Raw genomic sequence first — 70487 nt, 5'->3', positions numbered from 1 at the left:
GGTATTCTCCGCGCTCCAGTTCCCCTCTGCTGAGCTGTCCCGTTAGCTGGGACGTAGGGTATTGTCCTGCTGCTCGAGGGGACAAAAGCAGGTCTGTGAGGCCTGTGAAGGGCTCTCTCTCTCTCTTTCTCTCTCATCACCACAGCCCAGCCCTGCCCTGCTACCCACAAGGCAAATGCCTTGACAGTCGGCATGGAAACCACGGGAACAGAGACTCCAAACTGTAGAACCTTTCACGAGAGAGAGAGAAAGAAGGAAACGGAGGTAGCAGACAGAAAAGAGAAAAAGAAAATGGATTGAGACTAGGGAAAGAGAAGAGACATTTTCAAATAGTAAGTAAAAAGTAAGTGGGGGCAGTCAAGGGGTGCTGGTAAAGAAGGATAAAGGGTACAAGCGAGACCGAGGAAGTATTTACACCCCAGACAAAAACAACAATAAAGGGTATTGAATCACTCATGCAGACTTGGTGAGCTACGGTGGTCATGAGCAGACAGTAAGCATATGGAAATAGTAGTAATGAGGACAATGCAGTTTCGTCTCACCTAGCTTGTGCAGTAATGGTCCGCAGAAGGGAAATTGTTCCTGACAGGCAAGAACCACAAACACAAACGAAGCTGTAGAGCAGCAGAGACTTCATGCAAATTTGATACCTCTCCATTTTTACCACTTTGCCGAGCCCTTGAGATGTCGGGCTAACAGAAAAGTACCATTCTCTGCTCATTCACCCCTACACATCTCCTCCTTGTCTCTGCAGGTTTTGAGGGAAGGCTGTGTGAAAGTAACATCGATAACTGCAAGCCTGACCCGTGCCACCATGGCACTTGCGTAGATGGCATTGCCAGTTACACTTGTAACTGTGAGCCGGGCTACACTGGCTACCGCTGCGAAAACCAGCTCAACGAGTGCCACAGCAACCCCTGCCAGAATAGTGGCAAATGTGTGGACCTAGTCAACAAGTATATCTGCCAGTGTCAACATGGCACATCAGGTGAGGGATGATGTATCAGTAATTCAGCTGTATTTGTTACATTAGGTTTTGTTTGTTACATTTTAAAGAAGGTTTTTGCTTCCCACACAGGTACCAACTGTGAAATCAACTTCGACGACTGTGCTAGCAACCCATGTGACTACGGAATATGCAAAGATGGCATAAACCGCTATGAATGTGTCTGTAAACCTGGCTTTTCTGGTGAGAAAGGGAGAGACCCCCCACCCTCTTTTTTATACAAATTAAAGTAAGCTTTTGGATTCCGGGATTAAACCCCACTATAAACTTCTCTTCCTTTCAGGGCCTCAATGTAAAGATGAGATTGATGAGTGCCAGTCTAATCCCTGTCGCAATGGAGGAACCTGTGTAGATGATGAGAACGGCTTCCACTGCCAGTGCCCTGAAGGCTTCCATGACCCATTCTGTTATTCACAAGTGGATGAGTGTGCCAGCAGCCCATGTTTGCATGGGACCTGCAGGGACGATCCTAATGGGTAAAGCTCCATAACCAACTTTAAAACCAGCAGGAAGGTATTAAATGGAGACGTGCTTTGAGTGTGACTCTTGTTTGCATTGCTCCTGCAGCTATCGATGTGATTGTGAGCCTGGATGGGTTGGTAAGCACTGCGATCTAGACCGAAACGATTGTTTGCCCAGCCCCTGCCAGAATGCAGGCACCTGTTTCGACCAGCTCAATGGTTTCACTTGCAAGTGTCGGCAGGGTTTTAGAGGTGAGATATATACATTATGTTAGTATGCATTTTATAATAAAAACAACAAAAACTGTTTTTTTTACACGTTGTTCCACTAAAAAGAAAAGATTTCCTCTCCTCTTTAATTCAACTTCTACCACTGAAAAGGGTGTAATGATTCCCCAATAAAGCATTAAAACTCCCCCTACTGCAAGTTCTTAAAAATTGCACTCTTCTTGCCAATAGCTACATTCTGACAGCTGTCTCCCATCCTCAGGTAACTTATGTCAAGTGAACATCAATGAGTGTGCCTCCAGCCCATGTCTAAATCGGGGAACCTGTATGGACGGAATCGCCAGTTTTACATGTCTCTGTGAGCCACCTTATAGCGGACCCACCTGTGCAGAGCTGCTCACACCTTGTACTCCAAACCCCTGTGCCAACCATGCTTCCTGTGTGCACACACCTGACTACCTGGGCTACCAGTGTAACTGCCAACCCGGATGGCAGGGTAAGTCACTTAAACAAGTTTTAATTCAAGTCTATAAGAACTGAGTTTGCTAAAGAATGTCTAACTTCAAGTGTCCTTCCCACCACAGGTCAGTTGTGTAACATTGACATAAATGAATGCACATCTAACCCCTGTAAGAACCGCGGGACCTGTACCAATACTTTGGGTGGCTATGTGTGCTCCTGCCGTGCTGGCTATTCCGGACCCAACTGTGAGACTGATATTAACGACTGCTCACCAAGTGAGTCAAACTCAATAGAAACCAGGTTTTTATTGCTGGTCTCGCAAATGAAAGGGTCCAACTTTTCTTCAGCACAGTTGGCGTGGTCTAATAGTGTTTTTGGTTTTGTCAGACCCCTGTCTAAACGGAGGATCCTGTACAGATGGAGTAAACTCATTCCGCTGCAGCTGTCTGCCAGGCTTCACAGGGGCACACTGTGCTACCGAGGTAAATGAGTGTCAGAGCAACCCCTGCAAGAATAGAGGCACTTGCACCGACTACGTCAACAGCTACACTTGTACTTGCAAACCTGGCTTCACAGGCCTACTCTGTGAGACCAACATACCAGACTGCACTGAAAGGTAAGTCTGTGAAGTCACTCATACCTTATAAAAGGATATGTAGCTACTAGTAGCTCATAAACAAATAATCTCCTTGTTTTAGCTCCTGTTTTAATGGAGGCACCTGCACTGATGGGATCAACGGCTTCAAATGTACCTGCCGGTCAGGATTCACTGGAGACTACTGCCAGTACGAGGTGAACGAGTGTGACTCTCAGCCATGCCTTAATGGAGGAGTTTGTCAAGATGCCCTCGAGTCATATCGCTGCTCGTGTCCAAAAGGCTACTCTGGCCCCCGTTGCCAGGTATTAATTCCAGATCATGCCATAATCGAAACATAATTCTAATAATTCCAATTCCATAATTCCAATTTTCTAAAATTAAATTAAATTAAAAAAAATATTGCAATAGTAGAATACGAATTTTAAATCAGTGATAGAATAGAATCATTAAAATAAATTATAGAATAAAATATCTCTTTTTATCTCTTTTTTTAGTATCCAGTTGATTGGTGCAGGCCTTCTAACCCGTGTAAGAATGGTGGTCGCTGCAGACAGAAAGATGCCTCCTTCACATGTGACTGTTTGGGAGGCTGGTCAGGTCGTTATTGTGACATCCCAGGAGTGTCTTGTGAGGTTGCAGCCAGACAGAGAGGTATATCAAATTGCATATGTCTTTATTTTACGAATACAGTATAAACACCTTGATAACGGTCAACGCTCTCACACACAGGACTCCAAACAGATGAGCTTTGCCACCATGGTGGACACTGTGTCAATACTGGCAACACGCACTACTGCAAATGTCCCGCTGATTACACAGGCAGTTACTGTGAGTACCAGTTTGACCACTGTGAAGACAAACCTTGCCTCAATGGTGCCACCTGTAGGAGCTACATGGGAGGATTCACCTGCGATGTGAGTCATCTTACCACTGCTACAAATAGCATATATTATCAGTGCACTAGTATAAAGCCTAATTACCTGAAGAAAAATCTCAGAACTGATATTAAACTTGAAATGCTTTTTCTCTAGTGCATGCCTGGTTATGAGGGGGACAACTGCGAGAGAGAGGTCAATGAGTGTCAGTCTCATCCGTGTCAGAATGGAGGAACCTGCATTGACCTGGTGGGACATTACATCTGCTCCTGCCCTCCAGGCACACTGGGTAAGATAGATTTCTAAAATCACGGTAAAAAAAATAAAAATACTTGACCTGGAGTAAAATGCAAAGAATCTCAGGTGCAAAAATCTAAATATATAAAACCTTAAACTTTGGGTTCGGTAAAGTTATTTGTTTGATTAATAAAACAGTAATGTTGTAACAACTTAAAATAAGTGTTTTCAGTTATAAAATAATTTTGTTTTCCTGGGAAGCAAAGCAGCCATTAATCCAGTCTTCAGTGTCTCGTGATCTTTCAGAAATCATTCTAGTATGCTTGATGTTCAATATCAGTAATTATTATTATCAATGCTGAAAACAGTTGTGCTGCATATTATTTTGATATCCTATATTTATTTAGGATTATATGAAGAACAAAACAAAAATAACATTTAAACATGTAAAATAGACCTTTTTTTAAACATTATACATTAGTCATTTTTGTTTAAAGTTTAAAGCATATTTGATGAAAGTAATAATTTCAAGATAAAAATCTTACTGACCCCTAACCTTTGAATGGTCATGTACATAGTTACACATAGGTTGGAATAAGGTTACTGTAATATTTGTATTATTACCTTTTTAGGGGTCCTCTGTGAGATAAACGAGGATGACTGTGCAACTCCCTCATGGCCTCGGGGGATGCCCAAGTGTCAAAATAATGGCACCTGTGTGGACAGGGTTGGAGGGTACAGGTGTAACTGCCCTCCCGGCTTCACTGGAGAGCGCTGTGAGGGAGACATCAACGAGTGCCTTTCCAGCCCCTGCAACCCCTCCAACAGCTTGGATTGCATACAGTTGCCCAATGATTACCAGTGCGTGTGCAAACCCGGCTTCACAGGTGAGAGATGACTAAAAACTGAAAAGCGTTTCTCTGAGTTACATATACAACATTGTAATGTGTCTAAATTCTCACTTCATCGTGTCTTCAGGACGAGGGTGTCAGAATAGATTCAGTGTGTGCGAGTCTCAGCCTTGTAAGAATGGAGGAGTATGCTCCGTGTCCAGCAGCTCACCTTTGGGATACACTTGCACCTGTCAGCTTGTGAGTATCCAGGCCTTATATCATTATGGTCTTCTTGTTTCCATCTTTACTGTACTGTTAAACTTCAAAAGCAACTAGTTGACGCCTCCTTGTCTCTTTCTCAGGGGTATGCAGGCGCTAACTGTGAGAGGAGCATGAACTGCAAAGAGCTGCCTTGCTACAATGGTGGCAGCTGTATTCCCACCTCAAGAGGTGCACGTTGCACCTGTATTCAGGGTTTTGGCGGGCCGCTGTGTCAACACCGCAGCAATGAGGGCTGCTCCTCCAAACCTTGCCGCAATGGAGGCTTGTGTACAGAGGAAACCAGCTTCCCATTTTTCCACTGCCAGTGCATCAGTGGCTGGAAAGGCATACGATGTGAACAGGAACAGGAAACCAGGCTGCTGCCACTTCCTCATCCTTGCCCTATTGCTGAATGTCATGGCAAGGCCAATGACGGTGTGTGTGATAAAGAGTGCAATTCGTTCGCCTGCCGCTGGGATGGAGGTGACTGCTCTCTGGCTATGAACCCCTGGGCACTCTGCTCAGACCCTCGCTGCTTGCGGCTCTTCAACAATAGTCAATGTGATGAGTTCTGCAACAATGCTGAGTGCCTTTATGATAACTTTGACTGCAAGAACAAAGAGAAAGTCTGCAAGTAGGTCTTGAACTAAGCTTCAATTGTGCTCCATAGGACTGTTTATGATGGTCTCTCACTAATACACTCTCTCTTCCCTCAGCCCCATCTATGAGACATACTGTACAGACCATTACGCAGATGGGCTCTGCGATCAAGGCTGCAATACTGAAGAGTGTGGCTGGGATGGACTGGATTGTGCAAAGAAGATTCCAGAAGACCTTGCGGAAGACCTGCTGGTTATTGTAGTTCTGCTGCCTCCCGAGGAGCTGCTAAGGACAAAAACTGCTTTCCTGCAAAAACTTAGTGCAATACTGCACACCACATTGCGTTTTCGCCTTGATCAGAATGGGGAATACATGATCAAACCCTATAAAGGACATGGTAAACGCAGTAAACGGGAGCTTCAACCTCAGCAAGAGGTTATTGGGTGAGTTGGGGTTGCTGAAATAATCACATTTGTAGAGCAAAATTATGTGCATTTCGACTCAGATTCGAGTTTATTGAACTTGGAGTGTTGGCCAAAATAATGCAGCTTAGTTTGGAAGCAACCTCTCAGTGAATGGCGCTTCATCCATCACTGCAATATCGAGAATAACAAACCTTTGCCCCCAAAATTTCACTAACGTGAATGTGCCTTAAATACTCTTTGGTTCTTCTGCAGGTCTATTGTATACTTGGAAATAGACAACAGGCTCTGCTCCCAAGGTTCAAATGACTGTTTCCGGAATGCTAGCAGTGCTGCAGAATACCTAGGTGCTTTGTCTGCTAGGGAGATGTTGAATTTCCCATACCCCCTGAAAGAAGTGCGCAGTAAGTATCCATACTTACACAAACTTAATTGCTTTCTTACTTTGGTCCAGCTGTAATTTATTATCATACTAATCATTTCCAATTCTCTTTCAGGTGAATATAAGAAACCGATTGAAGTTATTCCCGAATGGGGCAAGCTACTGCTAGTAGGAGTAGCTTCTCTCCTCTTGTTGGTTATCTTGATGGTGGGCATGTTGATTGCCCGCCGCAAACGTGAACACAGCACACTCTGGTTCCCTGAGGGCTTCTTCCTCAAGAAGGAAACAAGCAGTAACAAGAACCGCAGAGAACCTGTGGGCCAAGATTCCCTGGGCATGAAGTGAGTCCTTCATGCATTATTGATGCTTTTAATATACCTATTGCCAGTATAATTCATTTGAATATCCCTTTCAAAGGAACTAATTAGCATTCATGACTCTTTTTTAGACACATGCCAAAGACAGTGGAAGAGTCTCTTTTGGCAGATCACAGTGACCAGTGGATAGACACAGACTGTCCAGAGGCAAAACGACTTAAGGTGACAGACCATTTATACTTTCTCTTACGATGTATATGCGTATGCATCAATGAAACAGTTCTGTATCTTAATAATGTTGGCTTTATTTATATACAGGTGGAAGAGCCCAGTATTCTGTCTGATGGTGAGGATGCAGTTGACAGCAGACAGTGGACACAGCACCACTTGGCAGCGGCAGATATCCGTATGCCACCTTCAATGGCTCTCACACCTCCACAGGGAGAATTTGACAGCGATTGCATGGACGTCAATGTCCGAGGCCCTGGTACGATATGTTTTGCAGTTTACTCGTACTCCTTGGTTAGGTCCAGTTGTCCCAACTGATCAGTGGCCTTGCATAGATAAATTTCAGGTACAATAATAGCAAATGTATTCAAAACATTTACAACATTTTATTTCATATAGATGGCTTCACACCCCTGATGCTGGCATCCTTCTGTGGAGGTGGGCTGGAGCTAGAGGTGACCGAAGATGATGATTCAGAAGAATGTTCCGCCAACATCATATCCGACCTCATTTACCAAGGAGCATCGCTTGCAGCTCAGACCGACCGCACTGGAGAGACTGCTCTGCACCTGGCTGCACGCTATGCCCGAGCTGATGCAGCTAAACGACTCCTGGATGCTGGGGCTGATGCAAATGCACAGGATAACACAGGCCGCACACCTCTGCATGCAGCTGTAGCAGCTGATGCACAGGGGGTTTTCCAGGTAAAGTCACCTACAACCAAATATATGTGTTTATAAGTAGATATGGACTATTGAAACAGTGTCAGTTCCGATGTATAACATAATCTTGCTTTTCTGCAGATTCTGATCAGGAATCGTGCCACAGACCTGGATGCACGCATGTATGATGGCTCCACTGCTCTGATCCTTGCAGCCCGTCTGGCAGTAGAAGGCATGGTGGAAGAGTTGATCACCTGTCATGCAGATGTCAATGCTGTTGATGAAATCGGTAAATGCAACAGAAAAGAAAAAGGATACAGTTTCCTGTTCATTAAGTGAGGTTGCATTGTTTCTGATGGTTCCATTCTCTCTTGACAGGAAAGTCAGCTCTGCACTGGGCAGCAGCAGTCAACAATGTTGAAGCTACAGTTGCCTTGTTGAAGAATGGTGCCAATAAAGATATGCAGGACCTTAAGGTATGCACTTATATTCTTTTGAGGGTTTTAAAGGATTTATCTTCAGCCATGGTGTTCATTTTTACATCTATCTACTATCTTTAGGAGGAAACTCCACTATTCTTGGCTGCCAGGGAAGGTAGCTGTGGGGCTGTAAAGGTGTTGTTGGCTCACTTTGCCAACAGGGAGATAACGGATCACATGGACAGGCTTCCTCGAGATATTGCCCAGGAGCGCATGCACCATGACATAGTACAGCTACTGGATGAATATAACACTGTGAGAAGTCCGCCGGGCCATCCTGGGGCAGGTCACCACCTGTCTGGTAGCCACACCCTCTCACCACTCATGTGTCCTCCCAGCAACTTCCTCCAAGGGCTAAAAAGCACCCCACAGGGTAAGAAGAACCGTCGCCCAGGGGTTAAAGGCATAGGTGGGCAGCACGCTACAAGCCTGAAAGATTCAGCCAAAGGACGCAACAAACGGCTGTCGCTAGACATGCAGAGTGCTTTGCTGGAGAGCTCTGTCACGCTCTCCCCCGTCGACTCGCTGGATTCGCCACGCGGAGGTGCCAGCAATGCCGGCTACATCACCAATCCGACCTCACCGGCCGCCATGCCCTCCCCAGGCCTTTTCCACTCTTCCATGTCTGTCCCATCCACTCCAATGGTGCACAGCAGCATCTTGGATGGCACCAGTCCTTTTGCAGTCTCCCTAGCTCAGCTGAGCGACCTGAGTGATGGTGGGCTCTCCATGCAGGGGCGTGTGGCCATGCAAGGAGGCGGCATCAACCAAGGCCCTCACAACTGTGTGCTGAACGCCGGCCAGATGAGCCTCAACATGGGCATGGTAAGTCCAGTAAGCGTGCCATTTGACTGGCACAACCGCATGCCTCCATCTTCTCAGAGCTGTCAGTCCATGGTCAGCATTATGCATCCAGCAAGTAGCCAAGCAAGCATGATGCCTCAGACACCAACGCTGCAGCAAAGCAGCATGCTCATGCACCAGCAGCAGGTGTTTCGTAATGCCCAGCAGCCCATCCTGCAGCCGACACCCGTCTCCAACACACCCTCTATTAGCCCGGTCAAACTGCCGTCCATTGCAGAGCAGCAGCCACAGCAACTTCACAGCCACGCCCTTACCAACCCAAACCACACCCGCATGAGCTCCTCCACTCCCCCGACCCCACAACAGGCACAGCCTCCTCCAGCTTTCTACCAGCCACAGCAGCCACAGACTCAGCCACCGCAGGCCTCGGCAGCCCCTCAGGCTTCGCAAGCACAGGCTATCCCATCTCAGGCACTCCCGGCACAGGCGAGCGTAAGCACCGCAGGCCCGGAGGATTACCCCACACCGCCCTCCCAGCACAGCTACAGCTCTGCCATGGATGCGACACCCAAGCATTACCTGCATGTGCCCAGTGAACATCCTTACTTGACCCCTTCTCCAGAGTCTCCAGAGCCCTGGTCCAGTCCCTCCCCTCACTGTGTGTCCGATTGGTCTGACTCCACCCCCAGCCCAGCCGTCACGGCTCCTGCTCAGACCCAGATTTCGCATGTCCAGGAGTCCAATGGGAAGATGCAGGTGTTTGCTTGAGCAGCTCAGCCTCCCTTAAATGAATGTGACTCTGAGAGAGTAGGGTTGACAAGCATCACTCTAGAGCTTGTTTTTTACTTACCCGTCAGCCCATTTCCAAGATTTTAATTGGATTAGGATTGACTGTTTTGCATCAAGAAGACCAGCTGCTGGTATCCGCAGAAAGAAAGTTAAAGGGAAATTTGTGTTGTCTTAAAAAGAAAAGACAATTTAATGAAGTAAGACGTTCTGTCACAGATGGACTTGTTTTTTAATTATAAAAAAAGTATATGAAGAATACCACGTCTTTCATTTCAAAGACTTGGGGACACTCCTGAAACTAACAAACTTAAAAAAAAAATAGATTGAGTGAAAAGTGAAATGTTGAAGGAAATTCCTTTCTTTTTATTTATTGTCTTATGTTTTTTTCCAAACTGCCTTGGGGAGGTTTTCACCCTCTTTCTGTCTCTGTTGTGTTTAGTGACCCCCATAACGACTGCCTTACTACTCCCAATATATTACATGGGACTCATGAGGTCTCCTCAGGTTCAATGTTACTACTGTTACAAGAGGAGCTACTCATGATTTCTTAGTTTGCCTGTTCCGCCCCAGTTTCATCAGCAGCAATTGACACAGTCAGAACTTATACACCAGGCTTTTAAGTGACACACACACACACACATAATGAGATTAGAACTTTTACAAATTTTAGTGATATTTATTTAGTCTAGCTTTCAGAAACAGACTGGCACATGAAAACAGAGGTATATAGAGACCAATACAAGTGAAATATTCTGATTTAAAATGATTTTATATGTTTTGTAAAAGTATTTGTATGAATGTAGAGGGGCATCCGTGAAGCACTTCAAGGGGAAAAGCTTGAGAGAGAGAGAGAGAGAGAGAGAGAGATGGTAAGAAAACCCTGAAATCACAGTTCAGCATTTATAACAACAGTGCATAAAAGCGCCTCTCTAAAACAGGCCAGTGTTTAGAATGTTTTCAGTTTTGGCGTATCAGTGGAAATGATTTTACTGAACATAGTTTCTTAAGTGACCTCACCGACTTACATAGGCCTGAGCTGGCCAACGCTCTACCCATTCCCTCTCAAAATCCCAGCCAGTCACTGCCTTATAGTCTTGCCTTGTGTAAATTTGTTTTCTGTTTGTCTTTTTATAACCACATTTTTGGAACCACAGTTACCTGTGGAACATTGATGTATTAAGCTGTGTTATAAGGCTGCTGCTTTGCGTCACTTCTTCAGTGACAGCCAACTTCCTTTCCGCTAACATTCCTGAGCAGAACCCACCCACCAGTGCTCGTGGAGACGCTGACCGCTGCGGACCTGATCTCACCGTGTTCCTGAACCCTCACAAGCACTTCATTTCAATACTGAACAGCTGCAGCTGACACCTGACCACTACAAAGTCTTCCTCTGGGGCTTTATGGAGCCGAGGCAGTGTGGTTGATTTAGTTTAATGTAATTTGATCCCTCAGGTCCAGCATTTCCATGTGGTCTAATCATATTCCATGTCCTTTTGGTTTGGATAGCAAGCATATGTGTTGTGTGTTGGGTATGTGGCTAATGGGGTTCTAATGGTCTGCTATTGCTCTGTTACTCCTCAGGGAGGTGTTATATAGCATGCAGTGTTGTCTGCATCTTTAGCAGTTCCCACCCCATCATCCTAGACGATGACATCTGTCGTGTCTGGTCAGAAGGCGTGAGATGGGAAACGCTACCATGTAGTGATGCCCCTGGCTTTCTGTAACATGTCCGTATGTTCATCCCTTGTCAATTTTCCCAACTGTAAGACCTGCATTTAATGACACTGACAGCTGTTTTCTTGCTATCACCAAGAGGGAAACACCCATTTCACTGAATTATGGCACATAAACATTGCTTTCAGCCATACATTATTATTTTAAATAGTATTTGTGCTCATCTATACTGAATGTGCAGCTATGAAACTGTCAAATCTCCATGGACCACATTTCAAGGTTTTGGAGCCCATTCTGGACCTCTTTGTTTTCCTACATAAGTACTACTAAGCTTCGCTAACCCAACATAAGTCTTTCTTTCATTCATAACTTTTTCATTTCTCGTGATACAGTTCTCCATATATTTTTGAAATTCCAGTACCTTTCTGTAAATATGTTTCACCTTGTTTAGGTCTACTTGTTTATGAGGTCTTATGTTTCTAAGAATGAATATGTACTAAAAAGAACAAAAAGTAAATGTACTTTTTTATTAGCATTATTAAGGTGAGGATGTGACTGTGTATTGGTCTTGCATAACTAGAACAGCCATAGATATTTTCTTTTGTCTATTAATTTCCTATACTTGTTTAAAAGTAGTTTAAAATCATTGTATATAAACAGTTTTTCACAGTTTCTTTCTACAGACAAAGTTGTAAAATATGTTACTTCTAATAAAGCGGTAGAAACTACATTTCACTAATGTCTCATTCTTTTTTTTGTCTCACCTCTTTTATATTTCCATACATTCTGGATCTGTCCAGTATTTTGTTTTAGATCAGATCAACTGGGAAACTCCAGCACTTAGCCTATAAACACTGTCAAATATCAAACCAAAGCATCTAAAGATTCTCATAATTAAAATAAACTCACTAGATACTCAATGTTAATGATTAAACACCAACAGCCATTCGTGACAAGTAGGGATAACTGCAGGCTGGAGCTACAGTATGGGTGTGGAGAAAGGTCTTTGTGATTGGTCGACAAAGCTGTCTGTCAGGGTGTGGGGGAGTAGGATTCGGGCTGGGTTAAGGGTAGTTTCTGTTGTACTGATTCACCTTTTGGACACCTGTTTTCGACAGCCCCATTGTTCCAGGCTGAAGCTACCCATGTCTCATTCCTGTAGCAGAGCCTACAGGAGAATTTAAAAGCACAAACTCTAATATTGACACGCCCTCTATCGCTATTCAGTGATATTGCAGCTTCTGCATATGAAGTTTATCTGACTTGTAGGCATGAGCAGTGAGGGAAAAATCTTTGCATGGCAGGGGCAGCTGCCACAAAGACCTGCCCCACCGAGTTGTTTGTTTTTGCATGTGTTCTTTCTCATGAGAAGAGGAGCACATATGGGAAATTGCAAGCCTGTAGTTCAATTAGGCCGTTAAAGGGTAGTTCACCCAAAAATGAAAATGATCCTAGGTATCTATGACTTTCGGGGTTATATTAAAAACTATCTTTGATCTTTCAAGCTGTTTAATGGCACTCAGTGGGTGTTGCATGCATCAGTCCAAAAGAAAAAGTGTCCAATCAAAAACAAGTGTCTCACATGGCTCCGGGGGCTGAACAAAGTTATCCTGTAACGAATCGATGCGTTTTTATAAGAAAAAGAACCATATTAAAAAGATAATAATCACTTTAATCTAGCATGTGCTCACTGTTGTACAGCAGCTCCAGGCGGATGATGTATGATGCCCGGTGTTCTGTCGAGTTGTCCTACGCTGTCAGATTTTCCTACCTCCCATTAAAACAGTGGGTAGTACAATTCCACAACGAAAAATTCTACTGTAAAGTTATGGTTTATTAACGTCTACACCTACCACAACCCTAATCATACCCTTACAGTACTGCAAATACAGTAATTATGTGTTATATTCGCGGTTGTAGCTAGAAGGGATACAGCTACAGGAAACCAATACATATTATTTTCTACCAATTAGATTGCGTTTTTATTAAAGTCTACACCTACTCCAACCCTAAACCTACCCTTACAGTAAGGCAGATACATTAAATATCGTTGTTTAGCATGAGACAAAGGACGCGATATTGATGTGCGCGTGCGCAGTAAACGCGGGTAGGAAAATCTGACGGGGTAGGATAAAATGTCAGGACACCGGCTTTCCCCTTGCCTCAGAAGTGACAAACGCAGAAGTGCAGGAGAGAGATCAAAACAAACAGCTTGTGATGAAACGTGGCAAACTTAGACCTTCCCTGACTTCTTAGGTTGTCAACAGCCCTATTCGGACAGTAATTGTCTCTCATGTGCATGTCTGTATTTACATGGCAACTCATGGATTTGGTTGGCGATTGTTTTTCACAGTGCATAAACTAATCTCCAATTTCATTACATCCAATCATTTCTCCCACTTTCTGTTATGGAGCAGTGATGAAATATTGTTCTTATAAATAGCCTACTTATCAGCATTTTTTAAAACATGTCCCCCTTAGCATGCAAATTAGTTAAATGCTGTATGGTGTTCGGCAGTGGTAAAAGAAAAAATTAAAACGGTATTTTCAATAGCTGTGGATTGGGACGGCAAATTAAACTACATGATTTTGGTAAAATAGTATTTTGCCAGGGATTTTTGCACTAAAATCATCGACTAACCTATGTAAATGTTAAAAATTGCTATTCCTATGAGAAGCAATTAAATTCCAAATCTTTGGAAGAATTATTTTTACATTGAGGACATTTTTGGAAAGTCAGCGTGACATTTACACACACTCCACTTCCATAACACAATAAACGAATGCTTATATTTCAAATGTTTAAAATATCCTGCCTAAAAGATGAATGGGTCTTGCAAAAAAAGGGTTAATTCAAAATAGTCTCACATAGCATATAGCTATGGTCCTCATCTCAAATACATTCAGAATAAAACTATCATGGTTTCATTTCAATTACCTTATCTGTTGTCGTGATGCCGGTGAGCTGCAGAACTCGTGCAAACATATTTACATCGCAATGATCAGATACTTTCTTAGCTTCTGCTTTCTCACCTCTGCCATTTTGTTGTTTATTTTGAGAGTAAAACCTGTGAGACAGAACAAGCAAATCCCGGCAGCTGCAGTAGCATGATTGTGGGAGCTGCTGTTTGCATAAACTATATTATCAGCCCACATTTACATATTAATCTAAACCATGCTCTTAGTAGCATGAACAACATCTATGTTTGGTAGCCAATTTATTTCCAACATTATTTGACTTCTAAGCAAAGAACTAAAAAAGAACTTCATGAGTATATTGGGCACTGAATCGCCTTAAGTCTCTTGTACATGTGCACTAGGGCAAGCACGAGCATATAAGTTGATGGCTGCCGTTCACTTAATGTCCCCCGCTAATAAGAAGGGTTTCTGAATTCTAAATACAGCTCCTTGACTGGTAAAAAAAAAACATTACAACATGAAAAGGACACTAGAGCTGTTACACTGCAGTTTGCATCTAAACATTATGTACTTCATGTATTCATGATTATTACAGTTGTCTTGAGGTTAAAGATAGAACACTGCTTCAGGATCCAGACTTTACATTAGACATCAAATTGCAACCCGTCCTAATAGTAAACCTCTTGCTATGCTATCGGTTTTTGTTGCATTTTATTATTTGCATTGAGCACTGACCCATTTTTGGGGCATAAAACTGTCTCTGAAATGCTTTTGGAAAGTTTTTCCTCATCAGAATCAATGGAGAGCTTTTTAGGCAGCACCCATTCTCCTGTGAAGTATGCGTAGTATACTCAGACTAGCATTGAACATATGGTCATGCTGGAAGATCATTTTATAGAATGCATCTAAGGGTAGATGCCCTGTAGGGTCAGCATGCTTCATGGCAGTCAGTGGCCTGTACAAACGATTGGTCTGATGACGAAATGGAGGGTTTTTGGACACAATTAGCTGGAGAGTTTTCTGTAAGAAAAAAAATTATAAAAAAAGAGACATTTCTCTGTTAAACATGGAGCCTTAACAAATAAAAGAACAGTCCATCCACTCACTAACCTCTGCCACTTCCTTAGGTGTCTGGCCGACTGAGTAAAAAACTTCATGTGAATATTTCAGGTAGATCTGACGGAAGATGCGAGCGGTCTCCTCGTCAGTCTCTGAGAGATCCATCTTCTCTGCCTCTTCATACACTTTCTTCTCAAACTCAGTTACAACTGGGCCTGGCTCCACTAACGTCATCCTTGTGAGATATGTATAGAAGCCATACTTAAAATGCATGAATTGGATCATTTATGGATCATAAATGATCCATGGTTTATGGATCATTAACATAATATAATGCACTTAAAAAAAATACTGTATACAGTTTCAAAAAAGACAACGTTATTTAGCAACTTTGTGGTTGTTGCATGTTTACCCTTGTTAAAAAAAGTACACTATAGCATACTTGTAAATTGAGTTTTTATTATAAAAATAATATGCTTAAGTGTGAACTGAATGTAATGTTTTCGGACACTTAATTGAATGTAATATAAACTTTACATGTAATTTCAAACAATACACTACAATTAAAATTTTAATGAAGTACTATATATGTGCTTTAGTCTGTTAGTCAACACAACAATTAATTTAATTCTTTAAAGCATGACAAAAGACTTAATACTTTTAATTTGACATTATTACAAAGTGCACATTTTAAAAGTGTACTTAAATGTGTTAAGATACAGCTAAGAAAGTGTTTTTTCTTTAAGTATTTTATATTCACTTAAGTGGCCTTTTATTTGATTAATGTTATATTACCTGCACACTAGAATGGAACATTCACTAAAAATCACTTTGGGACCAGCTGATCAAAAGTGAATTTACCTCAACCTAACCCTTTTTATCAGTTTGCTAAATCTGGTTTATTGTGTACTCACTTGACATTGAACTTCATAGCTTGCACGGCAAAACTCTCACAAAACCCCTCTACAGCAAATTTAGAGGCAGCATAGACATCATTGAAAAGTAGTCCTGAAAAAAAAGTCCTCTAAATATATATATATATGATTCTTTCAGTTGTGAATGTATAGGGTTTATAATAAACGAGTTATGTGGTATTACCCTGGATTCCCAGGACGCTGCCCATCACTATGATGTGTCCACTCTGACGCCGCTTCATGTCAGGAAGCAGTTCCTTTACCAGTCTCACCAGCCCAAAGAAGTTAGTGTTGAAGAGTTCCTGCATAGCACTTACATTCTGACACTCCAAAGGACCAATCATACCCACACCGGCATTATTCACTACAAAACAGTGCAGAAGAGTCTAAATCAAACAGTATGAATTATCTCGTCAGAAACAAAGGGCAAATGTGTGTACGAATCTGTAAGATATTCATATTACAGTGTAAACTACTTCAGTGATTTTAATGGATATTTTTGAAAGTGCACGAACAAGAACAAGTTCTCTGCTCTCCTTCTGTACAATGAAAGTGTTATGATTAGAAGTCTAACGCAATGTTTTTATTCACATTAAATATGAACTCAGTCCTATTAAAAATGTTATGGCATGACACCCATATCTATTAAGTAAACTGACAGGTTTATTTATGCACAGTTAATAGATTACATTATTAGGTTACTTTGACCACCCCCCATATAGATCAACATAAAGGTGAGATGCTAAATATTTCATAATTCAGTTAATGCGTTTGGGAATGTTTAGAATAAAAAGGAAAAAATACAAATAAAACATAAGTGCTGTTGTGGCTGCTGTGTGTCACAAAAATGTACTATTACTATTGAAAAGCTTTTAGTCAAGTCAAAAGACTCATTCAAATTTTGGTTATAGTGCTATGAAGCTGCATTGCTCAGAAACATAGATACCCAACACATCCACTTGTCGATCTGGTAAGCTGTTGACACAGTCTCTGATGGAGTCCTCACAGGTGGCATCCAGCTGTCGGATCTCCAGCGATCTGTTGAGGGATTTTCCAGCTGCTCTCTCCAGAGCTTCTCTCTTATCCAGGTCCCTCATAGTGGCCACAACTAACTCAGGCACAATCAATAGTAAGACTTAAAACTTAAAAATATTAGTACCTCATATTACACTTACCTGTTCATTATCTAATGTACTTTCTGTAAGAATATTGCTCCATCCTTAATGAATAACCATACAGGAGCAAATGAGTAATACAGCATTAACATATGATTAACTAACAACAAACTTCACTTAACCACTTAGTAGCCTAAGTAATACCACTCACTTAAACGCAAAAAGGTTTTTTTTTTTTTTGGGCTAATGACTCAAAATGTTCCAGTATGATACAGTGTTAAGTTCAGAGGAAAAGCAGAAAATTGACCATAGGAGTAAGTTGCAAAGAAAACTGCAATTTAATATCAGTTTCTTTGAAATTGTACATAGTCTGTTATTTTTTTTAAAAATGATAAAAATAAAATAAAATGCACTAATTATAAACATATTATTATGCACTGATTCTGTAAATGGTTAAATGTTAATGTCAAAATTAAATTAAGTAGTTACTACAATATTAAGTTGTTTTACTTCTTTGTTCCTTTGCTAGTTATTTATCACTGAAGGAACAGTATTAGAACTGTTCCTTTAAAATGTTGTTATATACACATGCATATTTATAAAATTCTAAGAGGCGTTTTACATTCATATGCAGTCTTCTTACCTTTGAAGCGCCTTAATTTATCTTTTGCGAGACGGACAGCCAACGCCAAACCAATTCCAGAGGAGCATCCTGTCACCAAAACCTTTCGTGTCCCCATATCTTTCGTTCAAGGATTAATTTCTAATCTGAAATCACTTACAGAGCATTAAACTTTAGTAGCACTATATTTGCCATAGCTGATGATCATCATCTTTTGGTGCGTTATATCTCAGTTACACATATAGCCATACTTATGTAAATATATTGCAACACATAACAGCAGTGCAACGTACATTTACAAGCTCTTAAAAATACAGAAATCAGTAAGCACACTGTAACAAGAGCCCTGAATTAAAGTTTCCCATTTTTCGTGCTAGTTGAACATTTAAAGGGAACATAAATTAGAATTTAGAAAGGTTTCTGATTAAATCTTAATCAGATTTTCTCATCACGGGAGCGCGCCTCATGAGTTTGTTTGAACTGATCTGTAGAGATTTGATACATTTCAAATCTAAAACCGCATGACGACAAGTTTTATGTTTTATAAAGGTCGTCACGTTTTAATAAGCGTTAAAAATGACAGTGACGACAGTTGCACTGCGTGAAAACAAAACATAAGATACAAAAGCACACAACCTGTTTGACAGACCTCTTGCAAACCATAAACTCCTTTCAGTCGGAAAGCACGAGTTCTGCGCGAGAGCGGCACTGTGAAAACAAGTCACGTGCAGAGCTGCGTTCAGAGAACCCTGGGATTTGAAGTCATTGAATGTATAACAACAAAAACAAAAATAATACTAATACTACTACTAATAATAATAGGCTAGTAATAACAAATATTATTATGATTATCATCATCATCAGGCATATAGAATAAAATATATATCATAAACTATTTTGAAGCTGTATGCTTTGCTGACACATCAATTTAAATGAAGTGTTTATTGAAAATGACATTTGGAAATCATTAAATAAAATACATTTCAGCTACTATAAAAAATACATTCGTATTATATATAGGGTCTCACCTCAGTCATGCATTGAGGGTGGAAGAGAGTACTGGTTGTCCCTGAGACCCAGGACTCATACCCACAACCTTTTGTTTACAAGTCCAAATCTCTAACCATTAGGCCACGAGTATCCCACATTCTTTTTAGAACCATATGTATTATGTGCCGTTGCCCACGTTTTAAGTTGTTTTTTTTGTATCGACTTCACGTTTTATTTATATATAGAGCAGGACGAGGAAGACAAGTCCAGTTTGAATGATGACCCTGTAGTTAATGTATAGTGCAGGTGACTTTAAGCAGTTTATGTACATTAATGAAAAGAGCAGGTGTAGCTATAGTATTTTGTAGCAAAAAAAGTATAATGGGACATGGAAGTCACAGTTTAAATTTATGAATGACATTGCATTAGTTCACAAAACAACAATGATTAAGCATTGAAAGAAAGCCATTTGTTATCTAATGCAATGAAATTAAGTGTGATTGGGTCACTGTATAATTCAGTTTTATTCATTAACACATTCTCGGCACTTATATAGAATGTGGTTATGGAACGCAAAGCTGATGAAAAACAACAGGTAACATCACAACCATCTCCTAAAAACCTGCAAACATTATTTGTTATGTTACATGATCTCTGTAAAATGAAAGTACCAGTTACCGCAGTCTACTTTACAGTTTTTAATTGTATAATGGAGATAGTCATTAAAAATTTCTAGGAAGAAAAACCTGCCAAGTCATCTGGATCCAGTGGTGCCAGTCAGTTAGCACAAGTAAGAAGGAGTTTCCCTCTTTGGATTTGGATTTACAGGATCAATAAAACATCATGTTACACCATAGTCTTATTGCATCACTCCTGTCCCACTTCAGGCACCAGCCAAGAAAAAAAAACAATGATGATACTGATATAGCGGTTAGTTGCATTAAGCTGTTTACTTGAATTATCAATTGCACTAAGGCTAATACTGAAGAACTGTATGTGGACTATAAGCAATGTGAACTAACATGCACAGACATGCTTGCAGGAGCTCGGGGCGCATCTATGAGTTCTGCCACTAACAGAGGAGAACAAACTAATGTTTGACCAGGCTCAGGCAAACCAGATCCCTTCTGTCATACATCAGTTATCCTGCGAGTCATATGACAGGGACTGGTGGCGACGAGTGCCTCAGAGGAAAAGGGTATGATGTCTGACCACACCTTACAAGATAAAATCACATTCACTCTGTGCTTTTCCCAGATTTAGCAGTCATCTTTGTGCTTTTGACTTATCAAAGTTATATCGATGCAAAAATAAGTATGACCCTGTGCCAGCCAACAAAATGTAGGGTATAGCAGAGTTTAACTGTCCAAACTGCTTGCGGACCTTCAAGTAAGACATTATGTATGCTGTACTGTATTGCTGTTCTTTAGTTTTTAATGGCATTTTTTTCTCTTCTGCGTATGACAAGGAGTATTGTAGTAACATATGTTTCTGGTAGGGGTTTTGGTCGGATGGATGGATGTTCTCCTTGTTATGGCTGTCGCTCAGCCATTTTCCCCACAAAGGTTCTATCACCAATGAAGAGTAAGATGCCTGGGTCTAGAAGCAGAAATCAGCACAGCTGCCTTGCTGAAGACTGTTATAATCGAATGGGTAAATTGATGCTGTTTGACACAATGACCACTAGAGGTTTTGCACAATCTTAAAGTGTTACAGTAGGCCTTAAGTGTATACAGTATTCAAAGCACGAATATCAATCAATTAAAGTAATGTTAAAATATGTTAACTTCCTGCAACACTGCAGACCACTGTATTTTTTGTAGTCCTCAATAGGCGGCCACATCCAGCCCGCAAAAGAAAAATGTTTGGTCCGCGCTAATTTCAAATAAAGCGGCAATCAATGACGCTTTCTGCACTGGGCGTGACAAATTGTCAACAGAAAACTGCTGAATCATTCCGTTTTTTTGATGTGCTGACACAAAGTTCAAATGATTTGCAGTGCCTTGCCGCGTCCAATGTAGAGATACGATGTGACAGCAAAAACATGGCGAGTGTTAAGTAAAGAAAAGTGGACACTGAAAATAGATTATTCAAATGTGAATGGACTGAACAGTTTTGAGTGAGTGAGTGATACCATCTTTGTTATGGATGTTGGTTCGCAGTGAGTTCACCGTTTTAACGCAAGTTTGCTTTAGCATAATTTATTTTCAAGATCTGAGGTAAAATATCTATTGTTGCTTTTATTATGGCTCATGCAAAATAATATTCAAACTCACATTAGACACTTTTAACACTGACTAAAACACATAGTCATTTCTTAAAATTATCACTGTCATATTTTGTTCGTGTTCCTGCCGCGACGATGCAGAAAATAAAAAACATTTCTAAAACAGAATTCCGTGTAACTTATTGTAACGTGTCGCTGTCACAGGTGGTAAGGACAAAAACTACATCGAAAAGATACTTTTTATCGCATCACGGCATGTCCTGTTGATACACACGGTGTCAGTCTGACAATCCTCTGGTGTTTTTCTTTACAAATCCTCATGTTGTGCTTCTAATTCGTGACCAGTGTTTTGTTTTGTTCTCTCACCACACTCATCACGAACCATGCAGCACTGACGAACTACAACATCCACCTGCACGTCTTCCGGTTCCCCACACTTTTTTTCACATCTTCTGAACAGTTGACAACAAACACCCACTTACCCCATTGAAAAGGCTTGGAAGAGCAAGGAATTTTTATTTATTTAACCTCAAATGGATTATTCTGAAAGAGGAAAGTCACATACACCTAGGATACTTTGAGGGTGAGTAGAAGATGGGTGAATTTTCATTCTCGGGTGAGCTAACCCTTTAATGCTAGTTAACATTTTATATTATACATTTTACAGAAATAATAGCAAACAGATAAGTTTTAGGACCCATTCTGGTATGGATCACCATTTTAATGTAAAATTTATTCAGAGTAAACGTCCAGCATCTTCGGGAATTACAATGGTGTGTAAAAGTCTTGATACCACTTATGTAAATGTTTCTGTTTTGTTGAAAATGTTTCATGTAAAATCACTTTTTTCATTACAAATTATATTAAAGGAATATTTTACCTTAAAAATCTGAAATAGCTGATATTGTACTCACCCTCAGGGCATCCAAGATGTAGTTGAGTATGTTTCTTCATCAGATTTGGAGAAATTTGGCATTACATCACTTGCACATCAATGGATCCTCTGCAGTGAATGGGTGGCATCAGAATGAGAATGCAAAAAAGATGATAAAAACATCACAATACACAAGTAATACACAAAACTAGTTCAACAGTCAACAGTCCAAAATCAACAGTCCACAATCAACTTCCCTCCCGGAAGGCGCGTCCTCGTGCCATGGAGAAAGGGGGAGGGACAGAGGGGGACTTAGGAGGAGGACAAAGGAGTGGATGTGGGATGGTGACGGGAAGGCAAACCGTTGGCAGGCAGACCAGACAGGTTTAGGTTCCAGTGGAGGACAGACTCCCAGGAGGACGGCTAACAGAGTCCAGGGTGGTGATGACAGAGGGAGGAGCCCGGGAGACGACAGGTGGGAACCAGAGCAGAAAGAGGAGCCAGATGAGACCCAGGTCACAGCCATGATAGAGGCCCATGGTGGAGCCGACGGAGGGAGGAGCCATTGTGGAGGATGGGCTGACAACTCCAGGGGTCCAACTGATGGCTGCGGCGCATGTGGTGGAGGAGCCCAAGGCTGGGACAGAGAGCCGATGAGCCGGGGCTACAGGGAGGACCAGGAGGGCCAAGGTGGAGGAGATTGCGACCGAGGTGGAGGCGGGGATCCGGAAGGCTCATTCTAGATGACATTGAAGAAGAGACTGACAGCAGCACCTGAGGACGAGGAAGCAAATATCAGTCAAACCGCTGACATCACTTTGAATGAAGTTGCTTTGAATGAAACATCATATAACATATAATTCACTCGAAGTAACCAATGTATAAAGGCATAAGCAGATGATTCCTTTAAATTATTCCAACTAATCAGTTTGACTTTTCAGCTTTCAAAATGTTCTATTTTTTTATTCAAAGTTCATATTTCTCTATAATCCTCTGTTGTGCACTTCACACAACAAATACAGGCACTTAAGAAGAAAAAGCAGACAACTCCTGGTGAATAAAACATATCTGCTGTTATGTCAGTCTTGCATAACAACTGTCAAACACACATAAGAGTTGCACGGTGAACTCTAATACTTTTCCGAATGAAGATTTCGGGAACATCTCATGGGGGAAATTACAAACAGTATGTTAAACTTACTATTAATGTGTCAAGTTCAAAATGATCTGGAATAAATGTGGATGATTTATGAGCAGTTTATCTTTGCTGTTATATCATAATTTTGCATAATATTGTCTTTGCGTAACTGCATCAATGATAAATCATACCAGATGTTTAGAGAACTTTTTCATGTTTAGTGAAGAATGCATGAAACAAGACACCCAGCTACACCCAACACTTGTACAACCATTACAAAACCCTAAACAAAAGATATCAGAGAGCACCAGGACTGTTCAGGAGACAAAGAGCTAAACCTTTGAATTTATCCTGAATTGACCATAAAGAGATATAATCTCCACGTGGGCATGAAATGAAAAAACACAATTCTGGGTCTCAAAGGATTTTGCTTCACCCAGAAAACACAGAAGTTATGGTCTGAAAGTAAAATTATTTTTACTTTCAGACTATAACCTTTATTTTAAATAATTTTTAATCACTTTTTATTATTATTTACCCTGACAAAACAACATTTTAATGATCTAATGATCTCTTATTTCAAACTATGCATCCATAAATAATTATGTATTAAAACATTACTTGATAAGATGTCCTTGAAGAGATATTAAAACAAAAATGGCAACATATTTGCATTTATTGTACTGTCTATATGATCAACAACAACTTCTGTCCATTTATCAAAGGCTTCAGTTGCAGTTGGTCACCTGAAATAATATCCCTCTTCTACTCTAAAAAAAAGTTAAGCAATTTTGACATTTAGCCTACTTAAGCATCTGGATGACTGTCACATTCACTACTGCACACAGTGAACAGAGCTGTGGTCAGTCAGCGGTCAAAGGTTCTGTTTGCTTATTTTACATCAGAGCTTTGATATGTCATTGACAGAGTGACCATATTGATCAAATGTCATGCATTAAGATACAGTTTAGTTCTGAATGGAATCCAGAAGTTATTGTGTAACAACCTCATGAGACCCCCATCTACCCTTAAAAAGCCAACTTAGTTTTCCCAGTAAATAATCACAAACACGCCATCGCATAAAAATAAAAGGAATGCTGAGCTGTAATTAATGTTGTACACATATAAAAGTATGTCTGTCAGTATACTGTACACTCTTAAAAATATTTTTTCTTTATAGGTATTCATGAAAAACCTTTTACATTCATGAAACCTTTTCATTCCACAAATGGTTCTTTATAATGTAATAAAAAAAAAGTTATTTAGACCACTTTTAGAACAACAGCACATTTTTTAGAATCATTACTTTAAGATTGAATGGATAGACATGGCTATTTGATAATCAAATAATAAATAAATGAATAAAAAAGATGAAATACTGTCCCTGGTGGATAAGACAAACTCTTATTTAACATGCTTACATGACTGCGGAGTTGGGGCGTGTCTTGAAGGAGGGGACAGATTTCATAACGTTGCATGTATAAATAACAGCTTGCAGGCGTGTACGTGCATACTTCATCTCTACACAGCTTCAAGATACAACATTCTACAACATGTAAGTACTGAAGCTTTTACTCTCTTACACAGCTGTACAGAATAAACCACAGCAGCACCATAAAAATGACGGTTGCACTTGATTTTACAGTACGTGTACTAACATGTACTTACAGTGTACTTCTATAGTGTTCTTACAGTGTATATATCTAAGAAAGTTCTGGTAATACAAGGTAACTACATGGGGTAGGCTTAGGTTTAGGGGTAGGTTCACGGTTAGTACCTAGTTATTACATAGTTATTGTTATTACTATAAAAAGTACATAGTATGTACATGAGGAACAGGACTGTAAAATAAAGTGCTACCAAAATGACTACTGCTAGAGTTCCCTAAAAGTAACCTCATTTTTTTCTGTTTGTTCTGTAATGTTTTTAAGGATTTGTCTGAAAGGATTGATCTTGCTGCTCTTTGCAGTGGCAGTACACGGAAGAGTTGGGTGAGATTCGTTTTAACTTCTCTTGCCACTGGGATCTTATTTGCATTGTTGTGTAAAGCTCAATCTGAATGTATTGTGTGTGCATCTCTCAGGGACTCCACAAGCGAATCCAGTTACTGCACAGAGACCAAAGAGTGCTTTCTGTTTGACTTGGTGTGTGAAGGAGATGGTTACGAGGTGAGATACAGGACTGCACAAACATGAAAGAGTAAAGAGATCTCAAAATTTCTCAAAAAAAGACAAGTTGAAACAGATCATGGTAATGAGATGAAGTGCTCTATTCCTTCAGGTACGCCACTATGAAGCTGCTAAGTGGGTGACCACAGAAGCTGAATCCTATTTCATGGAAGTTGCAACTTCAAGAGCATTCAGGAAACTTTATAAATACATCACCGGAGAAAATGAGGCCGGTGAGTTTGTTTTGGGGGTCAAACATTGTGGAGGACCAAATGTTCTCAAGGATATTAAAACATGTGAGGGACTTAAAAAAAAAAAAAAAGATTTTCTCATTATTTATTCATCCTCCTGCATCCCAGATGTAGAACTTTCTTTCTTCAGATGAAGACATAGTAAAATAAGCCATGTCAGCGAGTCCAAATTTTGCAACATTTTGTAAATGTGCTTTCCTTCAGAAAGTAACCGGAACAATAACAAAGTGCATTAAACGGTTAAGCTATCCAGTGTCCTGTAATGAACTGAAATAGCATGACAAATATTAAAACATACAAATGAAATGAAGAAAACATTTAATATTCATTGGAAGCAAAAAAAAAAAAAAAACTTCAAATTTATCCTTATAATCAAATTATAACCCTTATTTTCTAGGTGCAAAGATTGACATGACTGCACCAGTCCTCATTAAAGTCAACGAGAATGCGAGCATGTGGCAGTCATCAGTCTATGGTCTCAGCTTCCTCCTGCCCTCCAAATACCAGGCCAATCCACCCAAACCTACTGATTCCTCTGTGGGTCTCACTGATATTTTCTGTGATTTCTATTTAACTGAATATTTATATATATATATATATATATATATATATATATATATATATATATAACTTGTTCCAATCTTTATTTGTAGGTACACTTAACAGACACTCCGGATATGAAAGTATATGTCAAGAGTTACGGGGGCTGGATGATGTCACTTGTGGCCAAATCACAGTCTGATAGTCTGAAAACATCGCTGGACAATGTACAAGCTACTTATGAAACAGAGTACCATTATAATGTTGGCTATAACAGGTGCACTTAGCTTACCTCCTTTCTGCCTGCAATGCTCTCTGATTTCAGTCATTGTTGTGTTTATTGTATTGTGTTTGTGTGTTTTTCAGCCCGATGAAGATTATGAACAGACACAATGAGGCCTGGTATATTGTTAAGGGTGAGCCTGTGTGTCCTAGGAGTGGATAATTTCTCTGAGCTTCATCTCGAACAACTCTTTTAAAGGTAAATTATATTCATTTAAATAAGAAAATGAATTATTTTCATATTAATAACAGGAAAACTGTTGAATGTCTAACTACACATTTATTTGTGATTTCTTTTTCAGAGCCACAGAGTGCAGAACTACATGTACTCCTGTAGTCATAGCATGTTAAACTGCCTCACATGGTCTTTTTGTTGTTGTTTTTTTAGTTCTTTTTTTGTTGTTTTTTTAATGAGTATAGGATACATATTTAGCACAGTATTAAATCATTAGCACATATACTGTAAAAGAGTTGAGTTTGGTTTAGTAGTCAACATAAAAAAAAAGAAAGAAAACCGGCATATGTAAAAAAAAAAAATGTCAACCTCCAAGGGATGATATTTGGTCTATAAGCATGTGTTATAAACATTTGTTTAAAAAAAACAAAAAATAAAAATAAAAACCAGATCTTGTGATTTATTGAAATGTTTCTTTACAAATTATGGGTCATATGATTAAATTACATTTATGTTTATATTAATATATAACCTGCTGGCTGAAAACTGGCCTCTTGCTAAATTTACATTTGACAGACTTGATGTGATGGATGCAGTTAATGACCAATGGTAAAAGGTTTATTTGCACAGAAGCCATTGAACACTTATGGTTGCACTACCTTCATGCCAATTTTCACAAAATGTAGTTGATAGTATATAAATTCTGAATTGCAAGATGATCAACCACTCACAATTGAATCTACTGACTCATGGATATTGACTTGTGAAGAATTGAAATCTTTTATTACTTAGACGTGGGATATAAAGTAACCACTAAAATATATATCAGTTCATTTGCTTTACAAACTATTTCCTCTTACTTTCTGGCCATGGATATAAAAAAGTGCACCTAATTGCAATTGCTTCTAAATAAAATGTAGCCTACGTGTTTTTCTTCTCCTGTGCTCTCCACTTTCTCACTGCTCACAAGTATAACCATAAAGGCCAAAAAAAAACTTGATGTACCAAATCTGATACAAAACATAAATTAATATTCAGGGACAACTGCAATTAGATTATTCATGTTTATTTTCTAAAAAAAAATTTTTTTTTTAAGTGCTGAACCGATTCAATTGATCTGATCTTATGTCGAGGGTAAAATTGTGCATTATAGTGCCACCTAGTGTCAAGTAAAAATGCTTGAGCTGTGGGAGGGATTTGGAATCATTCTTCACACTTTTCCGGACAGAAAAAAGATGACCCAGTCATAGGCTTTCTGTGGGCAACTGTTTTAACTGTTGAAAAAAAAAAGTTTTTAAAAATCTGAGTGTCTATTTACACCAAGTGCAAACAGGTCTCCTTGTTGGCAGAGACATCAGCTTCACCCAGCAACATGTGATTGGATTATTCAGTGTTATATAAAAACGCTTTAACTCTTCAGATTCAGTAGCGCAGATGTTAAAGCATGTTTTGACGCGATCGACTCGGGTTTGGATCTGCCCTGTGACGAACTTTTTTTCTCTCACTTTTCAAATTTCAAATCACATCAGAAAAGCATTTATTTTTAAGAAAAAGTAAGGAAATAATCAAAAAGTTGAAAATAAATTATCAGGCAGGGTTAGGGTAGGTCTAGGGCTTCTGTCAAATTAGGTGACATCCATTTAATAATTTTAATTAAATCAATATATTTTTTTGAAATAAATCAAGATATTATTGCATAATGTTTTATAATGTATTACAATGCTGAGGTGCAGATAATTGCCACTATTTGCAATAAGTTGATTGCTAGATTGTATATACTATGTTAAAGTAGCAGGATATTTTAACATAGTATAAATACAATCTAGCTCTTCAGTGTAAATAAATAGCATATCACTTAAAATACTGCTATTTTCACTTAGTGTAAATAGGCTCTATCGGCAAACACCCCGCTCCCTCTCCATGGGCAGTAGCACTTATTTTGTTTTCGATATGATACAGATAATTTTCAAGGCAGTATCGTTGATTCGATACGATACTTCTGAACGAAACTTTTCAAATTATGAAATTATATATATTCAAAATTTTATATTGAAACATTATTTTCAACATGAATATTTTAAAAGTTAATTGCACACATGCAACCTCTGAGCCTCATTAAATATCTGTGAATACCTACAAGCTACTTTTGTGTTCTTCTGTGCCACCTCTGTAGTGCAAATTTATTTTGTTAATACTGATTTTATTTGATCGGTAACTTATTATTCTTATTCCATTGTTTAACTTAGGTAAAAAAATAAAATAAAAAAAAAACTTTAATAATACAATTTTGCATCTGACATAAGTTACCAAACTTTCAATGCATTTTGAAAAAAAAAATGCCCCTGTAAATCACTTTAAAGTGTCCAATATTACTTGTAACGGGAAGGTACATTTTTGTTATTGTTCAGAAAGTACTCCTGAATTTTTTTCTGTGCTCCTAATTTTTATTTATTTTTAATAATCAGGACAAGTGCGCCTAAATATAAAAGTAAACTTAGAGCATTGATTAGTGAGTGTGGTGGTGCTTATGAGGTGCTATTCTGGGACGGGTGTAGTGTTTCTTCTATTGCAGTGTATCCACATATTTGTTACAGAACATAAGCAGTCCCTGCAGTCTAGCCCAACAATACACTCTACAGACAGGATATATGAACTCTGGATATAGATCTTAAAATCTTTGTAACAGGGACTTTTTTTTCTTACTTACAGCAAACATCTTGTCCAATAAGCAGTTCAAAACTTAAACATGCTTAACCTTAATTAGCCTTGACTAGGCAAATACATAGTCAGTTCATGCAGTAGTGCTGAAACCTCACAGGAACTTTACATTATACATGTCAGCTTAATGCCACGCTCTGCAGCAATGTCTTCATTTCATAGCTAGCAAAGGGTATGTGATCGTACACCATCACTTTTGGAATGCCATGCCTTGCATACACTGCTTTCATCTTTTGAATTGCTGAGTGAACTGTATTGTCTCTGATATTCATCACCTCAGGAAACTTTGACATGTAATCGACAATCAGTAGAAATAACTGACCTCTGATTTCAAAGATGTCAGCAGCTACTTTTTAACCAGGGGGGCTCTGGGTTTTCATGAGAGATGAGTGGCTCTTTCTGGTTCCTGGGCTGGAACTGTTGGCATGTTGGACACATCTCAACCATCTGTGCTATGTGTTTGGTCATTCCAGGCCAATACAGACATTTTCTGGCATGTGCTCTTGTCCGCTGTATTCCTTGGCGTGTTTCTGCAGTTTCTGCAACATCTCTGTTCTCATTGACTCGGGAATCAAGATTCTACCTGATAACAGCAATAAGCAATAAGTGTGTCTGACAGGCCAGAACTGATGAATTGAGGGACTCAGTATTGGACAATAAAGTCATATTTCTGTAGCTGTAAGCTTATATGCTGGAGTCTCGCTGGTGCTTTGCTCAGTGGCTGTCTGAAAATAGCCTCCAGTGGATTATGGTCCAATTGGACATTTACTGTTTGTATGGTGAGTGCTGTGTTGGGATCGTAGTACCTGAGAACTGGTGTGTTGGTCAGTGCTGTTTTGAGTGCAGAAAGTGCCTTGTTGTGTTTGGTTGCCACTGGAATGCAATGTCCTTTCTCACAGTTGTTTGAGAGGAGCCGTGAGTGAAGAATCACCTGGAATAAATGGTTCATGATATCTTATCATACCCAAAAGACACTGCAGCACTTGTCTGTCCGTGGGTGCTGGCATGCTTACTACTGCCTGTATCTGGCCAGCATCTGCTTTCACACCCTGTGGAGTTATCACATGGCCCATGAAATGTACTTTGTTCATCTTGGCCTGGATCTTGTCTGGGTTGAATTTCACATTGTTGCTAAAATTATGGAGAGAGCAAAAAAACACACACAATGACATTTTGTTCTTGTTCTGTTGCAGCTGTAACAATCATATCATCAGCTACAATATGTACCCACCGCCTATGTCTCTGAACACTTCATTATTGAACTGCTGGAAAACTTCACGAGCAGACTTGATACCAAATGGCAGACGATTGAATCTGTATCTACCCCATGGCTTGTCCTTCAGTTTGCCCAGCACTGCTAAGGGAATTTTTAATTTTACTGCTAACCTGCTCATGCATGCCACAGTCTGACAGTAAGCCTCTGCAGTCAACCCCAAGGTGGCCCTCTAGTGGAGTCAATATCCAATTACATCATGCATGCTTACAACAGGCTGGGAGGGGATTTTTATTTTATTTTATTTTTTATCACATACTACAAAAAAACTAGACCACACCACTGACCCTTGACCTGTTTTATGGCTTTACACGTCAGACCCCACATCACTGTCCTTACCAGCTCCCTTCATCATAACTAGACTCCTTGTTTTGTAATTGATTCCAAAGGTGCTGGAACCTCACACTGATAAAAGATAGCAAAACATAGTATATTACGTGTTGCAAATTTGAGCACTAGAGTAATCTCATTACAGTCCTCTGCCTTATTTCTATACATTTAAATCAAAGTTCTATGTTCTGCTTCTTGGAGTTTACCAAACACTTGATAATCACATGGCTGTAGTTGGACTGGTCTGATAAACCATATATGCTGCTCCTGCAGTGCACCTTGCATGAATGAGATCTTGCTCGTTGGGAAGGTGTGACAGACTCAGGTTTATTACCCTCAGTATGGAGCAAAGTCTAACTGAGGGCCTTTACACCATCTCTGAGACAGCCTATGTATGTGCCTGTTTTCCTCTCTGTCCTGCTCTGAGTCCTGGAGGCCTGGACAGTTATGAATGACAGCTTACGGTGACCCATGCCACCCCTCTCCTATGGACCATGAACATCTCAAACTATCCCCTGGATCACCCCCAGCCCACGGCCCTCCACTCTGCCGATTACACACAGGACTTTGCGTCACAAGAAGGACCGTCAACATGTAAGTAGAACTTCAGGTCTTAGAGATTTTAGAGGCTTTAGCAATAGCATTAATTGCTAACGTAATCCATTTGAGCATAGCAAACATTTGAAGTCAATGACTTATTCAGTTTCCATTAGAAATAAGATATTCAGCGATCTTCAGAAAATCTTGTCATGCGATTTGATTGTGCTGAACAGTTCAGTCATGTTTAGTGTGCATACTGAAGATGTGAATCAAAAAGATTTGTGATTTCATTCAATTGACATTTGCTTCAACAATAAAAAAATAAAAAAAGATTTAGAAGTCATTTTATTTATCTTTTGACTGCTGCTGAAAATATCAAACCGTAAGGATTATGTAAGCCCTCTATCTCATTGTTTAATCAGTCGAGTGATAAGAGACTAAGCCTATTTGAGATATAATAGACTACTCCGATAGACTGATCAGATAGACTGATCATTAAACTGCATAACCTTTTGGTCTACTTCTAGACGATCATCTTACAGTAGGCTTCTTGATTTTCATTTGCTGTTTCCTGAAGGTGACAAAGAAAGAAAGTGGACAAAAGATACATTAACACTCCTATTTACAATGAATGTTCTGTCCCATAGCTCAGGAGTTAAAACCAGACCCAGACGGTAGGGCAACTCAAAAAGAGGGCTGTCCTGTGTGTGGTGACAGGGTGTCAGGATATCACTATGGTCTACTTACCTGTGAGAGCTGTAAGGTAAGTGTTCCTGTCAGTCAGGAAGTAAAAAGTACACAGTAGTAGCTTTAATTTTCTCTCTCTGTCTCTCTCTCTCTCTCTCTCATATATATATAATAATTATTATTTTTTTTCTTCATTCTTAAATTTCTATAATTATTCTTAAATACTAAAGACAAATATTATCACCAGGGCTTTTTTAAGCGCTCTGTACAGAATAACAAGCGCTATACGTGTGCAGATGCACAATGCTGCCCAATGGACCCAGCCCAGAGGAAACGATGTCCTTACTGCCGCTTTCAGAAATGTTTAGCTGTTGGCATGAAGAAAGAAGGTATGCATGCAAACCCAAACACTGATTCCATTGCTTTGTAGATATTCTTTCAGTTCTTTAAAAGAAGACGCATGTAAGGAAAAGGGCAGTTATTGTCTCTGAGATATGGTACGATATTCCCAATTAGCCATCCGATATAGCTCTGGTCCTGTTCCCACTTACCTTTGAAACCATAAACCAGTGCAATAGCTATCTTTGATGACCCAGTAAGGGGAATAAAGTAATATGCAGGCAAGCAAGAAAAAAAAAGAAAAAGAAATTAAAATGACGCCACTATAATAAAGCAATGCTTCTCAAACCTGTCCTGGAGCCCCGTCGCCACTGCACATTTTGGATGTCTACCTTACTGTACCCATCCACTCCTGGTCTTGGAGTCTCTATGAAAGATGAGATGAACTGAAGGTGTGTTTGATTAGGAAGAGTTCGAAAAATGTTTAAAGTCGGTGTGCCTCCAGGAACTGGTTTGAGAAACTATAATTTAGAACTGTGAGGACAATGCTCTTTTGAACACAGTGTGTGATTTAGTTAATTGTAAAATTACTTGTCACAGCTGTACGTGCGGACAGGATGAGGGGTGGGCGAAACAAGTTTGGACCTCTGTACCGACGGGACAGGCAATCGAAACAGCAAAGAGGGACCTATCACCAGACAAACAATGCCCCCTACAGTGTCAAAATTGAGGGACCACAAGCACTGGTACCTGCTGTGCCTCAGGATTTTCATGTCCTCAACCCCTCCCATGCATCTCTTGGCTCTGACCACTACCATGCACCTCAGCCCTTTCATCCCAGTATGAGCCAGTCTGAGTTTCCCATGCTGTTGGACTGCACCATGCCCAGAGAGCGGACACTATCTGACCCAGCCCTACCTTTCCATACACTATGCTATCCAGATTCCACGGTCCATCAAAGCTTCCACGGATACCCTCCCGAGAAACGAGAGCTCCCCTTTAGCTACAGCCCTGCTTCTGTGACACCCCCTGCTCCAATCTCTCCTACTGTTCTCTTCACACCTACACTCACGCCAACCTCAACTCCAAGTTCTACCCCAACTCCAGCACAGAACTTCACTCCCAGGTCAACACCGACCCCTAGTTCGTGCTTCCTAAATGAGCTCCTACAAGCTGAGCCAGATGAGAAGCAGCTTTGCACGCGGGTGTTAGCAAGCCTCCAAAGAGAACAGGCCAGCCGAGGAAAACATGACCGCCTCAACACCTTCAGCATCATGTGCAAAATGGCTGACCAGACTTTGTTTGGACTGGTGGAGTGGGCAAGAAACAGCACACTATTTAAGGAGCTTAAGGTAGAAGAGTTTGCACTATGATCGCAAATGCATTGGATATATTGTTTTTTGTGTTTGTGTAATATTCAGTATCACTGCTGTAAAGACCAGTATTAGGGCTGCCCGATAAAGTGGTAAAACTGACAAGCTGTGCAAAATATGATCGTGGTTTTGTGCAGCTTGTCAGTGAACAGCGGATCTGTGTAGTAAATCCTCCATGTGAAAGCACACAGATGATGGAGATTTACCGCCGATTACAGAACCAACTTTACTGACAATATGCGCATTAAATATCGCATGCGATATATCATGCAGCCCTAACCAATATGAATGTGTCTGCTGCTCTGAGCTGTTCGCCTCGATTTATTCATGAAGTTTATGGATCACCATCTTTTATTGGTCTTACAACATCATTGCTTCCCAAGGAAACAAACCCTACCCCTAACCCAAGAAACAGGGGTATCCGAACGCAGTCCTGGAAGGCCACTGTCCTGCAGAGGTTAGCTCTACCTTTTCACAACAGACCTGCCTGTAAGTTTCTGAAAGCCTAATAAGACCTTGATTATCTGGTTTAAGTGTGTTTAATTGGGTTTGGAGCTAAATTGGCCCTCCATGACCGAGTTTGGACACCCCTGCCCAAAACTAACCATACCATAACCCCTGTAAAATTACAGGGACAGAGCATCCAGAGCAGTTTGACCAATAACATGCAGGTATTGTACATAATCGACCAATCATGGGGCTGCGTGTGAGAAGGTGAGATCTAGAGGGAACGATCAAAGCGATGCAAAATGCACACGTGTTTGTTTGTTCGATTTAATTGAACCGTTGCTGTGCACAAATCCAAAAAAATAAAAAATTGCACCACAATGCTTCAAGTCAATCGAACAAACAAACACATGAAAGCAATTCGAAAGCATAAGGAGCCGTCTGCTCTGCTCTTTATAGCTCTTGTGAATGTTACACAACGATCAACCTGCAGAGTGCAAATAGCAAAAAGCTGGATATTTTAGGCATTATTAAAATCCTGGCTGGGACTTGTCCCGTATGAACAGCGCATATGGTCACCCTACCCTTTGCATATACCTAAAATTTGATTCATTGCTTGGAATGTTGATCCAGAGACTGTTCCTAAATCTTGGTTACTGTACCAACCTGGTTTAGGTTGATTAGTGCTGGTCAGATGCTGGTCTAAGTAGTGGAGCACCATGGCCTTACTGCCGAGTTAGTATCCTGGATGAACAAGAAATCTCACTGTTTTTGAAGCCTGGTAGAGACACCAGCATCCCATGCTGAGGCCTAGGCTCCAGAACAACGTACATGCTTGTATTATGAGAAGGGATCTGATTAACAATTGTAACTTTTTCAACAAGGATTGACAACATCGGTCCTTAAGGACCACTGTCCTGTAGAGTTTAGCTCCAACTCTGAAAAAAAAAAACTTGCCTGCCTGTAGCTTTCCTAAAGACATTCATTAGCTTGGGTTCAGGCTTGGGTTAAGGGCTTGTTTAGGTTTAGGGTTGTAGCTAAACTCTGCAGGACAGTAGACCTCCAGGACCAAAGCTGCCTGTCTATGCTTTTCAAGGACCAAAAGTCAGGGATTCTCAACTTTGGCACTCGAGTTCCACTTTCCTGCACAGTTTAGCTCCAGCCCTAATCAAATGCACCTAAACAAGCTATTAAGGGTCTTTGGGATTACTAGAAAGTTACTGGCAAGCGAGTTTGATGAAGGTTGAAGCTAGACTTGAGGGCCAGAGTTGAGAACCCCTGGTCTAAGTTGTCCAATGCTGCATAACTAGAGTACCCGATCTCTTACAGGTGGAGGATCAAATGGTGTTACTGCAGAGCTGCTGGAGTGAGCTTCTCGTCCTGGATCACTTATGCAGGCAGGTGGCTTATGGGAGAGATGGCAGCATCTGTCTGATTACTGGACAACAGGTAAGAACACCTCTATCACTAAACAAGCATTCCCGTACTCTGTTCCTGGAAGCCCATCAACGGGTAACATTTTGGATGTCTCCCTTATCTGGCCCATCTATTTCAGTCTTTGCTAATATGCTGTTGAGTTGAATAAGGTGGCATGGATTAGAAAGAATTAGAAAATGTGTACTATTGGTGTGCCTCCAGGAACAGGGCTGGGCAATGCTGCACTTCACCACTGTTACAGTTTAATGACCGTTTAGGAGTCTTTGCATTTGACTTGCCTTAATTGTACCAGATTGAGGTATCAACCATCTTCAGTCAGGCTGGAGCAACTCTCAGTAGTTTGGTGTCCAGAGCCCAGGACCTCGTCTCCAAGCTTAGGTCGCTACAACTAGACAGAGAAGAGTTTGTGTCTCTCAAATATCTGGTTCTCTTCAATCCAGGTGGGTTTCTTTTTTCTTTTAATCTGAACACGTCCTGTTGGACCAGAGTTGTAAGGGCCATGTGTTTTGCAGATGTTAAATCAGTACAGGATCGAAGGCAGGTAGAACAAACACAAGAGCGTGTAAACAAGGCTTTGATGGACCACACTATGCAAACCTACCCAGGCCACTCTGACAAGTTTGGACAGCTGCTGCTCCGTCTGCCAGAGGTGCGCAGCATCAGTCTACAGGTGGAGGAATACCTGTATCAGCGCCACCTGCTGGGAGATCTTCCTTGCAACTCATTGTTGACTGAAATGCTTCATGCCAAGCACACATGAGACACCATCAAAATAAAGCTTGTTGTTGGAAATGCCTTCATATATTTGGTGTCTAATAATTTTGAGCTCTGAACAAATCCAGTTGTCATTGTTGGCTGACAACAATTGTGAGTGTATGAGATGTAAAGCACATACATATTTTAACCACTCAACTTACAGTTATGGACCACATCCAGTCAAAAATGCAAGCATTCAAACTGCCATATGTATAAAAACAGTCGCAGAAGCTCATCACACTTTGTGTTTGTATCAGTTTGACTTTCCAATAAAAGTGTGTGTATACGTAGATTTCTGTGGTCTGATATCAGGTGTCCTGTGTCTTGAATGCAGCCATCAAGAACATGTCTGGTCATTATTATACATTTTAAAATATGACCAGAACTGTTAAAATTCACCTACATGTTCAAAGATGCAGTTTTGGACTGGGAATAATACGAACACAACTAAAAACAGAGACATGGACATGTAAAAATGTAAATGTTTACAAAATGGAAACAAAAGCTGATATAATGTATATAACTTGTAGAACTTAAAATCAGTGACGATGAGAAAGAACCAGAATTATTTAAAAATGATTTTATTTTTCTAATCCTGTCACATGGGATTAATCCATAATCAAAGTATTTGGGAGAAAACAAAATCTACCAACATGAACATGGAAACGGTAAAAGAAAAACAGAAAACATTAATGCGCTTTCTGAAATGAACGCGTGAATCACCACATTTGCCATAACATAAATAATAAAATCTGGAACTATACGGAAAACTCTAGCTCATCCTTACCCAATAAATACATATACCTTAGGTGACCTAACATTCTACACAATTGCACAGAATCCAGTTACAATACACCTTCATGTTTCACCAACAGACAAACACATGCAACCTACACACAAATACACATCTCCCATTCATTTGACAGAAACATATTATCCAATCACTTCAAAAATGATTTTTTTTTTTTGGCTCTTTACAAAAATATGTACATCTTTACAGCAAATCTGTAAAGTACTTCATCTGATCCTTCGAAAACAGGAAAGGGTGGCCTGACTGAATCAGTTGTTTTAGTGCTTTGATAAAAGAGAAACAGACTTAATGCCCTTTTTTTCATACAAAAAGACCACTTCAAGCCATCCAAGAAACGCATAAGGCCAAGTTAGACAGTTGGGAGACAATTCATAGATCGTAGTAGTATAAACAACATAATAACTGTTTAAGGCTGCAGACACCAGGGCTGCTCATCTGCTTTTTATCACTTCCTTTTAGCAATTGTTTAATATCACTTTCTGTTGGTGTTTACTATTGGTATATCACTATGTGCTGCTGCATGTCGGGGTGTAAGTATGCATTACACCAAACAGGACTACTTGTTCATTCAGCTCTGGGTACATAAGTGAGAGTTAATATCAGATTTGCCTTTATTGTTTCTCACCATCCGTCTCGTTCTGTTCCCGGTCCCGCTCACACACTCATTCACACCAGCACATCCAGCTCTAGTAGTGAAGCAGCAAGGGTAGCTTATTCATTGCTTACAAATCGCCACAATATACAAATCATTGTCAAAAATGAAAGAATCGGCAATAAACAGCATTCAGATATACAGTATATTAAATCAGCCTTGTTTTTTTTCTCTTCTCGTTACATTATTTTTCCAGTTACAGCTAAACAGAGTAAAAAGACTTCCTTCATTTTTTCGAGTATCATTAATGGAAATCAACAGCATGTTCTGGCATCTTTTCGCTTTTTCATTCATTCTTAAAGCAAACGGGAAGGAAAAATATCTGAGTCTTTAACATGCTCTCCTGAGGTCCAAAACCTTGAGTGATCCAGTTAGATTAGGTCCGAAGCAAGCATCCAGATGTCTCTGACTGACTTTAGGAAGGATAAACGACATGGCGGTTTGATTAGAGAGCAATACAGACTGGAAATGGACAGCAGCAAGGGGATTTTTCACATGACATGGCAAAGGAGAGTGGCTGTGCCCCCTTGTAATACAGTTCTACATTCAGTCCCTTAAGACTGAGAAGCTGATGACGATAAACAAGACGATAAGAAGGCCTGTGTTGGTTTGTGCCCTACATTCATCAAAGAGCGAAGATCCAATTTCATCCGGGGCATCCTTTACATGTCAATGGATCCAGTTCAGTGAGTAAAGGAGGGAAGGAGCTGGAAGATTTCTGAGGATCGTTTTCTGGAGGACATTCATTTTACTTAGACTGGAAAGTCGCATCTAAAATGCCAAGGATACATTTTGTACAGTCTTAGAAAACCAATCAGGCCCATTGAAATATGACTTGTGTTCACTTGAGATACCTTAAGAAAATGGCAATGGAGATTTCTGAATGGATCTTTGTAAGGGTTTTGCACAGTCCACCACTATAAACTTCTGAGAGGACTTTATTTTAGGATTTTCGGGTCTTAGGATTAGGGCCTCTTTTTAGTTATCCCACTCCTTCTCCAGGCATGCACTCCACTGTACCCTGGTACTCTGCCGGAGCGGGGACAGAAATCCAGGGTGACGTGGCCAGCTCAGGCATAGTTGGCATTTCCAGCAGCCTTTATTTCGGGGTCCCAAGCTTCTTTGGGGTTCCTGGGCGCTTGCGCTCCCATAGGTGGTTGGGAATGGTGAAGGCATCCACGCTCATGGACATGGTCTTGGACGGGATGGCAGTGAACTGCTTGCGGTCAGAGCTGTACTTGTAGATCGACTCCACCATAGCGAGACTGATAACACGCGGCCCAATACCTGTGAGCCGAACCATCTCCTCCGTCTCGGGGTTCATGGTGTAAACTGCCCGGAACTGACAGCTGGCATCCCGGAACAGTATGAGGAAATGGTTCGCAGAGCTTTTCTCCATTTCCTTTCGTAGACGAGAAAGAAATACAAATGAATGGAACAGACCATTACATCATGCATTCAAATGCACCATGCAAATATGTGTTGACTGTCTGCAGTGAGTCGTGAGTGCCCAGAGTGTACTAAATGGGCTGACTGACAGGTCACTCACCTCTACAATCTTGTTTTTTTGCGGTTCGTTGACCTTGCCTGCCAAACAACAGCGAGAGATGGCATTATGGATAATGAACTTATTGGACTTGAAGCTTGGCTCCTTGTAGAGTTTCGGTCCTGAAACGGAAGTGCAAAAATGCATGTCATTGTTTAAAAGTCACAATTTTTTAATCATACAACCAAATGTAAACAATCTTAAAATACCTTGATTTTCTGCAAATGGCACTTGCCCATGCAGAATTCACAAACCACAATGCTACGACATTGCTAGATGGTTACTAAGTCTGTTGCACAGATTTTTCTCAAAAGTGACAGCCCTAAAGCATATAGAGAAATGAGTTCTCTTTCACTGCTTATTGTAATTTCAACAGCTTAAAAATTACTTGTTTTTTAAAATCACAGTGCATAAAAATGCATGCAAACAATACGTTTTCGTAACCATGTAGCACCGCAACATCACATGAGCATGCAACCAAGATAAAGACGATCTCTACTGGTTAATCGTGTCTACCAGTATATTGCTCACCCCTAGTCTCCTCATATAAATCGCCAAAGAGTGTCCAATAAGTAGTTCACCAAATTTAATTCCTGAGGTTGAAATAATTAAACCCAATATTGAGCAAATGCCTTAGTAAGGACCACTAACTAAACTGCAAATCATGTCATTTTTATAGTTTACCGGTGTATTCTGGGATAGAAGCTGGGGATGAAATAGTAGATCCATTTTCCCAGTCCCCATTCTGTGCAGCAAGACGGCCTGGAGATCGCGGTCTAGATGGTGAATGAGAACGACTGTGGGAAGGAATGGATATTTAGAGATGAGGTCACAAAAAAAGAGCAGATGTTTCATCAGAAAAACGAATACAGATTTGATTTACCTGGGAGATTTTCTGACAGTTAGCGTTCCACTGTCATTGGCCATGGAGGACAGATTCATGGTTGAATGGGAGTAAACTTTATTTAGTCTAGAACCTGAGAGAGAAAAGAGTTGACGAATCACATATAGCTTTCTAACTGTGATTATCAAATGGAAAGAAAATAAGCTTCCGGATGATCAATGACTTACCCATAAACCCTTTGGCAGGGCTGCGAGAGAGGTCGGAGTCGTCTCTGAACACTGTTTTGGGCCTCTGCTTCTTGACGCCTCTTACTGTAGTGGGTTTCTGGCGGAGAACTTTATCTAGATCCTCCATTATTTTTAGCTGATGTCGCCGTTCATACTCCTGGCGGGTGAAGTCTCCACGTCGCTGAGGAGTGCCCTCTGGTGGAGGGGTGCGTGGAGGTGGAGGGGTAACAGGAGTTCGGGGTCTCTCCTCTCCTCTGCGAGGCTCATCCACTGAAGATGACCTACTGTAACATTTATAGACAGCACTGATAAAGCTCACAATTTCCAAAAGGTAATATAGGGATTAACATAAGTTGAAGTGCATTAAAATGGCATATATATATATATATATATATATATATATATATATATATATATATATATATATATATATATATATATATATATATATATATATATATATATATATATATATATATATATATATATAAACCCTTATATTAAAACACTTAGTGATAATAAAGGACTTAAGGGACTTGTTTCAGCACTTATTTCACATTTGGCTCAGACCCCTCATTCTATGAAAGGCTAACTAACTGCTAAGAAATAGAAATTACACTTTACTCTCAGTATGTCTAAAGATTTGTGTGCCATCATTCATAACTGTCACTTTTTTTTACAAGTTTGTTGGTAAGCCTTACCTTGCCTCCCTCTCTCTTTCTTGTTCCTGTCTTCGTCTCTTCATCTCCTCTGCTCTCTTCTGTTGTTTCTCAAGTAATGCAGCTCTTCTCCTCTCCATCTCATCCTCAGGTCGAGCTTCATCCTGCTAGAGAGTTTCAGACAGTTAAATACAGCTTCACCTTTCAGGCTAAAAAGTCTCCAAGTTTAGCATGTGATTCTCCCCTAACCTTGAAGAAGAATCCAACTCCACCCCTAGTTTCTGGCTCCGTTTGGTCGCTCATTGAATCGGAGAAGATATCCTGGCCCTGATCGGCTTCTTCACCCTCCAATGCTTTGAGAGAGGACAGTGAGATCTCGATAAGGCTGTTGCGTTTGCCATTGAAAGCTGCTGCAGGAACGTCACTCTCAAAGGAGCACTCAGAAGGAGCTCCTGAGCTGCTGCCACCACCCTGGCGCTCCTTTCGGGGCAGAATCTGTGAGGATCCGCTATCCAGGTCCATACTGAAGATTGTTTGGTCCTCACTGGAGCCGGTGTCTGAGAAGGTGTCCTCTGGTCTAGCCAGGGACGAAGCTGAGCGGGACTCACTCTGACTGGAGGTACCTATGCTGAAAGAGGATGAGTTCTGATCCTTGCACTGCCATGGGGATGCTCTTCGCAAACGAGGGAGACTGTCAACACTTTGAGGGGGAGTAATAACTCTTGTGGAAATAGGAGTCTTGAGCTCTGCAGGTCGAGGGTGGTGATGCAATTTGGGGCTTTTTGGAGGTGCAGACTGTGCCCTACGGTGGGATGATGGTGATTTGGGGGGAGCGGTGTGACTTGCAATCTTGCGAGATGGGGAAGGAGAAGAGGAGGCAGAGGGCAGGTCACGAGTGGACTCCCTTGACAAACGAGAAGGTGCAGTTGTTGAGGGTTTGGAGCTGGGTGGGATGACCCAAGCCTGATTGTTAGGAGCTGCCTTCTTCTTCATCAGCTGGTTCTGCTGCTCCGAGAGGCGCTGCATATCATTTTGGAGAGAATTGAGAGCAGCACTTAGTTTAGTGACAGCATTGTTGTAATCTCCCAGAGGGGCCGTGCCTTTTCCTCCAGGAACTCCTAATCCAGCTTTTTCTTTCTCTCCCAGATTGTCTTGTTGGACAGAGGGCTTGATATTTCCCTCTTCTTCTACTGAGGGGCCCGTTTTCAAGCATTCCTCCTCTTGCTGCTCTTCGCTCTCCAAGCGTGCCAGTTTCTCCTCTAGCGCCAAACGGCTGATGTCATCTTCTACAGAGGTACCAACCTCCCCTTGACGTCCTTCCTCACCATCCCCATCCTCTTGCTCCTTCTTTAACTGCAGAAAGGCCGTTTTTCCCAGCCGTTGCCGGTGTTTGGCAAAGATGGCCTCTATACGCTTCTTCTGAGCCTCAATAGCCTTCCGCTTCTCCTCCAGCCTTGCCCCTAGCTCTGACATTTCATTGTTGAGAGCAGGACTCTTACTAGGACTCTCCTCTGATTTCTTGGCCCATGTAGTCATCTGTGGGGCCGGTGGTTCACTGGGTTGTTCCTGTTCTGAAACAAGTTTCTTCTTCCGTTTGGCAAAATTGGTCATCCTAACACCACTATCCGGTGTCTCTTCACCACACGGTTGTGTTATGCGAGGACCCGAGGCAGGTGTGGCAGGGGTGGATTGAGTTTTTGGAATATCTTCCGAGGCATCCGAATCCACACTACCATCTCTTAATACAGAGTCATCATCTCTGGATCCCCCTGAGGGGTGTCTGGTGCGGCTTGGCTCTGGCGGGACTCCTGAGGATCGGTGGTAGAGCATTCCTGAGCGGGATGGGGCTGAAGAGCTGAGAGTCACTGGGCTGCCATTAAGTCTAGCAGTTGCTGAATCACCTGGCGAATGCAGGTAGAAACCATCAGGTGCCCCGTCCGGGTGAAGGCGAGGCTCTATCTTCTCATCGTTGTGGATGATCTGCAGTGCCTCTTCAATGGTTGGTAGCTCTCCTGTTTCACTATCATCAATGCCGTTCTCTTCAGCTAGCATCGGACGAGTTCGAGTGGCCCAAGAAGCTCTTTGAGGGCCATTTGGCCCAGGAGCTTTACTAAGCAAGTGACTGAGGTCCTCTGGGGGTGTGTATGGGACATGTGTCATGGATTGTCCAGCAGGGTTAAGATTGTCCGAACTGACAGACCGAGTTATAACAGGGTTCCCCATCACAATGTCCACATCACTGTCCAGTCCAAAAGGAATACTAAAGGACACAGCAGAGGACAGGGGACGGCTGAAGAGCAATCAAGAAAAAAAAAAGATGAATTCCCCTAAAAAGTATTAAGAAGGAAAAAAAAAAATGAATAAAACAATGAAGTACCTTACCTAATTGGTTTCTTAGTCCAAGTTCTTCCTGCTGCCTCTACATGAGACATTGAGGTAGACTGAGTCAGAGATCCTGATCATAGAGAAAACACAAACACACACGACTGGATGACACATACAACATGCAAACACAGACCATGTAAAATTCCCTTTAAGCAAAAAAGAATAAACACAGTGTGTACATACATCACAAAGAACGGAACAAACAAATAATGTCAAATGATGACTCAGGACAGAGTAACAACACATTTTCCTCACCTGTTGCTGCAGTCACAGGGGAAGAGATGGGCAGGAAAGGCATTTTGAAAATAGACGGAGAACCACTGGCACATAAAAGACAAGTAAATCACGTTAAGCTTATGCCTTGATTTTACAAAGGCTCATTTAAGTGATCATTTGAAAAAAAGAAAAAAGAAAATTTGCTTTGGAATAATTTTAGCTATACAAACAAATGCCAAAAATTCAGTTCTACCTGTTGCTTGACGCGCTTTTGCCATTGCTGGTCCTTCCAGATGTTTCTACAAGAATAAAAAAGTACTTCATCTTACATATTCCTTTTTAACTGACTGTCACTGAAGAAATCAAAAAAGGAACATACAAATTTACAGATCTGCAGGAAAATAAACTATGTGTTCATTAAGACATACACTTACCAGTCAGCTCAGATTCCTGTAGGGGCTGAACAAACTCTGGCTTTGAGACCTCAAACCAATACAAGAGCTCTGCCAGAAAGCTCACTATGTTTATCTAGAAAGAGAAAAGCACAATACACATAAAATACCATAATGTCCCATAGTACTGTATTCTTATTAAAAAATCATCCCATTATAATCATGTGAAGTGAATCCACAAGTTGATGTTTCTTCAGCACTTATTGTTACTGAATGCTGTAAAGACTAATCTTAAAGTGTCTGATTAACCATAGCAATGGAAAAACATAATCAACACTATACATACTCCCTCTCCTCTTTATGTTTTAATTTAGGTTTTATATACACCTTTAATTCTGCTGGGCTGTAGAGCATATCTTCCAACTGTAGAGGGCAGCAGCTCTTTAAACAGCTGTCACAGAACTCCCGAATCAGCTGTAGGTTGTACAGGCTGTCAGCCACAGACATGGAGTCCTTCATACATACATCTAATAGGACAAAAAAAATTAAATCAATTTCTTACACATCTACAAAATGACAGATTCAGATTTGAAATGTGATCATACCTTCTAATCTCAGTAGACCAGGACAGTAATGGTGAATAACTGCAGCAATAGCACATCCGTTTGAGAGATCCTTCACTCCACTCACCACAGGAAAATGGGGTTTGAGCTTAGACTGCATCCTGTCCTTCCTGTACCGGATCTGAACAAGAAAAATAATGTGTTGAACTGCAATATTGGATGAAGTGTTTTGTTGCTTGTTACTAGATAGGTTATTATGAAACTGCTCATTTTTCACTGACAGGGAATGTTGTGTAAATGCAAAAATAGAGATGGAAACATATCCATATCAAAGAAACTAACACCAGATGGCAATAAATATCCAGGAGAAAAACAAAAAGGAATCCATGCAAGCAGTGCATGAAGACAAAATGCAGTAAAAGCGAATGAGACATAAGTTGAGGAACAGCAAGGATATTGTTAACGGAAAGTGGGACAGCAAACACTCAGGAGACTTAGTCTTCAACAGGTCAGAGCAATGAACAGAGGCAGCTGTGTGAACAGCCAACACCCAATACATCAGTAGAAACCTTTTCCACTTGATACACACAACATGCACTAGGAGATAAGTGCACTAATAACACAGACACACTATATTCACTAAACCACCACAGACTATGGTTTAATTTACATGCCGTGTTTATTTCTGGCTTATTTTTTGTAATGCAAATGATGGTGCAGGATGTTAAGACAACTAACAATACTCCTCTAATGGAAGACGTTTTCTCAGAAAACCACGATACTAAACAATTCTGTCTTTGACTCCAATTTTGGTTCACCTAGAGGATACGTCTAAATCTAAGTCATGTCCCTCAAGAAATCCACATAACTTTTAAATGCAGAACCTACGGTGCAAGCACAAGAAACTGATGCAATGAAACTACAACTACATCTCTCAAAAACAGCAGTGAAATGTTGAGGATACATATGTGCCATGATAAGATACACAGGATATCAACAAAAAGCTGCATCTTTACTTTTTATTTTCTATTACTATAAACACCACACAATTCTACAGGTATTCTGCAAGTCATTTACATTATTATTATACTAATTAATATTTAATCTAATAGATGCATAAATGTCCATGATATGAGGTGGAGGAGTCTAAAATTGAGGCATGATTTTGATTAATTATCCAAACAGGGTCAAAGGAATCAAATTCCATCTACGTAATCTGGGCTGCCAGCAGGGGGCGAAAGAGGACAGATTTATATGAATGTAGGACAGGAAAATGGAGGAAAGAAGGTGGAATGGAAGACAAGAGAAAGACTTACAGGAACAAGTTTCCAGTACCAGCGTGTGGGACACTGTCAGAAAGAAGTGAAGGAATATGCGAGGAGAAAGAGGTAGAAGAGCAAGTGAGGAGGAGGAAGAGGATAGGATAGGTATTTAGACAGCAAAGTAGACCTTGAGGAAAAGATAGTGCTGCTAAGGAAAATGAGTGACTGTTTGTGTAGAGGTGTAGTGGTCAAGTTATCTTACACATGTGCCCTTTGAGCTTTTCGTGAGCAAGTCTGTATGTGTTTGTTTATGAGTGTTTCTTACCGAAGGTTGAACAGGCTCTGGTTGAGTACTAGGCTGAGATGCGTCATTTTGTGTTCCATCTGTTTGTTCTTTTAGTTTTTGATTCAGCTACACAAAAGAAAAAAGAAAAAACACCTTATGACAATGACATCAAAGAAAAAATGTAAAGTAGTCTACATGACTTTATTTGCTGAAGCACACACCCAGAGCGTCTTTTGTAAAGGTGTTCCACAGTGTTATTTTAGGGCCAGTAATATTATATATTAGAAGTTAGTTGGTTCATGTAAACAGGGAAGTGTAAGGTATAGTTCACCCAATAATGAAAATTTTGTCTAAAAGGTTTGGAATGATGTAAATGATGAAGTAAATTGTTATAGCTACATTTTTACCATTGTAAATTATTATTTTTAGTTAGATGTATGGGTTAATGAGTTTATACGAGTTATTTGAGCTCAAAAAAACTGCTGCTTAAGTTCATTAAATGACTCACCGTATTCACCCAGGAAAGCAGGGCTCTGTCCCAGGTTGCATCTGTACCAAATAGCTCCGATCCGCCACTCGCCAAGACTGTGCGCACCGTCTCCATGGCACCCACTGCCATCAAGGCATCCATCAACTCCAAGTGGGCACTCTGTACCAATCAGAGGAAAACAAACAGGACTGTCTGAGCATAGAGAAAACCCAGCTGTCATTTCGAACACTGACCTAATGCGCCTAATGTAATAACAACCATCCAGTAACATTCAGAACAGCATCAGAAAGCAATGCCTTTCTAATGCCACAGGAGGACTGAAGATTCTTTATTGAAGATGAATGTTTGGTTTTCTGCATAAGTGTGAAAAATAATTTGCAATGACTTACATGCATATGCATTGTTCTGCTGCATAATGCATCCTTAAAGCACTGTGCAATCAAGCAGCAAAACATGAATCAATATTCAATACTGACTTCCTGCTGTTTCCTTTCTCTTTTTAAGTGTTGCAGCAGTATTGTTCCCCTCCCTCCTCTTCTCTCCCTCTCTCAATGATATATTGCAGTATGACTCATGTGTGACAGACTCCAGGATACAAGGCAGTGCTGCAGAACAGCTCAATGGGGACTGCAACAGACAGTATGTGTTTGTGCATGTGTGCTGGGGTTCCTGAGCACATCGGATACCCAGTGAGAAAAGAATAACAAAATGGTATTTTGGTACCAAACTGTTGTTAAAAGTCAACTGTAATTATGTCAAAATGGTAAATAATTATAAACAAGCATATATTGTGAATTCATGCACATGCTCAATGAAGATCATCTACATGTCAAAATGGCTATTTGGAAAGGTAAGGTTACATTAACACACATGAAAGAAGTGTGTTCATTTGCATATCTGTTTTCCGGTGGAAGCTAATTTGCATCAAGAATTGTGACACTGTTATTGGTATCGACTACTGATGTATTTGTGTTGTTTCACCACTACTCACAAACCCATCTTTCTTATCCAATAACATCATCCCAGACTCTGTAACAGAAATGATGTCCTACAGAGGACACAGATGATGAGGACTGTTCTTCATCCTCTCAGTCCATTACAGTGAGGCAGCTCACGCCCAATCCCATTAAAAACAACCCGACCACATTATCAGCTGAGTCAGGAAGAGCACCTTAGCTGCGATAAGAGGGTTAAGCCATTAACTACTTTCTGCACTTCAACCAGGGGACGTTTACTACCTGCAGCCCAAACAACCGAAAGTGGCACTGTAGTAAATAGCAATTTACAAGTGAATTTAAAGTTCAAGTAAACTGCATGAAAATGGTTTTGGTCTTTTTTTTTTTCTTTTTTTTTTTTTGTATATAATAGTAATGGAAAAGTATAAAGAATTTATACTGAATTTATTACGGTCACGTTTTTGCATTAACATTTATAATTTTTATTGTAATGTCCCAAAGCTTCATTTTAATGTGAATTTTCATTGGGCTATACAAAAAGCAAAATGTAATCTTGAATTTGGATAAAAATATAACCCAGACTGTGCGACACGCACTAACACGGCAACACAACGGGAACACAAGGTCACTATAGTGGTTCTTGAGGGGCCGTTTGACTCGACATGAGGGTAAACAGTCCTTCCATAGTCAAAATCAGCCAGAGGGTTGAGTTTTCACAGTAAAGAAAGGACATTTTTCAAGGACGAAAATAACAGATTTCCTTTTGGTTTATGACTAAGACAAACATGGCCAAAGACAATCATTCACTTTCAGCTGGAGCAATGCCAGACATTTTCAGAGGGGTTCTTTTCATGTTTTTTAAGACAAAACAAAAGACTTGGACAAAAATCTATAGAACACACGCTGCCTTCTACATGTTTCCAGTGGTGTTTTTCATAGCTGTTATGTGAACATGAATGTCCTCCCCTGACTCTTCCCTGCCTTTCGTATTGGCTGTACTCAGTCTGCTATAATCATTAACTTCCAAACAGTCAAACAGGTCAGAGGAACACATTCCCTTATGCAGACCCCCTCTCTACCACACACGGCTAATGCTAATCTGTCCCAACCAGTGTCTGCCCCCTTACACGCAATACATGCAGCTTTCATCCTTTGGAAGCAGTCAGTAATGGGTTTATCCTGTTCAGTACATTGACACAATTGCACGGGGGTGTCTTTCCGAGCGTGAACTGAAGTTCTGACCTCTGCAGAGAGCCAAGGGTGGAGCAGCTCTGTCAGAAAGCATTTATACCTCAGCTTCCAGTGACTGGCTCAGCCAGGGGCCCGTGTTCGTGAGAATAAGCCACAGTGGGAGGGTTTCAACCGATCTCTGCGCTGCTTTAAGAACAGATGTTCTGGTGCAAAGCGAAACAGGATGATAACATAAGAATTGTATCTAGTGGCAATAAAAGTGTCAGAGATCATTTTTCAAATTTCAAATGCTTTTCTTAATATGGAAGCAATAAGCAAAGAGAGCACAGATTGGAAAAAGACAAAAAGAGTCCAATTTAAATATCTTGTCTACACTTGGACATGGAAAGGATTTTCTGAAAATGTTAATGTTATCCCATTGGAATAAACTTTCTGACGTTGCTTACACAGGGTATAACAAACAACTTTTTTTTTATGCTTCATACATTATAATATATTATTATATATTTGTTAATAATCTCATTCTCTTTCGAATAGGACAGGCTATATGTTTTTTTTGTTTGTTTGTTTGTTTTGTTTTTTTGGAATTAATTATATCGCAGGACTCACTGATCTGAGCTTAACCTCAGTTTTTGAGTAAACATTGCCAAAATTATCCACAAATGATGCTTTTTATATTAGGATCATAGATTTACAAGCTATGTTTAAAGGCCAGTCATTTTTGTCCAGGAACACCAAATTGGGTAAAAACTATTTTGCATTAAATTAAACAAAAGCGACAGCACAGAGACTTTTAATTTTAAAAAGAATAAATTTTAAAACTTAGACCGAAAATATTTGAATGGAAATTTATAGATTTATTTTGGCTAATCTGACCATGCTTACACCTGAAAATAAGAGTGCACCAAAGCCCCATAAAAAAAAAAAAAACCTTCTGCCCAAAATAAGTGCCAAAATGATTGTGTGACTGATCGGTAAGAAACTACTTTAGAAGTCACAAGCTCTGCTCTGTTATGCGGTATAGTAATTCTACAGAGAGGAGGGGAGAGCAGTTCATGACAAAAGAGAGTAATGAAAGCGAGAGGAGACGGGAGGGGGCTTGGATTTCCCGTCCCTACTCTCCAGGACTCGCTAAGCTGAATCACAAGTTTCCTAATGAGAGGGGAACAGGACCAACACTGGAACACAGAGCACAACCGGCCTGCCAAATCACCATAACAACCAGTATGACCCACAATGCACCTCACCACAGCTTAGAGCGCACAGATGAAGCTGGAAATCCCAGAAGTAACTCAACAGCTAGTCCTAATGACATTCTGCCGTCACCACAAACCCAGGCAGTCCAGTGACAACCGCCAACATATGCCACTGGCAGGACAAAGGCAAAACAAAGTTTACTGTGGTTATTATAACCGTTTTCCCCACACAGATGCTTATTTCTAACCTCCAGCCCTCAGTGTGCCACAGACAGGAGGACAAGAGGGCCAGGGGCGCAGCAGGGGGTGATTTACAGAAAACCCTGCAGCCCTGGACCTTACGAACCCATCCTCCAAGCACATAAACACACACTGTATACTGAAAACATATCGAATATGAAAATCAGTTGTGTTTGTTATCAATAAAACCAAGCAGCAGAGCACAAAGCGCTGCTTAAACACTGCAGACTGCAGCTCCAGCTGTACAGGAACTTCAGGAAGTAGACCGCAATAATCTGACTTCCAAATTCCCCGGTTTAGTTCTGGTTACACAAACTCCAGCCATTTATTACAATTTCCTCCAGAATATCTTAAACAAACAAAACAACAGCAGCAGCAACCTGAGTCTCTCACTGAGCTGCATGTATGCAGCTCACAGGAAGCCCTTGACAGCACTGCAGAATTAATAATATCACACAAAAAATAGATACAGATCATACAGAACATAAATCGACGAATCAGTGAGCAATTTGCAAAACAATATTTCCTTGTTCAAGAAAAAAAAAAAAATAACATGCTAAAATCAAAAATAAAATAAGCTAAAATAAGAGGAGATAAATTAAATCCTAATTTATATGGCAGAGTTGGCATGCCTGGTTGTTAATATTCAGAATGAAGATGATTCTGAATGCGGATCACAGATTATGATTTGACAGCATTGCAGAATAAATAATACACAAAAATGGAAGCACAGATTTTAAATTAAAGCATATGCAAGGAAATCTTAAATTCTTTTTGATATATTAAAATATATACAAAATAAACAAAGATGAAAAGACAATATTAAAATACAATTAAAAAGTAAGATTAAAAATATTGAAATAAACTAATTAAATACACCTCATATCAGTTGAACAGTTAATATTATTGTTAACCGTGAATATTGTTAATATTCAGGTGTATGATAATGCTGAACCTGGGTCACAGATCATCACTTGATGGTATTGTAGATGGACGCACAGATTATACATCAGTGCATCTGTGAGCTTTTTGAGAGACACTTTGCTTCCTTTTTCAATGACACATATCAGATCAGTTGAACAGAACTGTCTGGTTGTTAATATTCAGCTGGATGATGACGCCAAGGCCGGATCACAGATTATCACTAATCTTCACAGATCTTTATCCTCTATGGGGGCTGGGCTCTGCTCCGCATCCGAGCAGAAAACGTCAAACCTGTAGAGATGTGAACATCTAACCAGGAAGGTCACAGCAATGTGTCTCCAGATGTTCCTTCATTCAGAAGGAATTATATCTTTCCTGTTCCACAGAGAGTGGAAGACAAAAAGTGCTTTGCATCATGAAGTCAAATGTATTTGTATAGCACTTTAAGCAATACAAGCTGTTACAAAAATAAATAAACAGCTAAATAAGTGTTGCAGATTTCATCCATTATAGCTGTAAAGCAGCTCTTCTGAAAACAACATTGTCATTATTCAGCTCGGTTTAGCTCACTGTTGATTAAATTTAGTTCAGTGTCAGTGCTGCAAAGTTCATCAGTTATGAATGATCAGATGGTAACACCATGGGACTATGGTATACTATGTTATTATCAATGTGCATGTCCAAAAAAGAATTTAACAAATCAAGTGAAAGTACAGATGTAAGTTTAGTTGTCACACTTTCTGTGCAGGAAGTATTCCAAATTTTGATGCATATTCATTGCTAAAACAGACTACAGCTCCAAAGCTGTTTACTGGCCTTGTTTCAGACATCCTAATTCTACATCATGACCCACTTTCATCACACTGCTACAGCAGCCAGCCAGTCATTCAGCCAGCCGCCCCCACAGCCAGACCTGGGAAGTGCACCACGAGCAGCGAGACAGCACCAGATGAGCCCAGAGTTCACCGAGCACATCATGACACCAGCAGCCGGAGTCCCAGAGAGAGACAGCCGAGCTCAACATTCACCTGCCACAGGCACCACACGCTATCATGCATCCTCCGAGGAGAGAACAAATACATAGAATTTAAATTGGGTTTAACGGGGGCGAGACAAAGCAAGAAATGGGTCACTGCGGAGAATGGTTAAAAAAAAAAAAGAGCCATACGGCTTGTAGGACTGTTAACAGGGTCTAAAATTATCTCTTTGCCAATTTTTGTCAAAGGGTATAGCTTTTTTTTTTTTTTTTTAAAGGTCTTGTAAGGTCAATGACACAAATACCTTGTCCTTGTTTCTTTAAAAAAAATGTGTTACTTTAGTATCATTACAGTTTTACATTTTGAATCACTTTTTATTTTTATATCTTCCATTTTTATAATAAAACAATTAACTTTTTTCAATTATTTTATAATATTTATTTAATTCTACTTAAATTCTATTTAACAATTTAAATCTAGTTAAAAATCTAGTTCGTTTTAATCATTTTGTTTTATTATTTTTTATATAATATAATATATAGAGTATTATTATTTCTGTTAGCTTTTATTTTATTTTTATTTTTTTTAGTTAACTATAACAACCCTGCAAAACAACAAAACTCACAGGGAAGTCACTAAATAAAACACACACACAAAAAAGAAAACCTTAAATGAGACATAACATTTGACATTTTATATATAACGAGTCAAAAATGTTACTATACGTGTTATTTACTATAAACATTTGAAGACAAAAATGTTTAGCATCTTCTAATATGTTGGTGATTTTAGGACTTGACATAATGAAAAAAAGTTTTCTGCCAAGTAGGTAATCAGACTGTATTCACTTGATTAATCAACCTGTCTGCTATACTGACACATCACTATTCATGACTCGTTTATATTCAACAACACTGACGTCTCTCACCTACAGAAGTATGTTTTGGTTAAATCCTAATGTAAAAAGCTCTGGGCCCAAGGTTAAATCCTAATGTAAAAAGCTCTGGGCCCAAGGAGAATCAAACACTCCAGTAGTGTCCATTAAAGCCCTTCCTGCTGTGAGAAGGACCCTCTCTGACAGGGAGGAACGTGCTACATCAGTACAGGGTCTGCTGTCTTTTGTCTGCTTATTGTTTTAAGGCCTGATCCCTCGCCCCTGCCACTATTTGTCAGCCCCTGCATTGTCTCTCTCCGCCCACCCCAGTGAGCCTGGGCTTAGCATGCGGTTTTTCAATAACTGACCTGTCCCGTACAGCTGGATCTACTCAGGGGATAGCTGGAGAGGGGCAGCTGCTTTATATGCTATAATCCCTGGAAACCAAGCATAAACAGGAGCCGCCCTCCCCAAAACCCCCTTTACCTCCAGAAACCATCCCCCAGTGCTGCAGTGAAACCATCCACATGTCCTAACCAAAGAAGGTCAATTGATTGTGACTTTTGGCAGGCCAAATCAGCTTTGATATCCCTTTGATCTGAGCTGCTGGACTACAATGAGACAGCTAAACTCAATAAATCATAAAAACACAGCTAGTGTCCCAAACCCTACTGAGGTTCCTGCCTTAATATTTTTTGCCATCATGGGCAGTTCACACAAATTCTAGATATGGTCAAAGAAGACTACAGACAAACCAACCCGGTGCATTCAGATATTACTACGAATGGGAGAAAGTGATGAAATATAGGAGAATAAGTCATGACGCCAAACTAAAAGAAACAATCGGCAACTGGTCAAGTCTTCGGCTGGACCATCCTAAGGGCCGTTTCATAGTCAATGCATCTGTATGCATACGCGTCCCCGAGGCTACGCATCGTTACGCTTCGGCCGCCATTATGCGTCGGTGCGTAGCCAACAGTGATGCCGGTAACGCGTTACTTAGTAACGCGTTACTCTAATCTGAACACTCTTTTCAGTAACGAGTAATCTAACGCATTAGTATTTCCAAACCAGTAATCAGATTAAAGTTACTTAACCAAGTCACAGTGCGTTACTATTTTTTTTTTTTTTTTTTTCATTTTCCTTAATAAAAATATATATTTATTTCTTCTTGCATCTCGGGGAGTGAAGTCAGTTTTTCAAGTCACGTTTTCAGCATTCATGAAGTTCACGTCATGTGTATGTGCCACGCAGCGACACAAACGTAAACAATGGAGGGAGGCGAGAGATGCGCGTTTTCTAGATGGAGATACAGTCACTATTTTGAGTTTGTGTCAGCTAAAAGACAACATTAAGGTCCGTTGTACACTCTGTGCTGGCGGCGACAATGTGTTATCTAGCTACAAAAACACTACATCGAATTTGAAAAATCATTTGGATTCGCAGCACTGCATAGTCAAATTTATAGAGCAAGTCACACACAAAAGCTGGACTTCGGCGCAAAACCAGTAAGTGGGGGAGAGTTGAAGAAGTTAGTCGTGCAGTTTGTTGTGGAGGAAATGCCATTAAATACGGTTGACTCGCATTCATTTCATGCCATAATAAACAAGATCCCTTCCACTGTCAATGCCGCGCTGCCTCACAGAACAGCTTTTTTATTCTTACATGGAGGAGTATTCAGTGATGGAGAGAAATCTAATATTTTTTATTAAATAATGTATTAATGTTAAGTCAAGAAAGGCTGCCTTTATGTTTTTGTAAAAACATGTATTTTTTTCAGGAAATAGTTTTTAAGTTCTACTTTGTCAGGAGATAGATTGTGGATGTTACTGTTAAAAATACACTTGCAATAAAGTGAGTGTTGGCAAAACTGGTTGTCATTTTTATGTTGTCGGCAGCTGCTGATTGTAACTAATAAAGTAACTTGTAAAGTAATTAGTTACTTTTAAAATCAAGTAATCTGTAAAGTAACTAAGTTACTTTTTAAATCAAGTAATCTGTAAAGTAACTAAGTTACTTTTTCAAAGTAACTGTGGCAACACTGGTAGCCAAATGTGTCGTCCTAGTTTTTGATATTCAAGTATATTGTGTTTACAGAAGAAGAAGAAGGTTTGAATACAATGGAGGGTGAAGAGGAAAAATTATGCGAACTTATACGTATTCATCCACATTTGCCCTGCGTTGCCTTTGTTGCCGCCGATGTAAAATCAGCAACAGAATGCCATTGTGATCTGAATATCACGCGACCTGACTCTACGAATACCACCCCAACTCTACTACCCCCTGTTGCGTGAGCGGTGTATTGCATACACGCATCGCCCGTGACGCTTGCGTCCACCGTTTAGACTATGAAAGGGAGCACGTCGCTCGCGTTGCTTGCTCGCGTTTCTCGCGTTGACTATGTAAGGGCCCTAAAATATGAAACAACATTTATGGGACACTTCATGTCAGATTTTGTTGCTGAGATGAGTCTTGCAATAGGTTTTTGAGATTTCAGGACTTCCCCAATCAGTGAGGTTGGACTTGGTCCTGGGGGTCCGAAATAGCTGCCAAATATAGATGCCAAGAGCATAGACTTGACTCCTTGACAGGGTCTTCCTTGGCCTTCTAGAATTCCTTGTTTTGGCTAAAATCTATGGCAGGATCACATGTTCTTCATGGACATCATGAGATTTCATGAAATTTAATAATGCTAAACAGCTTTAGAAAACATCAAGTATATTTTCAATGGCTATTTAAAAAATTTCACTCAATATTGTATTTGTACTACACACTGTGTTTAGAGTTTAAAGGGATCATATGATGCGATTTCAAGTTTTCCTTTGTCTTTGGAGTGTTAAAAGTTATTTGTGCATATATAAGATTCCTAAAGTTGCAAAGACTAAAGTTTCAAACCCAAAGATATATTCTTTATAAAAATTAAGATTCGTCCACGGCCCCCCAAAACACCTCATTTAATCACGTTGATGAACTTCACAACAAACACAGTTTTTTTTTCCTGTTCATTACAGTGAAGCTGCTTTGAAATCTGAATCTGTATTGTATAAAGCACATATATAGCAAACTATATAAATAAATGTGTGTCGATTTGAATGTCGACTCTTTATCTTAGCTACATGCTAACATCAGGATTAACTCTGATAAATAGTCGAGTCTCTGGTGTGGTTCATATGAGGAAGTCTATTAGCGCAGGAAAGAGAAACGTCAGTTAAACCTGCCGTCAATGAAGAGCATCTTAAATCAGTCACTTAAGGATTCGATTTCGATTCAGCGGCAGACAACAAGTCAACTCTGGGTTTTAAGATACAACAACCATTGTATCATTTCCAAACTCAGCTCTGGATATAATTCAGACAGGAATGTGCGGACACCGCTCACACATCTTACCATTTTGATGGGCTTCTGCCGGAGCTCGGTCTCTGTCACAGGGGCATTCTGGTCTTTGGGTGCCAAGCCCTTCCTGCCCAGGACCTGTAGGAGTGCTGGGATGTCTTTGGGGGGTCCCTCGGCCCCGGGGCTTCCACCCAGCACAAGGCCATAAGTGCGACAGTAGAGCTCAGGGGACAGCAGGAGGCGCGTGACAGGAGGCTTCAGGTGCTCTTGCTCATACTGATCACAGTAGAACGGGTCTCGCAGCTCCAACGGGACATTCTCTGCAGACGAGAGAGAGAGAGAGAGAGAGAGAGAGAAATAGGACGTGTTCAGAGTGAAAAACTCACATACTGCTATAGTACGCATATATAGTGTGTATTTTGTTTTTACTGTATGTAGTAAAATAAGCTAATTCAAACATGCTAAACTATCATAAAAGTACTGACTGGTCAGTCCAGCGTTCACACAAGTTAAAATACTCAAGGTCATAACAGTATCACACAAAGGAAATCATGACTGCACAGCACATCTAGTGTACATGTTAAAGTCTAGATCTACTACTGAAAAGATGGCAAATTAATATTGCTTAAAAAAATGTAGTTTATTAAAACTATGAATAATAATAATAATGAATATAATGCATCATGAAACAACTGCTAAGAGCTTTGAAAGAAAGTAGAGTCCTTAATTTTTATTGTTACATTAGCCCTTTTTTAAAAGTACTGAAGTACACTTGAGATTGTATTAATTATTAAGCATTGGAGATTTATGTGACAATGGCAACCCTCTACACTGCGAGTAAATCACTCACATATGTGACTAAATCTTCACTCTGGCGACTAAATTATGTATCTAATAAATTCTCAGATTTTAGGATTTGAGGCTAAGTATAAGTTTAGCACAGGGTATATATTAATTCGCAGAACACATTCGCTGACTGAGTGCTTCAGAGTTTCACTCTCCATCATGCGATCGGTGATATTTTTCAGTTCATCTCAATGGACGAGCAGGGCACCTTTGTTTGTGTATTTGGCGTACCTTAAACTCTAGTGTGAAGGCGCACAACTAGTGTCGCTTTCTCTCACATGCGCTAAGTGAGAAAGAGAAAGAGCGAGCGAGTCTTACATATCATGCAGAGTTTACAAGTGACATGAAAACAATGTTCTTTGTTGTATTTTCGTCAAAATAATGGAGGTCCTCTTGGAATTTTTTTTTTTTTTTTTAAACTGCCAGGTTTTCTGGTAGTGGGCGGAGCTAATGCGCAAACGACAATCTCATTGGCTGGTGCTCACTTATTATCGTCCCTGTTTTGATTTTAGCAAATTAGTTCCCACGAATGGACACAACCTGATCAATATTCATGAATTCATCAGCTGGTTCATTCTTATGCTGCGTTCTAGGCAGATTTTTGAGCCCGTAAGTCACGATTTCAAACCACGGCTAACGACTTTGTACCATTCCAGGCAAGTCACGCCAAACTTCCTGAGGGCAAGGAATTGTAGCTAGATTATTAATTTTATTGCAACGTTACATTGTCCTAAAATCTATTTTTCAACGTGTACCACTTGCATAAACACTGCATTTGTAGGCAATATTATTATCCTTAGGGGATGCCATCGTTGTTTCGCATGCTGTGTGACATCAAAACTCGGCTCGTAGTACATCGATCTAGTACGAGTTCACGGATGGGAAGTCACGGGTTTGACTGCCCTTCCAATGCACTTTCACGGATTTAAGGTTGGAAAAACACAGGTTACAGGTTGCCTGGAAAGTGGCATTAGTGCATGTTTTACTGTTGTTATTAGTAGAATTCGTATTATTATTATCTTCTCATCAGTATTATTAATTTTTCCTGCTTTTTTCTTCTTTTTTTTTTTACAGAAACACTGAATGACAAACAAAGCACCTCCACCAGTCCTAAATTCAGTTATAATGTGTGTGCATTCATACATGGTTATGAATTATAATTACTAAAGTTCTATCAGTAAATAGTACTTGATTATCCAGATATCATATTATAATGCTTGACTGACTAATGTCAAGTATGTACTTTCAGGTATTAAAAAGCTGTGCCATTTTAAAAACATATACAGTATATATCTCAGTCTGGCGAGTAAACTTAAAAATGTTCTAGCCAATGGCGGTTCAATTGCCAAGGTGTCCATAGAGGGATGAATGGTTACATTTGTTAAAAGTGTCTAGTTCTCTTTTTTTTTAATCAATGTAACTTAATTTTTTCTTTGTGACAATCACAAAACATTTGTCAAGAACAACATCATCATTGAGGTTGATGACTGTTTTGCTTCAAATTAATTAACAATTGTCTGCAACTTTTCTGCATTTTTACAGGCCATTTCAGGACAGACAAAGATTTTTTTTATCTAAATGACACAGAAGCGTACATGTTAATACTCTCAACAACCTGGGAAGACAAAAGAGAAAGACAAACCTAACAGAAGGAAACACAAAGCTAGCTATGAGGGAAAACGGCCCCATTGTGCCCTAAAGCCCAAATCATCTGATCGAGTGAGCAGAGCAAGGGTTCAACAAACCGTACACACACGAACATGCATGTCCCCAGAAAACTAAAGACACACAGAGGTTGGAGCAGTAGAAGTGAGTGATGGTGCAGACACTCCTGGTCCAATTTCTGCTAATTGGTCGTTTGCTTCCACTCGCTGCCTCTCTGGGCAACAATGACATCACTTTCCCCAGGGTGCACCACAGCTGAGCACACACCAGCACCCAGAGCCCAGTCTCAGAAAACCACACATACACACACCGGGACAGCTTCAAAAGAAATGCCAAGCAGTTCAGGGCTGAGGTCTGTGGAGCCAATAAGAGCCAGGTGTGCAGTGCGTTTGATGTGCTGTACAATAAGAGAGAGATTCAACCTGCCTGTCTATCTCTCTCACACAAACACGACAAACATCAGCTAAATGTGAAATCTGAACCATGTGGGTTGGGAAACAACGATCCACATACATGGGCACACAACAAATTATTATACAGAGTCATGCTTTGTCAAGCTGATAGTTTGAATTTGAGTGCCTACACCTGTGAACGTTTCTGTAAACAAGCACCAAACACACACAAAACCTTGTGAAACGCAGACTTGAAATATACACCTCACACGCCCACCGTGAACTGGTTCTGCCACATTCAGGGCCAATCATGAATCCACAATGAGACCGGCACCTCTGCGCCACATCCATGTTTAACAAGCCGCCAGAAGCTGTGGGACCAGTTCTAGGACGCGTTAGAGGACAAAAAGCTTCTGATTCAAGCAGCTAAAATCAGCGATACAAGTTTATATTCTGACATTTGCATTTGATCTTACAATTGTATCTATGTGTACATTCAGTAAACTTGACGATATCCACCTGACCACTCACAAAGCACATTTATGCTATGAATCATGTAATTGTACACCTTTACATAGAGGTTCACGCCACCAGGAACACCAATTCATTGTGTGCTTTAAGTCATCATGAAACATTCCACTTCCATAAATGCGACGTTCACTAAAGTTCAAAGGTTTGTGTCAGAACTTTAATAAGAAATGTTTCTTGAGCAGCAAATCAGCTTATAAGTATGCTCTTTGAAGGATCATGTGACATTGAAGACTGGAGAAATTGTGCTGAAAATTCAGCTTTGATCACAGGAATACATTACAGCTTAAAATATGTTAAAATTGGAAAACTTATTTTTTTGTGTGTCCATATTTCTGATAAAATAAATGCAGCCATTCTAAGCAGGGGTTAATGGATACAGATGCGATTAACAGAAATTTGTCATCCAGCAAAGATTTTGGACTATAGTGTCAACCGCGGTTACACGTTCATGACTTTGCTGTGCTATATGGTCAAAGTAAACATAGCAATAGCAGTAGTTTAAGTGAAATCAAACAGCTGAGAAAGAAAACAAAATGTGGATCCGGGCAGCTCTTAAAGTGACAGCAGCCTAATATCCCTGCTGTCCGTCATTCATGTTAATCAAACAACAAAAGTATGTAGCATTTCTTATTTATTTGTTGTAGGTTTTTTTTTTTTTCATTGCTTGTAATTAGTTCCTTATTCTTATTTAATCACTGACTCTTTACTTGTCTTCAGTGAGCTTGAGGTTTTTTTTTAGGCTAATATTAGTTTGTGATACTGATAACAACAATTACAAAAATCTTTATGGTATCAAAAACATCATAATTAAAAATTGTATGCAATAGCCAATGTGGCCTATGTGACACCAGAAAAGGACAGTTGCTTCAAAAGGCAGAGTAAGTTTTATGTGACATTTTGATAAAAGATTACAAGGACATACTAAATACAATTTAAACAAACAGAAAGCAAAAATAAACAATGATAATTTGTAAAATAAAGGGGGAAACAATTAATTGCCCACCAACTGGGATATATATACTGCTCAAACCCAGAATGCAAAGCAGGATGCAAAAGCCACAGCGATGTGAGATGAGGATGACTGATAGAGGGTTCATTTCCATATAGGACTGGAAGTCAATGAATGACTGGTCTGTACTGCAGCTTCAGAGAAAAGATGGGAGAGTAATACCTGAAAATAAAGAGCGCAACGCTAAACCAGGGCCGAATTTAGTGGGACAAGAGCTGGATACATGCGCGCGCACACACACACAAGTGCTGGGGAAGTTAGATTGGAACTGAAGCTCAAATTACAGGCTACTCACAAGTATTTAGATAAATATCATTTTTTCTGAAAGTTACAACAAACCAAACCCAAAGGAGGTGACAACCCGACAATAACAGAGTGTGTGTGATTATTCGCAAAGCTAGCTCAGTTGTAATGCTAAATATTAAATAATATTACATACACTACAAAAGTTTTTGAGATCTGTACGATGTTTCTGAAAGTCATCTCTTATATTCAACTAAGGCTGCATTTATCTGACCAAAGAGGCAGTAAAAATAGCAATATTGCAGTCACATGATCCTTCAGAAATCATTAAAGTATCTGATGCTCGAGAAACATTTCTTATTTTTTTCAATGCTTAATATTTTTGTGGACACAGGTTAAAATGTATTTACATATAAATCTTTGCAGCATTATAAATGTCTTCGCTGAACAAACATATTTCTAAATAATAACTGAAATATAAAAATAATAAAAAATTAGTTCAAAGTAAACAAATAAAAATTAAAGATATTAATAAAAATACCATTATTTATTTTTATATTTTGTGTGTGTTTCCTGACAAGACGCGGTGCAGCAAGCGACATTCACATTAAAATGTCAAACTGTTTTGTTGACTATAATTTACTGTTGCATCATGCATGGTACAGTAGCTCCATCCCATAAAATCTCCTTGGGCTAAACTACAGAAAAATATATATTTTAAAATATTTATGTTCTGTAACTGTGTCAGGCCATTCAGCATTTTCACATTCAGAGTAGACAAACAAACTTGGTCAAGATATTGTTTAAAGGTTAGCTTCTTAATAGAAAAGACTCCTATTTTGAATAACATGCTAGCGAAACACAGTTAAGTTAGTAATATCGCTACCTCTACTTTTGAATCTACAAACATAGCATTTATATGAGCACTATCACATAAGTGGAAGAAAGAATCAACAAGGAAAGAGGTAAACACTCAATAATGAGCTTGTCAGGTGACAACCTAGACACTATTATGACAGCAAACACCAACTCCAAATGTGTACACATTACCCATATCACTCTGTTCATCCTCAACACACATGCTATCAGATCTGCTTTCATTCTCTCGCTCACACACACACCAATTTCAGTCAATGAAGAGGTGAAAGGTTAAGAGATTCAGGAGGTCTGGCTCAATGGCAGCAGTGGACAGAAACGTGAAATCAATAAACTGAAGGAACCGATCGCTCGGAGCGTTACTCATTAAAATGGTTTGACTTGAGTCAGCTGAGCAGGACTCCCAAAGCAAACAGAGATTTTACACAGAAGTCTGCAGGAGACAACAGCAAATAGGATGTCGAGTCCCCACACCCACAGTTCAAGCGTCAGCTGAGCTCTACACGCCTGTCGCATCACAGTAAGTCTCCAAAACACAAGCAGATGAAGCCAGCAGAAGAACATTACACCGTTAGGATCTCTATCATGAGAGCACTGTTTCAAGTTTCCAATATAAAGCTGAACCGCTGCTTTACACTACAGAGAAGGGTCAGCCTCAGATTTGAAGAGGGTTGTCATGGGAACATTGAGCATTAAAGTCCATTTTTGTTTTAATTAAAGGCCAGCGGGGACAATCGGAGGACCGCACAGACGTTTCATGAGCGTCATGCTCAACTCCACTGGCCTCTCGGGTCAGGAATAATCCATTTAAATTATGATGAAGCAGTTTTCATCAGCAAAATGTTATGTGCTTGACAAATTGTTTTAATAAATGGTAGGCTACATGCACTGATATCATGCGAGAACCAGGTATATTACTAATAAAATCAAGATTTTACCTTACAATTATATATATATATATATATATATATATATATATATATATATATATATATATATATATATATATATATATATGTACACATAAATACATATATACACACACACACAGTAGTCAAGCTTTGAAGTGGATCAAAAAAATATATCAAAGTTGTTCTAAGATGAGATTAGGTATTCTTTTTGATTTTAGGACAACTTTGATGAAAGCTTTTTATCTACTTCAAATGTTGAGTACTAATATATATATATATATAATGTATTAGATCACAGTTCAGATTTTTGGTAGTTTATTATTACCTTGTAAAACAGAAATATTCGATTTAGTTTTTCCAATTAATGAGCTCATAAAAACCTACACACATGCAATATTTTCCCTCAAATACACAAACTCACATATTTCTCTAATATTTTGTAATGTATTTTTGATCAAATAAATGCAGACTCGATGAGCATGAGGGTCTTCTTAAAAATAATAATAATAATAATAATAATAAATATCAGACTGACATCTAAACTCCTGAACAGTACATTTTAAAAAGCATACTTTGATTAAAGCAGTAATTGAGTAAAACATCAAACATGGTGAACTTCACTAAAGTCATCTTGACTGATGTTAAACAAACTGGCTTTTAATCTTTTACCAGGTATGCCGTTTCTTTCAGTCAGGTTAATGGTTCGAAAAAAAAAGAAAAAAACTACCAAAAAAAAACATACTTTTCCAAATAACATTTACATTTACATTTAATCATTTACCAGATGCTTTTATCCAAAGCGACTTACAAATGAGAACAATAGAAGCAGTCAGGTCAACAAAAGTATACAAGTGCCATGACAAGTCTCAGTTAGTCTAGTATAGAACACATAGCCAGGTTTTTTTTTTTTATGAAAAGACGAAATTAACTTCTTTCGTTGAAGGCTGTGGTTGTGTTGTGACCAGCAACTGTACAAAGGTATGCCTAGTACCTACAAACAAAGCGTTCTTCATATCTCTGACAAACAGCAACACAGGAAGCTGAGTCAGCAGTCCAAAAAGAAACTGCAAGCAGCCACTTTGTGTCCAAACTTCACTGGTTAAAAAGACAAGACAATGCCACTGGACTCTCATTCTAATCTTAGTTTTCATTATGAAGAATTCAGATTTGAAGTGTGTGTTCCTGAAGTAATTATCTAAACAACATGATAAAAAACAAGCAAAGGCCACAGTGGTTGTGCGCCACCTCACCTGTCGAGTCACATTGATGATCTCAGCATGACTAATACAGGCAAAAAACCCTCACACGACCAATCAGAGAGGAACAAGCACATCGGGTCACAACAACACTGGCTGTCCTTAAACACTCATGGATGAAGAACACTTTATCAGTGAAAGCGTCTTATTCTTCCTTTACGGTTATCAGGGGAGATAAGAACAAATCTGCAATCTGAGGAGGGAGCATTAAAGAAATGTGTTGCATTCGTTTTGTTTAACTTTTTTTGCTGATGTGCATAAAATTTGTTACAGGACTAGATGTACTAGCGTCAGTGTCTTACACAGCTGTAGCTTTACCCTACAAAAAGCTTGGCTTGAAATCAGTATCAGGTTAATTTATCAGTTGTGTTCAATCTGTACTTGAACTAAAAGCTCTTACAACTAGGACAGAGCTCCAAGGATTACAGCCAAATTCATCCTGAATGAAGCTGTGGCTTTCAGTATGAACATCAAATTACATTCATACATTTTCTATTAGTAGCAACCAAGCATGAACCATACACTGCCAGGGCATTGATATACAGCTGCTACGGTGTTTGTAGGTGCTGAGTGTTTGTAGGTACTAGTTATTTGTACAACTGGAGTCATCCCCTTTATTTACATCTAAAATATGCATATTATTACCTTAAAGGTACACAGTCTCTTTTTAAAAGGTACAGCGGCAGTAGAACATTTTTTATTTTCGATAATAAAATTACAACTATATATAAAAATAATAATAATAATACTGAAGTATATAATGCATAAGTAAATAATACATCAAAAAAGCTACATGATTTGAATTATTCATGATGACAAAAATTCTAAAAAGAAGCCCACACACTCTGAGGGGGCATTTACACAACACCATTTTCAGCTAAACTCTGAAAACTTTTAAATGTTTTGTTTATTAACAGTGTTGAGGGCCTGAAAACGGATTTCAAAGTGCAAGTATTTTGTCTGTATAAACTACAAAAAATGTGAATTTGTGAGAATTCAGATTATAGTTATGTGTGCAGGCGTGTAGTGTTTCTTTACTAATTGACATCAACTGGCCTGGCATTTTTGTGGATCCACTGAATACAAAATAAAAAACACTACTTTAATGGAAGGGGGCAAACATTTTGGTCACATCTGAACATTTGTTACTTTTTCATTACAGTAGTATTTTTTTATTTTTTTATTATTGAATTCAATATTTATTTTTCATTATTGTACAGGCTTCCTCTGTTTATTTCATGGTGAGTTTCTGGCTATTTTTTTATATAATTCACATTCACAGCACAAATATACTTGCAACAAAGCTTACTATGTCAGAGGTTTTGAAAATGCTTAACCCCAGAGTAAAAGCTACAGTAATGATCATCTGCATTCGGGCTGTCATTGAACTCAAAGCTCTTGCATGTAGGACAGTGCTCAAAGGAGAGACCTTTACTGAGCCGAGTTCATCCAGAGTGAAGCCAAAACACTCACTTGCACAGAACCCTTGCTGAAAACACAGGTAGTAATTAGCAGCACAGTAAGCGTGGGTTACAGCTCAGGCTCTGGTTTAAATATGAGGGCTACATCTCAGACTTGCAGTGAAAGCAATGATGTCATCGAGTTCAAGCAGGGAAACAAGTGCAGCACTGGATCAGACCTCTAGTGTCACACACACACACACACACTCACAGTCACGTCTCAACGCTGAAGTACAGTACAGCCATGCTTCTTTAATCTGAGGAGATTTCTCTCCGGCTCGACTCGGGTGACTTTGACCAGAGGGTGTGGTGGCGCAGGTCTGCTGTTGATGCAGGGAGGGAATACAAACAGAAATGACACACACTGGCGTTCACAACTTAATTACACATCAACCAGGTGAACCAAGGAGATGACGGTTTCTCACACTCGGGGCAGATCCTAACTAACTATGTGCGGCGGATAATCTGCAACAACAAAAAAAACATTTTCTAGAACTTTAAGGTGTTTCTATATTTAATTTAGCATGATCATATTGTGACTGAAACATTAGCTCTGCTTAAAAACTAGAGAGCTGCCTCACTGTTTGCTTCTTTCATAGGCAGCTGCCTAGTAGGACAGCATCATGACCATCATGTAACCTCATAAATTAAATAGATGGAAGATTCTGCACAGGCAGAAACTCCACACACCATACCAATCAAATTACACGCAGAGGACTTACAACTGTTTCCAATAGAGTGCATAGCACCCGCCCCTTTTTTTACAGCAGCCTTCCCTAAGTATTTTTCCCATCGAGATTTTTAAAAGTCTTAGTTAAGGAGTTATAAGTCGTAAACCAAACCATCCACTTACGAGGTGTATCGCAACATTACAAACTTTGATTCCAAGCAAAAATAGGTAAAAATTTATTTGAAAATCTGTCAAAAAGATAAAAGGAACAAGCATTCTAAACAAGATTAGTGAGGGAAAGAACTACAAAGCACTGCAATTACAATCAAAAACAACATAGAAATACATATATATATATATATATATATATATGTATATGTATATATATATATATATAGTGCGAAGGTAACAGTGTGATACTATTGTAGGCACAAAAATACACATTACACACAAATAATAGAAAAAAATAGGCTAATACATTTATAATAACATTGAAGTTTTATCAATTATTTTAATAATAAAGCATTTATTTTCTATCTTTGTTTGCCATTTACACCAAGCAATAAGTGCTATGAACCAGAAATGAGACAGCATAGCTCTAGCTTATGTTCTGTTATTTGTTATATATGAGCTATTTTTGACTTGCCTTGATCCAATAAACTTGATGTTCTATCTAGAAGAAACGTTGAATAGAGGTCAAGCCACTGCATAATCGAAACTCGTTTAGTTAAAAATTACAGACTGCAGATTGAAGATTACGTTACTCATGCAAACACAAAACATCTTTAATTATCTTCTAATTCTCTGCCCGTTTCAGAGGTAAACGTTATGAGTAAGGAGAACCGTTAAATCTAGGTCTGCAGTTTGTGCGCTTGCTCACTACGACTCTAAACGGGCTCAAAGACTAAAGCAAGTACAGGAATGCAGACTTACGATCTGAATTAACAGTGGTTCATTAGGTGAACACAATGGGGCTATTTGAAAACAATCCAAGAACCGACAAACACACTCACTAGTCACTACCCCATCTGCTGCACCCAGAAAGAAAAACAAATCTTTTTCTTGTGAGTTTCAATTCGCAGGCCAGTGAGCTGTTTGTGAGAACAGAGCACCTCACCATACACTGAGGTCCTTCTCATCTGACTGCGAAGGGAACACTGAGATTATACACTGTGCGAATAGACTGAGTGATGCATCAGCCTGGCCTAATGAAAAAAATATCCCAATGCTTGTTTTAAAATCCAATAACCAATACTGCTGTTAACTAAAAGTCCAAAAGAGAAAATGCGCAACAAGAGTATGCAAAGCTGCATGGTCACAGTGGGAAATAAACTGAGTTGACAAATGACATTGAAATTTTTTGAATGAATCTGAATGTTAAAAATGAAAATGCTATATTTTAGACACTAGGAGTGTATCTAAGACCATTTCTTTTAAAGACGAGACACTACAGGCAAAACAACATTTTTTTCCATGAACTCGTCAATTTTGAGATTTCGGTCTATTTTGTTTTATTACTCTTTATTTATTTGCATCTGTAGGTTTTAATTACAGTGCATATCTTTGAAGGCTGTTTTCGTTTTTCAAAATTATTTAGAAATCTCCACTTGAACAGCACCTAAACACACTAAACTTCACACTTTTTAATTTTATTGTATTTAAATATTTTTTCATAAAAATAAAAAATAAATAAAAATTACAATTTATTTATTTATTTATTTTATTGACAGGATTTTTCGAAGCGACCAGCTCCTTTTTCAATATAACTCTATTCATGAATTCTGAACCTGGCTTTATTAAAAAAATATATATATATTATTATTATTATTATTATTATTATTATAATATACAGATACACACACAAGTATATACATATGCTTTAATAAGCAGCTGTGGAAGCGATGCTATGACGTCACACTGCATGACACTGCTGTCACTGCTTTGACGTCATGTGAACCATCCATGCACGTAAGGCATCATCATATATGCCTTTTTAATATTTCCAAAGCAAATAATTAAATATACTAAGCATTTTAGTAATCATCAACCTTCTGCTCTGTCAGAAACCAAGACCTCCTGCATCTTTGTACGTGCTCTTGTGGGTGTATTAACAAAAGGATTCGTGATAGTGGGGGTGAACACGCCTCATGTCACATAGGTGTCACAAAAAAACAAATAACTGAAAACTACTGTATTTCTTCCGACCATATCATATTTTCATTGCAAGCATTAAGCCCACATGGAAAATGATGACGGGCAAACAAGGACACATTTTATCCTCTCTCTCATATTAAGGAATAGTTTGTTTTATTTTAGAGTTTAGTTTATTTTTTAAATTATTCGTAGTTATTATTAGTTTTTATAATAATTATTTGAATCTGATTTGTCCTCATAAGACTATTACAGCACTATACGTCCAAACAGTTTATATTATTCATGTGTTAACCGTGCCAAATGGTTGGAAAGCACACTTTAAGACCTTGCTTCAGACTATTAACTTATTAAGGAAATAATTCAAGAGAGCAGGACTGAATGTTTATCAAAGCAAGATCACAACCAGCAGCTTCAAACCTCTCATGTGCTCTTTGTGTTGTGAAAAACGCTGAGTTTACACGCTGCTGTTCACCTTCACACGCTTTCCTCCGCAGTCACTGAACAATGAGCCAATGCTGGCCTCAAAACAGACAGGTGAGAGGGAGAAGAGCACATGATTTGAGAAGGAAATAAAAATACAGTAGACTCAAATGACTGTGACTCATAGACCAGCGAGCTGCATAGATAAACGGTATTATTTGTGGGGTGGGGGGGTCACAGACAGCATATTTTTGCGCAGTTTTAGGATTATGATGCTGCTGCCCACATGTTAAGCTGACTCAGAAAAAAAACAAAAGCAATCTAGCTAGGCAGCTCACTAGTGTTTGACACACAGCCGCTGTATTTACCTGCATTGCCGTAAGATTTCGCCAGAAGCCACCCAACACTGGCGCAGATTTTGGCTCGGGACAAATCATACTGATCCAATGGCTTTATATCCGGGACCACGAAAGTCTTCCTCATTGCATTCGAGTCCATCATAGCAGGTCCGAATCAGAAAGAGAGAGAGGAAGGCGATGCGGTGAGCAATGTAACACAATCAAACAGTCATCCTCTCCTTTCACGAGACCACAGCATTGGCACTGCGAAAGGCCGATATTTAGGGTAACGTTAGCGTTCCGGAGAAACAAAAATAATGGAATTTACGATTTAATCCTCTCCAGGTCTTCTTTTCATACGTATAGGTATGTTTTAGTCTATCGGAGCGACTAGTTCGGCTATTTTCCCGGGGACGTTTCACTATTTTCGACGCCGCTTCAGAGTCCACATCCCTCTGGCTGATTCGCTCCGCAAGCGTCTGATTTCCAGGTACTCCATACTCCTGTCAATCATCCCGCCGGGCATCCAATCAGCTTCCAGAATCTGGGACACAGGGTTGAGGGGGCGGGGCTAAGAATGTGAACTCGAGCAGCAGGTAGCAAGGCGCTTGAACTCGTGGAAACAGGTGCAGGACAGGTAGAACTTGCCCAGAAGGGTGCGAGAGGGAAATATTAGTCATTATTACGATCAGCGTAATGCGTGTAATCGTCACGGCGTTACAATGCTAAACTGAGTATAGCGACAAGCGCACCAGTTTTATTGGAATAATTTTTTATATAATCGAGAAAAGGGTATATTTTGTGTCGGAGTTATAGCTTTTTATTGTGCCTCACACGCTGACCAGCAATGATGTTGTGGATATTTTATAAAATGACCAGTATTTAGGCCACAGCATGTCATTAAAACGGTTTGATAGTCACTGGTTTATCACCGAAGCAATGTAAGCACTTATGCATTAAGGACTTCCCACCAAAAAATTATTCACAAGCACAGCTCATTAATGGAGAAACCCAACAGAGGACATAATTCAGTGAAGGTCCAGGTCACATGATGATGAAGAGTCTGTAACTTTGTAAGAAGATTAACTCGTAGAACTATTTTAATCTAATTGGGGAGGAACAGGGCATTTGTTTTCCTTCATTCTTTGGTTTTCCTTTTTCGTTTGTAGTGGAAACTGCATTCAAACTGTACTGGAAATA

The 70487-nt window shown here is 39.7% G+C and overlaps 5 protein-coding genes across 9 annotated transcripts in view; 3 read left to right on the top strand and 2 right to left on the bottom strand.

The window, feature by feature from the left end:
* notch3 (notch receptor 3) overlaps nt 1-12053 on the top strand; it is a 31206-nt gene extending 19153 nt beyond the window's left edge. The window contains exons 11-33 of the mRNA XM_052550214.1: nt 755-988; nt 1079-1189; nt 1290-1482; nt 1574-1719; nt 1958-2191; nt 2280-2432; nt 2545-2773; nt 2856-3057; nt 3250-3406; nt 3485-3669; nt 3787-3919; nt 4500-4754; nt 4846-4958; nt 5063-5595; nt 5678-6004; nt 6239-6387; nt 6481-6706; nt 6814-6904; nt 7001-7169; nt 7310-7614; nt 7714-7861; nt 7951-8048; nt 8133-12053. Coding sequence (XP_052406174.1) covers nt 755-988; nt 1079-1189; nt 1290-1482; nt 1574-1719; nt 1958-2191; nt 2280-2432; nt 2545-2773; nt 2856-3057; nt 3250-3406; nt 3485-3669; nt 3787-3919; nt 4500-4754; nt 4846-4958; nt 5063-5595; nt 5678-6004; nt 6239-6387; nt 6481-6706; nt 6814-6904; nt 7001-7169; nt 7310-7614; nt 7714-7861; nt 7951-8048; nt 8133-9623 — 5882 coding nt within the window. The 3' untranslated portion in view covers nt 9624-12053. The remainder of the gene's footprint in view (nt 1-754; nt 989-1078; nt 1190-1289; nt 1483-1573; nt 1720-1957; nt 2192-2279; nt 2433-2544; nt 2774-2855; nt 3058-3249; nt 3407-3484; nt 3670-3786; nt 3920-4499; nt 4755-4845; nt 4959-5062; nt 5596-5677; nt 6005-6238; nt 6388-6480; nt 6707-6813; nt 6905-7000; nt 7170-7309; nt 7615-7713; nt 7862-7950; nt 8049-8132) is intronic.
* Nucleotides 12054-14325: 2272 nt separating this feature from the next.
* On the bottom strand, nt 14326-18693 carry zmp:0000001048 (retinol dehydrogenase 8). 4 transcript variants are annotated; one of them, XM_052550215.1, is made up of 7 exons: nt 18584-18693; nt 17969-18102; nt 17157-17318; nt 16395-16574; nt 16211-16304; nt 15348-15531; nt 14326-15257 (listed from the first exon to the last, which is right to left on the bottom strand). In XM_052550215.1, exons 2-7 carry the CDS (start codon nt 18063-18065, stop codon nt 15048-15050), a joined length of 927 nt encoding a protein of 308 aa, XP_052406175.1. In that variant the 5' UTR covers nt 18066-18102; nt 18584-18693; the 3' UTR covers nt 14326-15047. The 4 variants fall into 4 exon arrangements, with proteins under 4 accessions (XP_052406175.1, XP_052406176.1, XP_052406178.1 ...); XM_052550216.1 differs by having other exon boundaries at nt 18597-18622; XM_052550218.1 differs by having other exon boundaries at nt 17157-17429; nt 17969-18634.
* A 5932-nt stretch (nt 18694-24625) lies between these two features.
* Nucleotides 24626-27522, top strand: LOC127952090 (heme-binding protein 2). The gene is made up of 8 exons (XM_052550372.1): nt 24626-24731; nt 25108-25167; nt 25260-25344; nt 25457-25577; nt 25993-26132; nt 26249-26412; nt 26502-26616; nt 26720-27522. Coding segments are annotated over exons 1-7 (651 nt in total). The 5' UTR covers nt 24626-24729; the 3' UTR covers nt 26581-26616; nt 26720-27522.
* A 3759-nt stretch (nt 27523-31281) lies between these two features.
* On the top strand, nt 31282-36782 carry LOC127952081 (nuclear receptor subfamily 5 group A member 2). Its single transcript, XM_052550357.1, has 7 exons — nt 31282-31507; nt 32101-32216; nt 32388-32529; nt 33080-33831; nt 35629-35748; nt 36029-36176; nt 36249-36782. Exons 1-7 carry the CDS (start codon nt 31408-31410, stop codon nt 36494-36496), a joined length of 1626 nt encoding a protein of 541 aa, XP_052406317.1. The 5' UTR covers nt 31282-31407; the 3' UTR covers nt 36497-36782.
* Nucleotides 36783-37057: 275 nt separating this feature from the next.
* LOC127952072 (calmodulin-regulated spectrin-associated protein 3) lies at nt 37058-69802 on the bottom strand. Of its 2 annotated transcripts, none has more exons than XM_052550346.1 (17): nt 69318-69802; nt 56571-56836; nt 46844-46984; nt 46375-46461; nt 44830-44968; nt 44612-44751; nt 44267-44360; nt 44086-44131; nt 43872-43936; nt 43614-43686; nt 41481-43521; nt 41274-41398; nt 40573-40856; nt 40385-40478; nt 40186-40298; nt 39505-39623; nt 37058-39357 (listed from the first exon to the last, which is right to left on the bottom strand). In XM_052550346.1, the coding sequence occupies exons 1-17, from the start codon at nt 69448-69450 to the stop codon at nt 39055-39057; spliced, it is 4263 nt and encodes a 1420-aa protein (XP_052406306.1). In that variant the 5' UTR covers nt 69451-69802; the 3' UTR covers nt 37058-39054. The 2 variants fall into 2 exon arrangements, with proteins under 2 accessions (XP_052406306.1, XP_052406307.1); XM_052550347.1 differs by having other exon boundaries at nt 41274-41395; nt 69318-69795.
* Nucleotides 69803-70487: the final 685 nt, after the last annotated feature.

The sequence above is a fragment of the Carassius gibelio genome, chromosome B3 (genome assembly GCF_023724105.1).
Source record: "Carassius gibelio isolate Cgi1373 ecotype wild population from Czech Republic chromosome B3, carGib1.2-hapl.c, whole genome shotgun sequence".
NCBI classification, from domain to species: Eukaryota; Metazoa; Chordata; class Actinopteri; order Cypriniformes; family Cyprinidae; genus Carassius; species Carassius gibelio.
Note: the sequence above shows the minus strand (reverse complement) of the source record. Positions and strands in the feature narration are given on the sequence as shown.

Bases quoted from the DNA above. Each gene is read 5' to 3' on its own strand.
- zmp:0000001048 (XM_052550215.1), bottom strand. From the start codon at position 18,065: ATGGGGACACGAAAGGTTTTGGTGACAGGATGCTCCTCTGGAATTGGT. The intron at 16,575-17,156 runs GTATCTATGTTT...ACTGTTTTGTAG, and splicing joins TCGACAAGTGGATGTGTTGG to TGAATAATGCCGGTGTGGGT. The intron at 15,532-16,210 runs GTGAGTACACAA...ATATCTCACAAG, and splicing joins GCTATGAAGTTCAATGTCAA to GATGACGTTAGTGGAGCCAG.
- LOC127952090 (XM_052550372.1), top strand. The intron at 25,168-25,259 runs GTGAGATTCGTT...TGCATCTCTCAG, and splicing joins GCAGTACACGGAAGAGTTGG to GGACTCCACAAGCGAATCCA. The intron at 26,133-26,248 runs GTGGGTCTCACT...CTTTATTTGTAG, and splicing joins CCAAACCTACTGATTCCTCT to GTACACTTAACAGACACTCC.
- LOC127952081 (XM_052550357.1), top strand. From the start codon at position 31,408: ATGAACATCTCAAACTATCCCCTGGATCACCCCCAGCCCACGGCCCTC. The intron at 32,530-33,079 runs GTATGCATGCAA...TACTTGTCACAG, and splicing joins TGTTGGCATGAAGAAAGAAG to CTGTACGTGCGGACAGGATG. The intron at 35,749-36,028 runs GTAAGAACACCT...TAATTGTACCAG, and splicing joins GTCTGATTACTGGACAACAG to ATTGAGGTATCAACCATCTT.
- LOC127952072 (XM_052550346.1), bottom strand. From the start codon at position 69,450: ATGATGGACTCGAATGCAATGAGGAAGACTTTCGTGGTCCCGGATATA. The intron at 44,752-44,829 runs GTATGATCACAT...TTGTCCTATTAG, and splicing joins TGGTCTACTGAGATTAGAAG to ATGTATGTATGAAGGACTCC. The intron at 40,479-40,572 runs GTAAGTCATTGA...TTTCTCTCTCAG, and splicing joins CCCTGCCAAAGGGTTTATGG to GTTCTAGACTAAATAAAGTT.